General features: G+C 43.0%; 1 long non-coding RNA gene across 2 annotated transcripts; it reads left to right on the top strand.

Moving 5' to 3' along the window:
* The first annotated feature begins 1615 nt into the window (after nucleotides 1-1615).
* Nucleotides 1616-35657, top strand: LOC132810416 (uncharacterized). 2 transcript variants are annotated; one of them, XR_009642812.1, is made up of 6 exons: nucleotides 1616-1663; nucleotides 5913-6017; nucleotides 10963-11069; nucleotides 20285-20393; nucleotides 25440-25546; nucleotides 34040-35657. It is a non-coding gene; the product is annotated as an uncharacterized LOC132810416 (long non-coding RNA). The 2 variants fall into 2 exon arrangements; XR_009642813.1 differs by lacking the exon at nucleotides 34040-35657 and adding an exon at nucleotides 31205-31262.
* Nucleotides 35658-62319: the final 26662 nt, after the last annotated feature.

Below are 62319 nucleotides of genomic sequence, written 5' to 3'. Positions count from 1 at the left end.
AAAGCTAAGGTAGCTTTTTTTCAAAACAGAAATAATTAATTAAAGAATCACGGTGAGAACATGGTAAATGGTTCTGTGTCCACGAAGTGATCAGCCATGATCTTATTGAATGGCAAGCAAGCTGCCAAAGGGCAGATTGTCTTCTCCTGTTCCTAGTTCTTATGTAATACAATTGATATGGTTTAATGTAATATTCTGCATTTCATGCATTCAACAGGCACACACACACACACCTCACACATATCCCACACACATACACACACACTCACTCACACACACCATACACACACCTACACACACACACACTCACATGCACTCACTCACACACGCACACACACACTCACTCACACACACACAACACATACTCACACACATACACACACGCTACACACACTCACATACACTCACTCACACACCACACACTCACTCACACTTCACATACACTCACTCGCACAACACACACACATCACTCACACATACACACACTCTCACACACATACAACACACACACTCACTGTACTAAAACTGAGGTTTAATGAATAAAAACTAAATTATGAAACTAATGACGACTAGGCCATAATGAAGCATGAACTAGAAGTCACCTCTGTTATGCCAGGAACATGGTAACCTTGGGCAAGAAACCAAGGAATGCTTCAGTTAGACACAGAGGGCAATAACAAAGAAAGCTCTTTTCATGACATCAATAAATGTTATAACTAGTAGCAGAAATTGTAAAATAAAAAAACATTTTAATTAAAGAAATGGCAAGAAAAGCGTGAAATGCTTAAAACCAATGGAATTGTCATTAATGATTTTTTAATGTAAGAAAAATCCATAGCGTGAGATGTTTAAAACAATGAAATTATCACCAATGTATTTGAATGGAAAAATAATGTATAAGTATTAGTGCTGTAAAAATCTCCCGTTGCGATTTCCGAAGTCCTTTTTGGAACTCGCCCAATCTTCGAAGATTGAATAAACATCTGTTGCTCTGTCTGTGTGTGTCTCGCAGTATTTCGAATTGCCACGAAAAGTGACAGCCGGTGGGGATAAGGGCTGATACCAGTCAACTTGGAGTTCGCCTTTTTGAACTTAACTTGTGGACAGTCTCCCTTGACACAAGGTTTAAAGGACAGTCCGCGGTTGGCAGATTTCGGAGGCAGGACCCGGTTGTTCTGAATCAGATCCCTAGAGTTAGAATAGTTAGCCAAGTGTCAGAACTATTCTCCGGAGATTCAGAAAGCCTAGACAGAAATCACTTATAACACATTCCTCCCTCACTCGTGACTTGGAGGTGCTGACGTTGGATTAGGATGGACAAAATTAAAATTCCCAGAACACCAGGTTATAGTCCAACAGGTTTAATTGGAAGCACTAGCGCTGCTGCTGCTGCATCAGGTGGTTGTGTGTTTTTAACTTTGTCCCTCACTCTTGTAACTTATGCAGAGCAACAAAAACCAGGAAGCAGTGCGCATGCTCCAGCCAACAATGGTCACAAGATGATTGATGTCAGCGGTGGACCAATGGAAGTACAGGGGCGGGGCTGAAGGACCTGGCGAGGCTGTTGGCCCTCCGACCAATCAGAGTGAATGAAAGGCGGGACTTGATTATACCACGTGATCATCCTCGCGGACAGCGCGGCTGTGCGGGCGGAGAGCTGTCGGTAAGGAAAGAAATAAACAGCAGGAAGCGGGAGGGAAACGGTGACGGTCTAGGCTGAGAGGTTTTGCGAACATTTGGTGCACATCGGAAAAGACAAATTTGAAATTTACAGTCTCGTTTTGGCAGTAAACCGGAAAATGCCTCATTTCGCGATTGACTCGAGTCAGTGCCGCCATCTTTATTCGGGGCAACGAATCACTGGACACGTGCAGCCGCCATCTTTGTAGGGGGCAAAGTTCAGAGGGGAGTATGTGCAGCCCTCCCTGATAGAGAGTCATGGGGCAGGATTTACACAGAGCACATTCACACCCAGGAAATGGATTTTTTTCTCTGGATTTGTTTCGTCATTCGTTTAAATGATTTGGATGTGAATTGAGGCGGTACCGTTAGTAAGATTGCTGGCGACACCAAAATTGTTGGTGTTGTGGTCAGTGATAAAGGTTGTCTCAGAATACAATGGGATATTGATCAGATGGGCCAATGGGCTGGGGAATGGCAGATAGGGTTTAATTTAGATAAATGTGAGGTGCTGCATTTTAGAAAAGCAAATCCGAGCAGGACTCACACACTGAATTGTAAGGTCTTGGAGAGTCTTGCTGAACAAAGAGACCTTGGAATGCAGGTTCACAGTTCCTTGAAAGTAGAGTCACAGGTCGATAAGACAGTGAAGAAGGCATTTGGTATGCTTCCCTTTGTTGGTCAGAGCGTTGAGTACAGGAGCTGGACAGGACATTGGTTAGGCCACTTTTGGAATATTGTGTGCAATTCTGGTCTCCCTATTATCAGAAGGAGGCACTGAAACTTGAAAGGTTTGAGAATTGATTTTCAAGGATGTTGCCAGGTTGGAGGATTTGAGTTGCAGGGAGAGGCATAATAGGGACTGGGGCCATTTTCCCTGGAGTGTCATAGGCTGAGGTGTAATTTTGAAGAGATTTATATAATCGTGAGGGGCATGGATAGCGTAAATAGACAAGGTGTTACCCTGGGGTGGTGGAGCCCAGAACTAGAGGATATAGGTTAAGGGTGAGAGGGGAAAATTCAACAGGGACCTAAAGGGCAACAAAAATTGTAACATTTCAAAGGCAGTTGAATAGGAAGGGTTCAGAGGGATGCCGGCCAAGTGCTGGCAAATGGGAATAGATTAGGTTCGAATATTTGGTTGGCATAGATGGGTTGTACTGAAGAGTCTGTTTCGGTGCTAGACATCTCTGACTGTGGGATCATAAAACTGCTCCGATTCGCCTCTGAGCACCTTGATGTCCACTTGTTCACTATCAAGCTTCCTCAGTCTCTGAGTGTATTTTTGCTCTGTTTAGTATTTTACTATTATGTTCACAGACCTTTCAGTAAATGAATTGTCCACTGCTGCCCGCCTCCTGACCATATTACAGAGGAGGTAGTACTGGATGTGTTGAATCATATCGAGGTGGATAAATCTCTGGGACCTGTTAAGATGTATCCCAGACATTTGTGGAAAGCTAGGAATGTGATAGCAGTGCCCCTCCCTGAGATATTTATATTGTCATTGGTGACAGGTGAGGTGCTGGAAGACATGTGCCATTATTTAAAAAGGTGGTAAGGAAAGGCCAGGGAACAAGAAGTCAGTGAGCCTGAAGTCAGTGGCAGGCAAGTTGTTGGAATGGATTCTGAGGGACAGGATTTACATGTATTTGGAAAGACGAGGAATGGTTAGGGATAGATAGCATGGCTTTGTGTGTGGGAAATTCTCTCTCTAACTTGATTGAGTTTTTTTTTGAAGATGTGACAAAGATGATTGATGAAGGCAGATTGTGAATGTTGTCTATATGGACACTGAACGATGTTCCACAAAGCAGACTGGTTGGCAAGGTTAGATAACATGAAATGTTGAGAGAACGAGCCATTTTGATACAAAACTGGCTTGAAGGTAGGAGGCAGAGGGTGGTGCAGAGGGTTGATTTGTGGACTGGAGGCCTGTGAGCAGCAGCGTGTTGCAGGAATGGATATTGGGTCCTTAAATAATTGACTTGGATGTGAATATGAGATATGGTCAGTAGGTTTACAGAAGACACCAAAATTGGAGGTGTAGTGGACAGTGAAGAAGGTTAGTTCAGAATACAACAGGATCTTGACCAGATGGGCCATTGGGGCGAGGAATGGCAGACTGGGTTCAATTTAGACAAATGTAAGCTGTTGAATTTTGGAAAGGCAAATCAGGGCAGGACTTATACACTTAATGGTAAAGTCCTTGGGAATGTTGCTGAACATAGAGACCATGGAGTGCAGGTTCATTGTTTCTTGTAAGTAGAGTCATAGATAGGCAGGCTAGTGAAGGTGGGGTTTGGTATGCTTATATTGATTGGTCAATGCATTGAGTACAGAAGCTGGATGTCAAATTGTGGCTGGACAGGACATTGATTAAGCCATTTCAGGAATTATGTTTTAAGTTCGAAATCCCCTGTTCTGGAAGGATGTTGTGAATCTTGAAAGAGTTCAGACAAGATTTACAAAGACTTTGCTAGGATTGGAGGATTTGGGCTACAGGGAGAGGCTGAATAGGCCAGGGTTAATTTCCCTGGAGAGTCAAAGACTGAGAGGTGACTTCATGGGGATTTATAAAATCATGAGGGGCATGGATACGGTGAACAGCCAGGGTCTTTTCCCCCCAGTTAGGTGAGTTCAAAACAATCGCATGGGCTTAAGTTGAGAGGGCAAAGATTTAAAACGGATCTAAGGGGCAAAGTTTTCAAGCTGTGTGTGGTGTGTGTGTGGAATGAGCTGCCAGATGAAGTAGTGGAGGCTGATACAATTACAACATTTGAAAGGCATCTGATTGGGTACATGGACAGGAAGGGTTTCAAGTGATACAGACCAATCGCTGGCAAATGGGGCTCCAGTTGTTGAGGATTCCTAGTTGGCATGGACAAATTGGACCAAAGGTCTGTTTCTGTGCTGTACATCTCTATGACACTAATAAATGAAAATAAGATGTGTTCCTCTTTTGTGGAGAGCTAGCAGAAGCACAGATAATTGTTCTTGGAGCTGAGAAGGTTAAGCAGTGATTTTGATCAGCTGCAAATTTGTTTCTAAGATATTTAATTTGCAGAGAGAGGGGAATTGTTAACAATGTCACAATTTTAGTAACTATTTTCAGGTAATTGGCAAATAATAAGTGAATATGTGAACATTATGTTCTTCAATAAGTTCTGAGCATCTGGAATAGTCTGAACGGCAGCTGGACAGACTCAGCAATTATTCATAAACAGATTTGGAATTTTACCTTTTAAGGGAAGATTTGGGGTGCTATGGGCAAATGGGAAGGGAATTGGGACAGATTTGCAGCATTTCTAGAGGGAGAGAGTATAGCCCCAATGGGCTGAATAGCCCCCAGCCCCTGTGCTCTGTGATACTGTCCCATTCACTGTGAATGATGAAGCTCATCCCAGAGCAGAGAGAGGGAGGATCCCACCAATCATCCGGGGCCCATTGTGAGGTGAGTGATGTCAGGGCAGGCCAATAGGGCCAGAGGGCAGTACTGGAGGACCAGGTCGTACGAGTTTGTCATCCAACCAATCGGAGTGAATGAGGGCATCCTCAAGGTTGGAACTAAAGAAAGGCACATATCGCAGAGATTTGAGAAACTGGAGGACGTGAGATAGGGAGCGTTCTGTGGCTAGTGAGGAATTATATAAATAAGGAAGAGTTGTGAGGATGGTTTAGGTGACATTGATCAGGCGAGTTGAGGATGGAGGAATTGAGGGATCGTGAGGATTAGAGTCATAATGTTATACAGCAAGGAAACAGGCCCTGTGGTCCAACCAGTCCATGCCGACCATAATTCCAAACTGAACTAATTGTACCTGCCTCCGCTTGGTCCACATCCATCCAAATATTTCCTATTTATGTACTTATCTGAATGTCTTTTCAATATTGTAATTGTATTCACAGCTACCACTTCCTCTGGAAGTTCATTCCACACGTATATCTTTTTTATTAAAACCTTCATGTATTTTCTCAAATCTTTCTCATTTCTTCTCAAAATGAATGCACCCGAGTTTTGAATCCCCCTCTCCCCCGGCTATTCACCCTGTCTACACTCTTTCTAATTTTATAAACCTCTAATAAGCTCACGCCTCAACCTCGTGCACGCCAGTGAAAAAATTCCCAGCCTATCCAGCCTCTCCTTAGAACACAATCCCTCCATTCATGGCAACATGCTGGTAAATCTCTTCTGAACCTGCTCCAATTTAATAATCTCCTTCCTATAACAGCACAACCAGAACTGGATAGAGTATTCCAGAAGAGGCCTCCCCATCATCTTGTACATCCTCAACATAACGTCCCAACTCCTGTACTCCAAGGTCTGAACAATCAAGGTAAGTGTGCTTAGCACCTTATTAACCACCCTGTCTACATGTCACACAAACTTCAAAGACGTGAAGCCCTCGATCTCTTTGTTCCCATATCACTACTCAAGGCCCTACTTTTATTGAGAGTAAGTCCTGCCCTCGTCTGTTTTGTCGGGTTGTTATATTTTGCATTTATTCCAATCCAAAAAAATTGAGTATAAAGGCAGTAGGGGTATAATTAAGAGGGAAATCAGGAAGCAAAAAAGGGACGTGAGATAGCTTTGGCGAATAGGTTTAAGAATAATCCGAAGGGCTTCTATAAATACATGAAGAAGAAAAGGCTAACTAGGAAGAAAATAGAGACCCTCCAAGATCAGCAAGACAACCATTGTGTGGAGCTGCAGGCGATGGGCGAGATAGGAAACCAGTGTTTTGCATCAGTGTTTACTGTGAAGAAGTACATGGGAGATATAGAATGTGGGAAATAAATGGTGACATCTTGAAAAATGTCCATATTACAGAGGAGGAGGAGATGCTGGATGAGTGGCTAAGGAGCTGGTGCAGGGGAAAAGGATTCACATTTTTTTTGGATCATTGTGATCTCCTCTGGAGTAGAGTTGACCTGCATAAGAAGGATGGATTGTACCTGAATTGGAAGGTGTTAACATCCAGACAGGGAGATATTAGTGATACTCGGGAGGCATTAAACCAGTGAGGGAGTGGGTGTAAACCCAATAAGATAGTGAGGAAAGAGTATGTCTGAGACTAGTACAGTTCAGAAGTCAAATAGTCAAGGCAGGCAAGGGCAAGGCACAGAATGAAGTCGGACTGAGCAGTTGCACTGCATTTACTTCAATAGAAGAGGCCTGACAGGGAAGGCAGATGAGCTCAGGGTATGGTTTTGAACATGGCACTGGGATATTATAGCAACTACAGAGGTATCACTCAGGGATGGATAGGACTGGCAGCTTAATGTTCCAGGGTATAGATGCTATAGGAAGAATAGAAAGGGGGACAAGAGAGGAGGGGGAGTAGCATTTTTGATTCAGGATAGCATTATGTTTTTGCTTAGGGAAGATATTGTTGGGAGTATGCCCATTGAAGTTATTTCGTTGGAACTGGGAAATAAGAAAGGGATGACCACCTTATTGGGGTATTCTGCATGGATTTTGTCTGGGTTCTCTGGTTTCCTCCCACAGTCCAAAGATGTGCAGGATAGGTTGGATTATCCAGGCTGAATTGTCCACAGTGTTCAGGGATGTGCAGGTTGGGTGGATTGTCCAGGCTGAATTGTCCGTAATGTTCAGGCATGTGTAGGTTGGGTGGCCCTGGGAAATGCAATGTTACTGGGGGAGGTGAGGAGGCTCTCAGGGTCAGTATCAGTGTGATGGGCTGAATGACCTGCTTCCACACTGTTGGGATTCTCTGATAATTCTACTAGTTTTAAAATAGTTACAGAAAATAATAGACCAGATCTACATGTTAAGGTTCTGAATTGGACAAAGGCTGATTTTGATGGCACGAGGCAAGAACTTTCACCTGGCCCCTCCAGCCTGCTCTACCATTCAATAAGATCAGGGCTGATCCTTTCATGGCCTCAGCTCCACGGTCCCGATCTCCCACCATAACCCTTAATTCCTTTCCTGTTCACAAATCTACATTTTGCCTGAAAGGCATTCAAATGCTGCAGTCAGCAGGGAACGCCACAGATTCACAACCCTTTAGCTGAAGAAGCTCCTCCTGATCTCAGTCCTAAATCTGCTCCCCTTATTTTGAGGCTCTGGAGTTGGACCCGACCCCAGTGGAAATAGCCTCCCTGCTTCTGTCTTATCTCCTCCCCTCATAATTTTATTTGTTTCCTATCCAACGTCCCATTCTTCTAAATTACAATGAGTATAGAACATGTTTTCTCAATCTCTCCACATACACTAACCCTCTCAACTCCCAACTCAAACTAGTGACCCTCCTCTGCACTCCCTCTAGTGCCAGTACATCCTTGCTAATGTAAGGGGATCAAACCTGTACACAGTACTCCAGGTGTGGCCTCCCCAGCCCCCTGTACAGCTGCAGCATAACCATCCCTCTGGCAATGAAGGACAATATTCCCTTCACTGCCTTAATGACCTGCTGTACCTGCAACCCAGCTTCCTGTGATTCATGCACAAGGACACCCAGCTCCCTCTGCACAGCAGCCTGCTGCATGTGTTCATCATTTCATCATCCAGTTTGCTGTTAGTCCGACCCAAATGGATGACCTCACATATCCCAACATTGAACTCCATTTGCCAGATCCTTACCCACTCACTTAATTGATCTGTATCCCTGTGCAGACTGACAGTGGCCTCTGCAGACATTGCTTTACTCATCTTTGTATCAAATGTGAACTCTGACACCGTACACTTGGTCCTCAATTCCAAAACATTTGTGTAAATTGCAAACAGTTGTAGTGTCAACACTAATCCAAACACCCATTTATCCCCATTATTTATTATGTTGGTGAACCGATCCTGTATCAATGATAATTACCCATAATGTTGTGCATCTTTACCTTATACAGCAGCCTTTTGTGTGGCAACGTATCGAATACCTTCTGGAAATCCAGGTACACCACATCCACCGGTTCCCCCTTGTCCAACGCGCTCATTGTATCCTCAAATAATTCCAGTAAATCCATTAAACGTGACCTGCCTTTCATGAATCCATGCTGTGTCTGCGAAATGAGACAATTTCTACCCAGATATCTCACCACTACTTCCTTGAGAGATTCAAGCATTTTCTCCACTGCAGAAGTTAAGCTAACAGGTCCTTTTTGAAAAATTAGTGGCACCAATTTGCAGCTTCCAGTCTGTCAAAACCATCCCAGAATCCAACAAATTTTAGTGAATTATCACGAGTTTGTTATTCTTCCCCCCCCCCCCCCCCCCCCCCCCCCCCCCCCCCCCCACCCCCATCTCCTTTAGTCCCTCGAATGCATTCCATCAGGGCCAGGAGACCCAGCTACCTTGAGGCTGTTATCTTTCCCAACATTGCCTCTTTACTGGGAATGATTGTTTCTCTGTCCTCATCTGCCATTACCTCCACAGGCCTGCCAGAATGAGAGTATATAGACAGTATGTTCCTGTTAAGGCCAAGGCTGGGAGGTGTAGGGAATGCTGCCTGTCGAAAGAAATTGAGGGCCTGGTCAGGAAAATGAAGGAGGCATTTGGCAGGTACAGAGATCTGTGTTTGTGAGAATCCCTAGAGGAGTATAGGGGCAGTAGGAGTATACTCGAGGTAAACCAGGAGGGCAAAAAGGGGACATGAGATAGCTTTAGGAAATGGGTATAAGGAGAATCCAAAGTGATTGTACAAACACACTAAGGACAAATGAGTAACCAGGCAGAGAATAGGTACCTGCAAAAATCAAGGCTGTCTGTGGAACCGCAGGAGGTGAGAGAGGTTCTGTGTGAGTGGAGAGGTTTTACAAACACAATGTGCGCATCGGAAAACACATTTTGTAACGTCCCAGTCTCGTGTTTTCAGTAAATGGGGAATTGCCTCAGTGTGGCTGCAGGTATGTGTACGCGTCACCATCTTTATTCGGGGCAAGAATTCACTGGATACATGCGGAACTGCCAGCTTTGTAGGGGGCAAGGCGCTGCCAGGCGCATGTGCAGCCTTTCTGTGGTACAGAGTCATTGGGCAGGATTTACAGAGCACATTCAAACTCAGAGAAATGGATGTTTATTGCTGGATTTGTTTTGTCATTCATTTAAATGATTTGGTATCGGAAATGAGTTTGCAGGTCATACAAAATTGGAGGTATTGTGGATAATGAAGAAGGTTACCTCAGATTACAATGAGATATTGATCAGATGGGGTTTAATTTAGATAAATGTGAGGTGCTGCATTTTGGAAAAGCAAATCAGTGCAGGACTTATACACTGAATGGCCAGGCCCTGGAGACGTTTGCGGAACAAAGAGACCTTGGACTGCAGGTTCATAGTTTCTTGCAAGTCAAGTGGCAGGCAGATAGGATGGTGAAGAAGGTGTTCAGTTTATATTCCTTTATTGGTTCGAGCATTGAGTACAGGATGTGGGAGGTCATGTTGCTGTACAGGGCATTCGTTAGGCCACGTTTGGAATATTGTGTGCAGTTCTGGCCTGCCTCCTATCAGAAGGGTGCTGTGAAACTTGAAAGGTTTCAAAAAAGACTTCCAAGAATGTTGTTAGTGTTGGAGGATTTGAGGTTGGAGGCTGGGCTGTTTTCCCTGGAGTGCAATAGGCTGACCTGTGATGTTATGGAGGTTTATACTATCAAGAGAGGCATGAATGGAGTAAATGAACAAGGTGTTTTCCTTGGAGTGATGGTGTCCAGAAGTAGAGGCATTGCTTTAGGATGAACGGATAAAATTTCAAAGGGGCCTAAAGGACAACTCTCATGCAGTGGGTGGAATGAGCTGCCAGAGGAAGTGGTGGAGGCTAGTACAGATAAAACTTGTTAAAGGCGTCTAAATAGACACATGATATGATGAGTAAGCGTTTACAGGGATATGGGCCAAGTGCTGGCAAATGGGAATAGATTAGGTTCGGATACCTGGTTGTCATGGATGAGTTAGACTGAAGGGTCTGTGTCGGCGCTATACATCTCTATGACTGTGGGATCATAACAGCTTATACTGTTCTGCTTCATCTCTGGGCTCCCTCATGACCACTTTGTTAATGTCTAGCTTCCTCAGTCTCGAACAATGGGTGTATTTTACTATTACTTTTACAGACATTTTTATACGTTAATTTTTCACTGCCGCCCAGCCCCTGACCGTGTGCTGCTTATTAATTTTTTTTCTGGAAAATTTTTGACAGTCAAGAATTCTTTTTTCCGATGAGCAAGTGTATTTTCCTTCCGTTTCTGACTATAAATTCTGCATCATTTTCGTTCCCTGTAATCCGTTTTGCACTCCCTGAAATATCAACTGTGTTTCTCCTTCCACAGATCCCAGTGATTAATGCCAAAGCCCTGTTGCCTGGGGAGAGGGTGATGTTTGACTTTCTTGTACAGCTGCAGTTTGTGTGGTGAAGGTGCTCCCACAATGTGGTTGGGTAAGAGACATTACAGATTATTCATTACAGCAACAGTGATGATTTGAAGATAATGTCCAAATCAGGAACAGTTTGTAGTTTTATTATCATGCTTATAATTTCACACAAATATTATTGGAAACTTTAGACAAGGCCAGAGAAGTAGGTTTTGAGGAATGTCTTAAAGGAGGAAAGCAGACCTGTGAGGTTTTGGCTGTGAATTTCAGAGCTTGTTGCTTTGGCAACTGTAAAAGCAGCCACACAGGTGAGGTAATGAATTAACAGATCATTGGGAGTCTCGAACAGAATGGGTTGTCGAGTTCTCAAAGGGTGTGTGATGCAGCGAGCTAGGGATGGTCACAACCAGGAATTATATCAAGGGTGAGAATTTTAAATTGAGGGATGTGGGCCGGATGCTGGCAGGTGAGACTAGATTGGGTTGGGATATCTGTTCGGCATGGACAGGTTGGGTCGAAAGGTCTGTTTCCATGCTGTACATCTCTGTGGCTCTATGTTGTTGATTATGAATAGCAGCCTTTTGATGGATCAACAAGTTTTGGTACGAGGAAGTACTTGGGCAGAGATTTAGTTTTTCTTGAGATAACTGGGAGGTTGAATGTGGGAAGTTGGCCAGGAGTGTGTTTGTATAAGGAAGTCTGGAGATAACACAAGGTGAATGAGAGTATATGAGCTAATACAATGTTAGAATCAGCTCGAAATAGTGGTCTTGTCCCCCTCACCTCACCACACCTCTGGGATTCAGCTGGTTGTCAGGTTGTGAATCAGGCGGTAACACAATCGGGAGCTGAGTGGCCATGGTGGAGCCTGAAATGAGTGTCACTCAGCTGGCTGTTGCTGAGCAGCTGCTGCTTGGTAGCCCTGTTGGTGACATCTTCCATCACTTTACTGCTGATCGAGTGTGGACTGACGGAGGGAAATTGGCTTGGTTGGATTGCCCTGTGTTTTCTGTTGAACATGCCTGGGCAATGTTCCACAATGTCAGTAGATGCCAGTGCTGGAGCGGTACTTGGCTTGGCGGGTGGCAAGTTCTGGAGCACAAGCCATTAGTATTATTGCCAGGATATTGGCAGGGCCCGTAGCCTTTGCACTACTTAACCACTTCTTGATGTTATTCAAACTGAATGAAACTGGCTTAAAACTCACATCTGTGATGTTGGAAACCACTGGAGAAGGCTGGGATGGAGCATCCCACTTCTGGCTGCAAAGGCTGTTGACTTATCTGGTGCATGGATGTGTGAGGCCCCTCCATCAGTAAGGGTGGGGATATCTGTGATGCTTCCTGCAGTGAGTTGTTTTATTGTCCATCACCGTTTACAACTGGGTGTGGCAGTACTGCAGAGCTCTGATCTGATCCATTGGTTGTGGGATCACTTAACTCTGTTGCTTGGTGCTGATGCTGTTTGATATGCAGATGGTTCTGTTTGGTAGCTTCAGGTTGGCACTTCATTTTTAGTTATGCCTGGTGCTGCTCTGGGCATGCCCTCCTTTCCTGTCCTTTGTGATGGGTGAGAGCAGGATTTACAAACCCATGAGATTACAGATTGTGCTGGAGTACAGTTCTGCTGTTGTTGATGTCCCACAGTGCCTCAGAGAGATCCAATTTACGTTCCTACATCTCATCAAAGTCTGTTCCATTTAGAACGGTGATAGTGTCACTCAACACAATGGAAGTTTTTCTCAACTTTAAGCCAAGACTTGTGTCTCCAAAAAGAATGTGCAATGGTCGCTCCTACCGATACTGTCATGGACAGATGTGTCTGTAGCTGGTCAGTTCATAACAATGAGATCAAGTATGTTATTCCCTGTTGTTGGTTCCCTCACCACCTGCTGCAGACTCAGTTGAGCAGCTATATCCTTTAGGACATGACCAGCTCAGTCAGTAATTCTGTTGCAGAGCTAGTCTCGATTGTGGACATTGAAATCCTGTACCCAGAGTACGTTTAACACCATTTTACTTCCTCAGTGCTTCCTCCAAATGTTGTTCAACATGAAGGAGAAGTGATTCATCAGCCAAGGGAGGACGGAGCGTGGTAATCAGCAGGAGCCATGAGACTTCCTGGTGTCCGGAGTCAATGCTGAGTACTCAGAGGGCAAATCCTCCCTGTCTGTGCCACCACCTCTGCCTGGTCTGTCCTGCTGGTGGGACAGGACATATCCAGAGATTTCAGGAGAAAGTGAAGACTGCAGATGCTGGAGATCAGAGACGAGAGTGTGGTGCTGGAAAAGCACAGCAGGTCAGGCTGATGAAGGGCTTAAGCTCGAAACGTCGATTCTCCTGCTCCTCGGATGCTGCCTGACCTGTTGTGCTTTTCCATCACCACACTCTCGATATCTAGGGATGGTGATGGTGGTATCTGGTCATTGTCTGTAAAAGGGCTCCTGAAGAAGGGCTCATGCCCGAAACGTCGATTCTCCTGCTCCTTTGATGCTGTCTGACCTGCTGCGCTTTTCCAGCAACACATTTTCAACATTGTCTGTAAGAGTTGATTCCATGAATATGAGTATGTCAGGCTGTTCCTTGATTGGTCTGTGAGACAGCTCTGCACATTTTGACACCAAACTCCAGATGTTAGTCTGGAGGACGTTGCACCATCGAGCGGGCTGATTCTGTGGTTGTATTTTCTGGTGCCTTGTCAGATGCTGAGTGGTCCATCCAGTTTCATTCCTTTGTTGAGACTTTGCAGTGATGAATACAGTGAGTAGCTGGCTGGGCCACTGTCGGGTTGGAAGGATATTTTTCCACCATTGACAATGGTTCCATGGAGATTAGGAGATTCCTAATTCCAGTTATTTTTTCTTGAATTCAGATTCCACCATCTGCCAAGTTGGGATTCGAACCAGGATTTCTGTCATTGGTTTTAATATTTTGGGTAGAAGTTAAATACATTAGGTTTGTTCACTCACTTTAAATATCACTAACCCAGGTTTTGTTTCTTTGTGAAACACTGTCCATCATCCTGTCTCCTCCATCCTTCTCTCCACCAACAAGAGTTTGGAGCACATGGAGTTTCTCTGTCACTAAGACTGAGACAATCCGATCAGCTGCTTCCCTCCCTCCCACTGAGTCAAACTGCCTCGCGTGGTGTTCCCGGATTTTGTCCAAACTTTCTCCAATCCCGGTCAAGCCTTATCAGAGCTCATCTTGACCCTTTTACCCTCATCTCAGTAAACCATAGAGTTTCCACCTCTCTTTTCTCCCCCTCCTCATCAGTCTCCGTCACCGATTCACAGATATTGTTCCTTGTTCTGTCTTTTCTGGTTATGTCCTTCTCTCCCATTCTGTGAAAAACTAATATTTGACCTCATGGTTGTTGGAAAATCCTGCTCCATCTCCACTCTCCCTTTCCTTTCTGAATTCCTTGCATTTGGTGTCCCTCATGGATCTATCCTTGGCCCCTCTTGTATCTCCTCTACATACTGACAGGAGGTGACATTGTGCAAAAGCACCATGTTGGGTTTCACATGTACACTGACAATGCCCAGCTCTCCCTCCCCGTCATCCCTCTCCATTACTCCACTGTTACTCAGTTATCAAGCTGCTAACCACATTCCCACTACTCGATTAGGTGCAGTTTCCTCCAATGAAACATTGTCATGGTTAAACCCGTTGCCTGACCAATTCCTTTCCCTTACTGCTGAGCCCCTCCCTCTCACTGAGAACTATACAGCAGAACTACACTCTTCACAATATTGCAGTTCACTCTTCACAATATTGCAGTTGTTTCTGACGCGAAGCTGACCTTCTGATTAGACGTTTACACAATCCCAAACACCAGGAATTCCAATCTCTTAAACGTTGTTTGTCCCCTCCTCACTCCAGCTCCATTGCTACTGAAACCCCTTACCCGTGTCTGTGTTGCCTTAAACGTGATGAATCCGAAACAGAACCCTTGATTCTGTGACTGGCTCAGAATCTGGTTTCAGACTCCCCCCTCAGTATTTACCCTCAGACACATCAGTATTTATTCTGTCAAACCCCTTCAGAATCTGGTGGTGCGGTCTGATTGTAGCTTGTGGAAATGGCAGGGGATGATGTGTTGTATCTGGGTGGAAGGTAAGGACTTGGGGTGGGTGGGGGGAGCTTGCGGGTGTTCTATCCTTGTTGCAGTTGGAGGTGTGGGTTTCAAAGGCAGAGGTGCAGGAAGTGGAGGAGATACATTGGATGGTATTGACCACATGGGAGGGGAAATTGCAGTCCTTGAAATATTTGGTATTTTGGTATGTTCTTGCTTCACTGGAACACTGCAGTAAGCATGAGACAGAGGTGTTGGCCAGGTGTGTTCTAGTGACAGGCAGCTGGAAGCTCGGGGTCTGTTTTTGCAGCAGAACGTCGATCATCAGTCGCCATTTCCGCCACCTCCACTGAGATGCTGCCAGACACAGGTTCCTGTCCTCTCCATTAACAGCTATGCACCCTCCCAGCCAGATCATAATCCACTCCTTTGTCTTTCCAAATGTTCCGGTCTCTCTTTGGGTTCTGTCCCTGCCTATTATTTACTCTTTAACCCCCTATCTCCTGCAGTACAAAGATCTGCAGGTTAGTTGAATTGGCCAAGCTAAATTTCCCATAATGCTCAGGGATGTGTAGGTTAGGTGCATTAGTCAGGAGGAATATACAGTAATAGGGTAGGGGAATGGGTCTGGGTGGGATACCATTCGGAGGGACGCTGTGGACCTTTGGGCCGAATGGCCTGTTTCCACACTGTTTCCACTCTAATTTTCCCAGCTCCCATCGGTTCTGAGGAAGGGCCACTGGACAGATTCCTGTTCCCAGATGCTGCCAGACCTGCTGAGCTTTCCCAGCACCTCCTGCTTGTTGTTCCTGATTGACACCATCCATCCACCTTCCGGGTTTGATTCAGGCAGGGGGAGGATCCCACCACTGACCTCACAATGGGGTCCAGCTGATTAATGGCAGCTTTCCACCAATAGGAAAAGGAGGTGGGACTGGTGGACGAAGTGGAACCAGCTGGTCATCCAAACAATGGGAGAGAATGAGGGGCGTGGCCAGTGGGATGACACGTCACCAGTAACTCCGCCTGTGCAGTGTCACGTGACTCGGCCGTTGGTGAATGTGGGAGAGGCAAACAGGGAAGGGGAGAGTGGCCTCAGAGACAGAGGTAATGAGTCACTTCAGACTGGGAAGTTTTAATTACACTCTGTACCGGTCGTTAGTCTGAATTAGAAACTCTTAATCCCGCGTTTGCAGCAGATGGGAAAATGGCTGCGGCCCTCAGGCGGTGATAGGGCCTGGGATATGGCCGCCATCTTTATTGGGGGCAAGGTACAGTGAGGGGCATGGACATGTCCTCTTCCTCGGATGGGGGAGGGGGAGAGGCATTTACACATCAAGCACAAACCAAGAGAAAGGTATGTCTTTATATTCTGTTTTGTTTTGTCAATTTATTTCATAGGATAGTAAATCAGAATAATTGAGGTTGGGATCTCAAAAGTAAGTTTTTACAGTCAATGGAGTCATCAGGATCTGAATATCATTGGCATTTAACTGTGGAAGGAGAAAGGTTTGTCAGTTCTGTTTGTGGGAAAATATCTCCAATATTTTTGTTAAGCAGAAAGATGTACAAATTCGTGGTTGGAACACCCTTTGGGTGTGTGCTCTGTTCTGGGCCCTGCAGCTGAGGAAGGAGATATTGGCATGAGAGGGAGCACAGATTTATCCAAATTACACCTCGTCTCTTTGTAAGAACTCTCAGATTTAGACCCAATCACCCACTTCATGATGTTAACCTGTAAACTTCATATTTTCAATTACCTGCAAACTTCCCATTAAAACTCCTTTTAGACTCAAATTCCAGTACCTTTTCAGGTGGGATGTTTCAGCTTCTGACAACTGTCTGTTCATTCAGAAACTGCTGAGGTCCATGTTGACTCTGGGGTTACAAAGGGCTGAACTGAAAGATGAGATGCTGTCCCTGAGCTCCCATTGAGATACACTGGAACAGTACAGGAGGCTGAGGGCAGTGTAGGTGTGAGCAGACAATGAAAATGACAGGGCTGCACTGAGAGGGCTGCTTGGCTCAATGAGAGTGTTCTGGAGTTGGGTGTAAACAGAGTGAGGGGAGACGGGGAGAAGGTGAAGCTGAAACTCCGTTTTAGTTCAGGCCGTTCAGAAATTCCCATGGTCCCATTGGGAACAGCCAGTTTTTAAGTGATACCTGCGGGGTATTTGTTAACAGTTTTTAATGTATTTTTCCTGAGGGCAGTTGAGAGTTAACCACATTGCTGTGGGTCTGGAGTCACATGTAGGCCAGACCAGGTGAGGATGACAGTTTCCTTCCCGACAGGACATGAGTGAACCAGTTGGGTTTTCTAACAATTGACAATAGTTTCATGGTCATCATTCGCCTTTTCACTCTAGATTGTATTGGATTCCGATGCTGCCATCAGCCATGTTGGGATTCTAACCCTAATCCTCGGAACACTGTACATTTCAATCATCTGGCAGGAATACCATTAAGCCATTGCCTTCCTTTTTTAGCAATATTTAAAAGCAAGTTCCATCATTCTACGTGTACAATGTGAGATAAAATACTGTGGTGTCCATGTGTCGGCCTCTCCAAAAGGTCAATCAACAGAAATTTGTTTGGGGGTGAAATATGTCACTTTTTTGTGGAGGGGGGAGGTGGTTTATTAAACAAAAACGAATCCAAATAAAAATCTTATGCCACGGACATGTAATTTCTGAAGCCGGAGGGGGATTACAGAGACAGGGAGAGTTGTGGGGCTGGAGGGGGATTACAGAGACAGGGAGGGTAGTGAAGCCGGAGGGGGATTATAGAGACAGGGAGGGTTGTGGGGCCGGAGGGGGATTACAGAGACAGGGAGGGTGGTGAAGCCGGAGGGGGATTACAGAGACAGGGAGGGTGGTGAAGCCGGAGGGGGATTACAGAGACAGGGAGGGTGGTGAAGCCGGAGGGGGATTACAGAGACAGGGAGGGTGGTGAAGCCGGAGGGGGATTACAGAGACAGGGAGGGTGGTGAAGCCGGAGGGGGATTACAGAGACTGGGAGGGTGGTGAAGCCGGAGGGGGATTACAGAGACTGGGAGGGTGGTGAAGCCGGAGGGGGATTACAGAGACAGGGAGGGTGGTGAAGCCGGAGGGGGATTACAGAGACAGGGAGGGTGGTGAAGCCGGAGGGGGATTACAGAGACAGGGAGGGTGGTGAAGCCGGAGGGGGATTACAGAGACAGGGAGGGTGATGAAGCCGGGGGGCGGATTACAGAGACAGGGAGGGTGGTGAGGCCGGAGGGGGATTACAGAGACAGGGAGGGTTGTGGGGCCAGAGGGGGATTACAGAGACAGGGAGGGTTGTGGGGCCAGAGGGGGATTGTTGTCCAAACATCACTGTGGTGTACATGGACTGCAGCATTTCAGGGAGGCGGTTAACCACCACTTTCTCCAAGACAAGTAAAGGTGGCCAATAAATACTGGTCTGGGCAGCAAAGGCACCCTCCAGTGAATAAAACCAAGCAGTGACCTCTCTGAGCTGACTTGCTGTGAAGTTAAAAACCTCTCTGGAAATGGAGTGGGCAGAGGAGAGAAACAGTGACATTTCACAGCTGCCCTCAGAGAGACCTCCCCCTTGGAAGTACTCAGAGCCGGGGATCAGCTCAGTGAGTTTCAGTCTCTTCAAACATCAATCTTAGTCAGTTTTATTTTATTAAATCTACAATAGTGAGTAAGGTGAGGATTTCTTTTTAATGTCTTACGGTCTCTTGATTAAATGTTTAAGATATAAAACGTAAGCAATAAGTTATTCTCAGGCAGTATTTTTCGAGCAGTAAGACTGTGCCTTTGTCTTGGTCTGTAGGTTGTTAAGGCGGAGAGATGGCCTGTTGTAGAGTGGCGTGCTGTTCCTGTCGGGTGCGGAAGATTAGGGAGAGTTTCAATGAACCTGATGATTTGTCTGCAAGAAGTGTGATTGCAAATCCTATTGGATCACATGGATTGGTGGAGGAGTGATTAAAGGCAGTGAGGAATTGGCAGGAGCCGGGGAGTGTGATAGGCGGCAGTCTCAGGATACTGCAGATACAGTCAGGTAGGTGGGTTACCTCCAGAAAAGCTAGGAGGGGTAGGTAGGTACTGCAGGAGTCTCCTGTGGCTATCCCCATCTCAGACAAGTGTACTGTTTTGGAAAATGTAGGTGGTAATAGACTTTCAGGGGAAAGTAGCACTGACAGCCAAGTTACTGGTACTGAGACTGGCTTCTAACATAATGTGAGGTGTATCCAGTTCCACACGATCGATGGTGATAGGGGACTCTCTCGTCAGGGGCACAGTCTGCCGTTTCTGCAGGTGACAGTGAGAGATCAGAATGGGGTGGTGCTGCCCTGGTGCCAGTGTCAAGGATATCTCTCAGAGGGAGCAGAACATTCTCAAAGGGGAAAATAACCAGTGGGAGGACATTGTACATTGGTACCAATGACATAGGAAGGGGAAAGCATGGGGTCCTGAGGAGCAGGGAGATTTGCTAGTGCCACTCGGGAGGCATTAAACCAGTGAGGGAGTCGGGGTAATCCTAAAGAGATAGTGAGAAAAGAGGTGAGTCTGAGGCTGGTACTGTTCACCAGATCAGACTATCAAGGCAGGCAAGAGCAAGCTACAGAATGAGGTGCGACGGACCAGTTACACTGCATTTATTTCAGTGCAAGAGACCTGACAGGTCAGGCAGGTGGGCTCAGGGTATGGTTTTGAACATGGCACTGGGATATTACAGCAATTACAGAGGCAGCACTCAGGGATGGATAGGACTAGCAGCTTAATGTTCCAGGGTATAGATGCTATAGCAAGGGGGCAACAGAGCAGGGGGAGAGGTGTTTTTGATTAGGGATAACATTATGGCTGGGCTTCGGGAGGATATTCCTGGGAGTACATCCAGGCAAGTTATTTGGGTGGTACTGAGAAATAAGAAAGGGGTGACCATCTTACTGGGATTGTATTATAGACTCTCTCCCAATAGTCAGCGGGGAATTGAGACACAATTTTACCGGCAGACCTCAGTTATCTGTAAAAATATAGTTGCAATGATAAGGGGTTTTAACTTTACCAACATAGCCTCGGAGTGCTGTAGTGTTAAGGGCTTGGATGGAAATGCATTTGTTCAGTGTGTACGAGAACATTTCTGATTGAGTTTGTAGGATGTACCTACTAGAGAAGGAACAAAACCTGACCTGTTTCCTTTATTCATTCACAGGATGAGGCTGTCACTGTCTCGGCCAGCATTTATTGCTGCGTTTACCCAGAGGGCAGTTAAGAGTCAACCACGTTGCTATAGGTCTGGAGTCCCATGCAGACCAGACCAGGTGAGGATGGCATTTTCCTTCCCTAAAGGTCATGAGTGAACCACATGGGTTTTTTCAACAATTGACAATGGATTCCTGTCGTCACTAGATTATTTTTTCCAGATATTTATTGAATTCACTTTCCAAAATCTGCCGTGATGGGATTCAAACCCAGGTCCCCAGAACGTTATCTGGGTCTCTGGATTAACTGTCTAGTGATAATTTCACTCCATCATCACTGCCTCTTAGGAAATGAGGCAGGGTGAGTGACTGAGGTATCAGTGGGGCAGCACATCAGCACCAAAGATCCCACAGTATTGTGGCTCAGTGGTTAGCGCTGCTTCCTCAGCAACAGAGACGTGAGTTTGATACCAGCCTCAGGCAACTGTCTGTGTTGGAGTTGGCACGTTCTCCCCAGTGTTTGTGAGGGTTTCCTTCGGATATTCAAATTTACTCCTACAGTCCAAAGATGTGTAGGTTAGTTGGATGAACCATGTTAAATTTCCCATAGTGTCCAGATGCAGTATATGAGGTTTTGGGATGTGCAGACAAATCTCTGCCTGATGTGAAAAGATCGTTTTGAGGTCCTGGACAGAGCTCAGTGAGGTGTGGCTGAACGTTTTACATTTCCCGTGGCGGTAAGGGAAGGTCAAAGGTGTGGAGCATGTGTTGGTGGGAGGGTGTGGACCTAACAAGGGAGGTGCAGAGGGAATGGTCTCTGTGGAACGCAGATAGCGGTGGGGAGGGAAATATGTCTATGGTGGGGTCTGACTTTAGGTAGCAGAAATAAGAGGTTAATGCGCTGTATCTGGAGATTAGTGGGGTGGAAGGTGAAGACCGCAGGGCTGTATTCTTTATTGTGGCTGGAGGGGTGGGGTAAAGGTGGAGGTGCGGGAAGTGGAGGGTATGTGTTGGAGGGCATTGTTGATCAAGTCGGAGGAAAGTTACGGTCCTTGTAGTAGGCCTTTCTGGGATGTCCTGGAATAGAATCCAAAGAGATTAAACAAATATATCACAGACAAAAGATTAACTGGACCAGAGAATAGGACCGCTTAAAGGTCAACAAGGCTGTCTATGGAATCACAGAGGGTGTGAAAGATATGCAAATATTTCACGTCATTTTTACTGGAGAAGGATATGGAAGCTCGAGAGTTTGGAGAAATAAACAGTGATAACTTTGAAAGTGTCCATGTTACAGAAGAGGTGGTACTGAATGTCTGAAATCGCATCAAGGTGGATAAAGCCATGGAACCTGATCAGGTGTATCCTGGAACTTTCTGGAAATCTAGGGAAGTGATTGTTGGGCCTCTCCTGTGATATTTGTATCGTTGATAGTGACAGGTGAGGTGCCATTATTTTAAAAAAGGTGGTAAGGAGAGGCCATGGAACAAGAGAACAGTGAGCCTGAAGTCAGTAGCAGGCAAGTTGGTGGAAGGGATTCTGAGGGACAGGATATCCATCTATTTGGAAAGGTAAGGAATGATCAGGGAGAGTCACTGTGGCTTTGTACGTACACAATTGTGTTTCACTAACTTGAGTGAGTGTTTTGAAGTGACAAAGAAAATTGATTAAGCCAGGCGGTGAATGTTGTTTATATGGACATTCAACAAGGTTCCACAAAGCAGACTGGTTAGCAGGGTTAGATCACATGGAATGCAGGGAGAGCAAGCCATTACAAAACTACTTTGAATGTAGGAGACAGAGGAGGATGATTGAGGGTTGCTTTGCGGACTGGAGGCCTGTGAGCAGCAGTGTGCTGCAGGGATGGATATTGGGCCCTTAAATAAATGACTTGGATGTGAATATATGAGATATGGTCAGTAGGTTTACAGAAGACACCAAAATTGGAGGTGTAGTGGACAGTGAAGAAGGTTAGTTCAGAATACAACAGGAACTTGATCAGATGGGCCACTGGAGCAAGGAATTGCAGACTGAGTTCAAATTAGATAAATGTGAGCTGTTATATTTTGGAAAGGCAAATCAGGGCAGGACTTATGCACTTAATGGTAATGTCCTGGGGAACATTGCTGAACAATGGGACCTTGGAGTGCAGGTTCATAGTTCCCTGAAAGTAGAGTCACAGGTAGGCAGGGGAGTGAATGCAGCATTTGGTACGCTCCCCGTTATTGGTCAATGCATTGAATGAAGCTGTTGTGATGTCATATTGTGGCTGGACAGGGCACTGATGAAGGCCCTTCTGGAATTCTGTTTTCAGTTCCAATCTCCCTGTTCTTGGATTAATGTTGAGAAACTTGAAAGGGTTCAGAAAACATTTGCAAGGACTTTCCTGGGGTTGGACGATTTGAGCTATTGGGAAAGGCTGAATAGGCTGGGACTATTTTCCCTGGAGATTTGGAGGCTGAGAGGTGATCTTATAAAGTCATGAAGGGCATGGATAAGGTGAGCAGTCAGGGACTTTTTCCCAAGTTCGGTGGCTCCAGAACGAGAGGGTACAGGCTTAAGGTGAGAGGGAAAAGATTTAAAAGGGATTTAAGGGGCATCGTGTTCATGTTGAGGGCATTGCAAGTATGGAATGAGCTGCCAGAGGAAGGGGTGGAGGCTAGTACAATTGCAGCATTTAAAAGGCGTCTGACTGGGTACTTGAAGAGGGAGGTTTTAGAGGGATAAGGGTGTACCGCTGGCAAATGGGACTCCATTAACGCTCTCCGTTAATGGTCAATGCATTGAATACAGAAGCTGGGACGTCATATTGTGGCTGGACAGGACGTTGATTAAGCCACTTCTGGAATTCTGTTTTCAGTTTGAATTTCCCTGTTCTGGGAAGGATGTTGTGAAATTTGAAAAGGTTTGGACAAGATTTACAAAAACGTTACCAGGATTGGAGGATTTGGGCTACATGGAGGGGCTGAATAGGCTGGGGCTATTTTCTCTGGAGAGTCAAAGACTGAGAGGTGACTTCATTGAGATTTATAAAATCACGAGGCGCGTGGATAAGGTGAGCAGCTGGCATCCTTTTTCCTCAGGTTAGGTGGGTCCAAAACTAGAGCACATGGGTTTAAGTTGAGAGGGCAAAGATTTAAAAGGGATCGAACTGGCAACAGTTTCAAGCTGAGTGTGGTGTGTGTATGGGAGGGGCTACCAGATGAAGTAGTGGAGGCTGATAAAATCACAACATTTAAAAGGCTTCCAATTGGGTACATGAATAGGAAGGGTTTTGATGGATACAGGCCAATAGATGGTTAATGGGAATTCATTAGTTTAGGATTCCTTGTTGGCACAGACGAATTGGACCGGAGGTCTGTTTCTTTGATCTTAATAAATTAAGATGCATTCCTCTCTTTTGTGCAGAGCTAGCTGAAGCACAGATAATTATCCTTGGAGCTGAGAAGGTGAAGCAGTGATTTCGATCTTGTGCAGATTTGGTTGCAAGGTCTTGAATTTACAGAGAGAGAGAGAGAGGAATTGTTAACACTGTCACAATTTTTAGTAACTATTTTCAAGTAATTGGCAAATAATACAAGGTGAAAATGTGAACGCTATTTTACTCAGTAAGTTCTGAGCATCTGGAACAGTCTGAACGACACAGATTCAGCAGGTATTCTGAAACAGACTTGGAATTTTACTTTTTAAGGAAAGATTTGGGAGGCTATGGGCTCATGGGAGGGGACTTGGGACAGATTTGCAGCATCTCCAGAGAGAGAGAGAGAGTACAGCCCCAATGGGCTGAATAGCCCCCAGCCCATGTGCTGGGTGATACTGCTCTATTCACTGTGAATGATGAAGTTCATCCCAGGGCAGAGAGAGGGAGGAGCCAACCACTCATGACAATGGTGCCCGGCTGATTGATGGCAGCTCCAGACCAATAGGAGGAGAGTCTGTGTGGTCCTGCAGCCAATGGGAGTGAATGAGGGGTGTGGCCAGCAAGACAACACCTGTCCATGAGCTGTGCAGGTGCAGTGTCACTGGGTGGGGGTGGGAGAGACAGCAGGGACTGGGACAGAGGCTGTTGGACCTGAATTACAAACTCCCGGTAAATTAAAACCAAAAGAACTGCGGAAGATGTAAAACAGAAACAACAACCAGGAGGGTCTGGAAAATCTCAACAGGTCTGGCAGCATCTGTGAAGAGAAATCAGAGTTAAAGTTTAAGATCCGGTGTCCCTTCCACAGAACAGATGTTACTGAGGAAAAAAAGTCAGTTTATTTGCAGAAGATAGTGTGGGGGGAGGATATAAGGAGTAAAGGTGGGAATAGAGTGAGAAGAACGGTTGGATAAAGGAGTGGATAACAATGTGGCTGGGGGAGGGTGACTAGCTGTTAATGGAGACTGTTAGTGGCTAACCATAGGTAGTGTGTAATGACAGGCTGTGAGGACAAGGTCTGGTGTGTGGGGTAGGGGGCTTCGACATGGGGTTCTTAACCTATGGTTAGCCCCTAACTGTCTCCATTGTAAGCTGTTGCCCACCTATATCACTCCACAATTGGAGCTGCCGAGGACACAAACCTTTGGAATATCCTCCCTAACCCCCTCTGTCCACCTTAAAGATGTATCTAAAAATCGTTCTCTTTAATCAACGTTTCCATCATCCGTGAAGCATTTTAGGAGATTTGTCAATGTGAAAGGCTCCATACAATGCAGGTAGTTGTTGTTATTGTCTGACATCAGGAGAAACAGGGATGAGCCCTCTCTCTCTTATACCTGATGAACAGCAGCAAAAGCAGAAAGCACTGAGCATGCTCCAGCCCACAATGGGCCTCGGATTATTGATGTTAATGGGGGAACGGGGGCTAGAGGTGCTAGTTGTTGCTTCAACCAATCGGAGTGAATGAGGGGCGGGACAATACTCAACCACGTGGTAAACTTCACGGACAGCACAGTGTTGTTGTGACCAAGACATTGGAGATGTGTGAAGGTACAGGGCAGAGGGAAAGGAAAGACGTATTGACCAGAAAGAGAAGGAAATTTTCACGGTATGGAATGAGAGGTTTTACAGAACGTAGTGCACATTGCAAAACACCAATTTGAAAATCCCAAATGCTGCACCATTTTCCCTCCCTATAATGCATTTTACACTCCCTGAAATATCAACTGTTTCTCCCTCCACAGATCCCAGTGATCGGTGCCAAAGCCCCATTGCCTGTGGAGAGGGTGATGTTTGATTTCCCTGTCCAGCTGCAATTCATGTGGTGAAGGTGCTCCCACAATGTGGTTGGGTAAGAGCTGTTATAGATTATTCACTCAGCGACAGTGAAGAGTTGACAATGTATGTGCAAATCAACAACAGTTTGTTTTTTTTTAAGTTTATAATTCCACAGAAATACTATTGAGAGCTTCTGACATAAAGCCACAGATTAGGTCAGGTGATCAAAAGAACTGCCAAAAAAACAGGTTTTCAGGAATACCTTAAAGGAGGAAAGCAGGTCTGAGAGGGTTAGGGTGGGAATTCCAGACAGTGTTGCCTTGGCAACAGTAGAAACAGCCAGATAGGTGAAGCAATGAATAAACACATCATTGGGAATCTGAAAGAAAATGAGTTGTCGGGGTCTCACAGGTTGTGTGGTGCAGGGAGACAGGGATGTTCACAGCCAGGAATTTCATCAAGGGTGAGAATTTTAAACTGTTGCTTGTTGATGGATGAACAAATTTTGGTACAAGTGAGCACTTGGACAGTAGGGTTTTAGATACTCTTGAGATTGAATGTAAGTTGAATGTGGGAGGTTGGCAAAGAGTGTGTTTGATAACGAAGTCTGGCGATAACACAGGGATGGACGAGTGTTTCAGTAAATGAGCTGAGACTAGGGTGGAGTTGGGTGACGTCACTAATGTAGAAATAGTGTTTTTGGTGTTAGGCTGCGCCTCCTCCTCACCACTCCCCCTCACTAAGTCACAGATATTGTTCCTTGTTCTATCTGTCTCTCTTTTCTGGTTATGTCCTTCTCTCCCATTCTGCTACAAAATAATATTTGACCTCACCGTTGTTGCAAACACCTCCTCCATCTCCACTCTCCCTTTTCTTTCTGAATTCCTTGTATTTGGTGTCCCTCCAGGATCTCGCCTTGGTCCCTCCTGTTTCTCACCTACATACTGCCAGGAGGTGACATCGTCCAAAAGCACCGTGTTAGGTTTCACATGTACACTGACAATGCCCAGCTCTCCCTCCCCATCATCCCTCTCCATTACTCAGTTATCAAACTGCTCATCACACTCCCACTACGCAATTGGCTGCAGTTTCCCCAATGAAACATTGTAGTGGTTAAACTCATTGCCTTCAGTTGCTATTACAAATTCCTTTCCCTTACTGCTAACTCCCTTCCTCTCCCTGGGAACTATCTGAGATAGAACCATACTCTTCACAATATTGCTGTCATATCTGTAACCCCAAGTTGACCTTCTGATCAGACATCTACACGATCACAAACACCAGGAGTTCCAATCTCTAAAATGTTGCTTGTCTCCACCTCACCCCAGCTCCATTGCTACTGAAACCCCTGACCCGTGTTGGTGTTGCCTTAAACTTGACGAATCTAAAACAGAATCCGTGATTCCGTGACTGACCCAAAATCTGCTTCCAGACTCCCTCATGATGGGAAACATCCTCTCAGTATTTACCCTGTCAAATTCCTTAAGAATTCTACATGTTACAATGAGATCACCTCTCATTCTTCCCAAATCCAGTGAGTGGAGTCCCAACTACTTCAGCCTTTTCTTAAAAGATAATCCCTGCGAACCAGGGTTCATCCCAGTCAGGTTTCTGTGAAATGCCTCTGATGAAATGATGTATTTCCTTAAATAAAGGGACCAAAACTTCTGTCATTAATCCCAGATGTGGTCTCACTTCAATTCATAAACTTCATAAAGTTCCTCTCAGGTATATACTCCAAACCACTCCCTTTAAACTTGCACTGATGTTGAAATGCTCAGCAGGTCATGCAGCATCTGTGAAGAAAAATCAGTTAAAGTTTCGGGTCTGGTCATCCTTCCTCAGATACGTTAACTCTAATTTCTTTTCACACCTGCTGCTAGACCTGCTGAGCTTTTCCAGAAACTTCTGTTTCTCTTCCTGGTTTACAGCATCTTCAGTTGGTTCGGTTTTCATATCCTTTAAACTTGCCATCTCTCCTTAGGATTTGTCATTTCCACCTTGGGAAAAAGATTCACATTTGTTTGGTCTCCACTACCCTGGGAAAAAAGAAACCATGACTAGTCACCCTATCATTGCTCCTTATAATTTTATAAAGTTCGATAAAGCCACCTAAAGTGTCCAGTGCTGCAGAGAAATAGCCTCAGCCTATTCAGCCTCTCCCTATGGTTCAAATGTTCCAATACTGGCAACACCCTAGTAAACTTTTCTGAACTCGTGCAAGTTTCCCAACATCTTTCCTGTAACAGGGAGACTGGAATTGAAAGCAGTCTCGGGATTCCAAAAGTGGCCGAGCCAATAAACTGTGCAACCGAAACATGATCTCCCAACTCCTATCCTCACTGCACTGCCCAATAACAGCTAGCATACCGCACACCACCTTCACTGACCGGTCTACCTTCAACCACACTTTCAAGGAACTATCAACCCACACTGCACGGTCTGTTTGTTTGTCAACACTTCCCAGGAACTTTTCTTTGAGAAGTTGAGTCCTATTCTGGTAACATCTTTCTGAAATGAGGGAGACTACAATTGAATGCAGTATTCTAACACTGGCCTGACCAATGCCCTACTCAGCCACAACGTGACCTCCTAACCCCTATACTCAGTGACAGAATCCCCACAGTGTGGAAGCAGGCCTTTCGCCCCATGAGACCATACCAACCATCGGAACAGCATTCCACCCTAACTCTGTAACCTACCATTACCCAAAGCTAATCCAGCTAACCTGCGTGTCTTTGGATTTGTGGGAGGAAATTAAGAACACCAAGAGGAAGCCCACCCAGACACACAGGGAGAATGTGCAAACACCACACAGACAGTGGAGTCGGACCAGAGTCCATTTATTGACCAGCGCATTCCATTAAAGGTCAGTGTCCCAAATGCCACATTCAGCACCTGATCTCCCTGAAACCCCACTTTCCAGGAACTATGCAGTTGTTCTGAGCCCTTCAGAGGGAATTAATGCGAGGAGGAGAAAACAGGAACAGGGTTGAGTTGTAGATCAATAAAATAACTCTCCATCTTCCCCCTCTGTGTTCCCCCCCGTCTCCCCACACTCTGTCTGGTTTCCCCTCCCCCACCCCCGGCGGTCAGTCCTTTGTTGCGCCCCCCCCCCCCCCCACCTCGTCGGTCGCACTCCCCTGTTGGTCTGTCCCAGAAAATGTTGGTCTTTCCCCCCCTCTGTCAGTCGCCCCCCTGTCGGTCGCACATCTCTTTTCCCCCTCCGTCTGCCCCCCCCCCCCCCCCCAACCGTCGGTCGCCCCCTCTGTAGCCCCCGTCTGTTCCCCTCCCCTCTAATCCCGCTTTCTGTCCTCATCCATTTCTGTGCCTCCCCTCTCTATCCCCCCTCTCTGCCCCCACCCATTTCTGTCCCAACCCTCTCGATCCACCCCCTCTCTGTCTACCCTCCCCTCCCAGTCCCCTAGTTCTGTACTCCCCCCTCCGCAGGGAAAATATCTTGTCTATTTACCCTATCCATGCCCGGCCTGATTTTAAAAAATTCTTTCCACTCACCGTTCAGCCTCTGATGCTCCAGGGAAAATAGCCTATCCAGCCCTGGCAACATCCTATAATTCTTTTCTGACCCCTTTCAAGTTTGAGAACATCCATCTGATAGGAAGGAGACCAGAATTGCATGGAATATTACAAAAGTTGCCGAATCAATGTCCTGTACAGCCGCAATATGACCGCCCAACCCCTACACTCAATGCTCTGACCAATAAAGGCAAGCAGACCAACTGCCACCTTCACTATCCTATCTACTTGCTGCTCTACTTTTAAGGAACTATGAACCTGCACTCCAAGGACTCTTTGTTTAGCAGCACTACCCTGGAACTTACTGTAAACTGTAAGTCCTGCAAAAGTTTGCTTTTCCAAAATGCAGCAGCTCGCATTTTTCTAAACTGAACTCCTCAGCCCATCACCCATCTGATCCAGATCCTCTTGTACTCTGAGGTAATCTTTTTCCCTGTCTACCACACCTCCCATTTTGGTATCATTCGCAAACTTATTTACAATACCTCTTATGTTCACATCCAAATCATGAATGTAAATGGTGAAAAGTAGTGGATCCAGCACCGATCCTTGTGACACTCCTCTGGTCACAGGCCTCCAGCCTGAAAAGCACCCTCTGCCTTCTACCTTCGGGCCAGTTCTGTATTCCATACGATCTAACCTTGCTGACCAGTCTCCCATGAGGAACCGTGTCAAACGCCTGACTGAAGTCCATGTAGATCATGTCCATGCTCTGCCCTCATCAATCCTCTTTGTTACTTCTTCAAAAAACCTGAGTCAGATTCATGAGACATGATTTCCCATGCACAAAACTGTTATTAATATCCAGGATTTAACTCTGTACATCAGGGTCTGCGTTACCCAGTTATAGGTGTTAATATTCTGGATGAAGTTCAAGTACACCAGCATTTTGTCAGTGACTATGTATTGAGTCTTGTTAATGTTACCAACACAGTTGAGTTCCTTTTGAACAGTAGTCCCCGTATCCCTTGCCCACCAGGAAATGGTGGCAGTGTCCTTACCTCTGGACCAGGAGGATCGGGCTCAGAGTTGAGGAACAGCATCTTTGAAGAGGATGATTAGAAAACCTGCCCAAGCCACCAGGCCATACTGTCTCCCAGCTGTCCCTGCCTGAGCCTCCAAACAGAACCTTCCTGTAGTTTCTCTCCTGTCAGACTCTCCCATTGCTCAGTTTGTCCAGGATCCCCTCCTGCTGCTGCACTGCTCCTGTCCCTCACTGACCTGTCCATCCCCCAGTGTCCTCCACATTCATTCATTGTTTGCAATCACATTACCCCAGTTCTCCAGCCCCACTCCTTCCCGTCTATAGAGAAGAAGACGGGAAGGTTAGCACTGCTGCCTCACAGCACCAGGTACCCGGTTTCGATTCCAGCCTCTGGCAACTGTCTGTGTGGAGTTTGTACATTCTCCCCGTGTCTGAGCGGGTTTCCTCCCCCAATCCAAAGCTGGGCAGGACAGGTGAATTGGCCATTCTAAATTGCCTATAGTATTAGTTACATTAGTCAGGGGTAAATATAGGGTAGGGGAATGGGTCTGTGTAAGTTACTGTTTGGAGGGTCAGTATGGACTTGTTTGGCCGAAGGGCCAGTTTCCATACTGGAGGGATTCTGATATATTGGGCAGCAGCTGCTGTCAATCTCCCGGACTCCTGTATGATCGGGAGCACGTGCTGTAGGAGGGGAGACCAGTGTATGGGCTGAGTGCTGGCCTATTGTGGGAGTATGCACAGTGCCTGGGAAGGAGGCTGTGGTTGTGAGGGATTAATCTGTCATTGGCATCTTCCTCCCTCTAGGAGCAGGACCCAGGGGAATGGCCCCTTTCCTGGTACCCTGACATGTGATCAGACTATCAGTGGTGCAGCATTTTGCAGAATGTTATCAGAACTCTTTGGTGAAGATTCAGGGTTTTTATGGAAAGTGACAAGGATGGACCTGCAATTAGAGTTCTAATCTGGTTCATTTTAGTAAGACGGATTTTGGCCAGAGTGTGCAGGAAGCAGTGTATATGGGGAGAGAGAGTGTGAGAACTGGGTGTGGAGGGAAGGAGTGAGGAGATTGGTTTGGATTTCAGTTCACAGAAGAAAGAAATTGTTAGACTGAGAGTTAAAACTTTGGGGAACAAGAAACTACAATTTAATACTATAATTGTCTTACAAAGATCCATCCTGTATTAATGTGGTGACTTGTTTTCTCAGTTGTAGGATACTGAAAGGGTGGATTTGTGGATGAGAAATTCAAATTGAACTTCATGTTCAGATCTGATAGTTACTTGATCCGTGCCGATCTGAATATTCATTGGCCTTTTCATGTGGAAGGAAAGGTGTGTATTCTGTCCGTGGGTGAATATTTCAAATGTCAGTGTATCTGGAGAAAATATTGAGGTACTGCCAAGTCCATGTTACTGTGGTGACTTTCAGGCAGCATCAGGTAACTCCCCATCTGTCTGATGTAAAGCTCCCTTTCTTATACCTTTGTGGTTTGGGACTTTGAATAGATTCTGTCTCTCAGTATTATCTCCATGGCAATGGCAGTTAGAAAGTCTAGTTCAGTTTAGCACTTTGTGGTTAAAACCTACACCCCTCCCCCCTGTGGCTCCCTCAAGTATCTGACAGGCACTTCAGTTTCAGTGGGGCTGTCTATCAGGATTCTGATATGGAGGAGCCGGTGTTGGGGTGGGGTAGACAAACTTATAAATCACACAACACTAGGTTATAGTCCAACAGGTTTATTTGGATGTACAACCTTTTGGAGTGTGCTGTGATTTGTAACTTGATCAGGATTATCTCCAAGATAACAGTTAAGTACTTCAACAATTACAGAGGCCATATGTTCCCCACACAATAGGTTCTTCTCTAGCAGTGTAAACTGCTATTCTGGCCCTGGGGATAGCTACTCATCACTTTTCTCCCCCAATCCCATCTGGCTTTCTGTTGATTTTTAAAGTTTTTTTCTAATATCCTAGTTTCTCCGTAGTCTTTGCCAATTTGTATGCCTTCTATTTCAATTTGATAGACTCCCTTATTTCCTGAGCCACCCAGGGCAGATTATGCCTTTTCCTACAGTCCGTCCTTTTCCCTGATATATACATTTTCTGAGCACTTTGAAAAATTGCTTTGGTATTCCCCCACTATCCGTCAACTTTCCCACGGTAAAGTCTTTGCTTCCAGTTTACATTAGCCAACTCCTGCCTCATCCTATTGTAGTCTCCTTTGTTTAAGCCCTGAATTTTAGGATTGGATCTAATCTTCCAGCTTTCCAGCTGTGTTCTAAGTTCAACCAGATTTATCAGAAGTCTTTTATCAGATTACGAGGTGAGGCAATGTTTCCTTGGTGTTGTGCAGTTCATTGTCAAAGACCTTCGCTGTGTAATAAAGTACAGGATGGATATTCACAAGAGTATTCTGGACGCTGTGAATGTACGATGAAATCTAAAACCATAAATCACTGTCTCCCCTCAGTTTAAAATTGCAAAATCATTATCTCCTACACGCTTCCTCACTATCTAAGTTTGGAACGCTAATCCACCTGACTGTCCTGCATTTTCCAAAATCTCCTTTGGTGAATGTGGTGAGTTTTGGATGCAGCTTTCCAGTTATTACCGTAAGAAGATGAGCACTGGGCACAGGAGAGGCAATGCAGCCCTTCGAACCAGCCCCACCATTTAATACGGTGATGATTGAGCTCACCTCGGTCTCAGCTGGATTTTCCCACCTGCTCTCTCTCACCCTTCATCTCATTGCAAATTAAACATCTGTATCTCTTCAGTAAATCTGCTCATTGTCCTGGATCCACCGCATTTTGAATAGGGAATGCCACAGATTTGCAGCATATTGAGACAAGTACATTCTTCTTCATGAGAATAGAATAGATTCCCTACAGTGCAGAAACAGGGTATTCATCCATCGAGTCCACACCAGCCTATGATGAGCATCCCATTCAGACCCACCCTATCCCTGTAACCCTGCATTTCCCATGCTTAATGACCTAACCAGCACATACATGGACACTGTGGGCAATTTAGCATAGGCCATCCACCTAGCCTGCGCATCTTTGGACTGTGGGAGGAAGCTCGAGCACCCCAGGAAACCCATGCAGACATTGTGAGAACGTGTAAACTCCACGCAGTTGCCTAAGGCTGAAATCAAACATGGGTCCCCAACTCTGTGAGGCAGCAGTGCTAACCACTCAGCTACCTCTGCTTAAAATCTGCTACCCTTTATTAACCTCCCCACCCCGCAATTGGCGGAATCTGTTCCTTCAGAAATCGGGTTGTGGAAGCAGGTGTCTCAGTGAAATCCAGTAACAGCCCGTGTATGAATGGAGATCCTACACACAACACCCTCCAGCCCACACTTTTCATTCACTATCCAGAAACATGTCTCCAGTGGCTTCATGGGGACGACAACTCCCACAATCCCTGAGGCAGGGACCACCCGTGTGAGGGGAAGCCCAGAACTGCACATGTACAGAATATGGGCAGATTTTGGAGCATGTGCTTTGGGAAAATTAGCGGAAAGCATTTGACACTGTGGTTCCTCCTCCAGCCAATCAATCAGCTTGTAGTATTGACGGGTTGGGGGTTCAAAGTGTCACCACACCCACATGGGACCAAGTTTCATCCCCAACTTGTCATAATGCTGGGAATCGACCAATGGGAAACAAAGAAGGATCTGACTCATTCTCCCAGACTGAAGGTTCCTCTTCTGTCCAGGACCTGCTACCAGTATTTCTGTTTTCTTTTGATTTATTCTGCTGTTACATTATTGACTTGCAGTAACTGAAGTGAAATGGAGTAAACCCAGAAAGGGTGCAGTCTAACCAGGACAGGAAGTGGTGGCATGGATCTGTTTATCAGTAACTCCATGAGAATGGGGAGGGTGTACATTAGGGACAGCAGAGGCAGAATGCTGGGGGAGAGTAAGTGAGCTGGAGGGTTACAGCTTTTGGGGAAGAAAGGGGAAAAAAGATATTATAGAGAAACTAGAATTGTCTGCTCTGAATTTCTAACCGGTACATATTCCTTTTTACAGGGTGCTAGACGGTGAAGATTTGCAGACTGAAATCTCAAACTCGTATGCAGATTGTGATTAAGTTAACCAGCATTTGAAGAACCAAACATGGAGAATAACTTGCCCAAAATTCTGCAACACTCTCCCTGACAGCATTGTCGGTCTTTCTGCGCCAAATGGACTGTGAATGGTTCAAGACAGCAGCTCACTACCATCTTCTCAAGGGTAACTAGAGATGGGGAATAAATGCTGGCTGAGCCAGTGATGCCCATATCCTGGAAATGGTTTCTATCTCTAATTGCTGAGTTTGGGGAGAATGTGCAAACTCCACACAGGCTGTTGACCAAGGCTGGACTCTAACCTTGTACCTGGTGCTGTGGAGCAGCAGTGCTATAGAGCAATTTAAATCAAAACAGATGACCCCTGCTCATTGCTGTTTGTGGAGAATCATTGCCCAGAGAGACATCCTGAGATTCAGAAAGAGACAATATGAATTCAATCAACTCCTGCCGAGTTAATGTGATTAACAACAACATCAATACTCCAACAGTGTTATGAGACTTCGTACCTACTATATCATTTACGATTTTTAACCATCTTCAATGACAGCCATAATACTCTGACCACTTTGACAGAGTCACTGCTAGGCAGTTCTAATAGTTATCGATAGATTGAATCTAAACAGAATGCCCCACAACAGGAAGTGCTCTGACACTCAATGCCCGTAATTCAAGGTCATTTTTCTAAAACCACTCGCGTCTGGCAATACCATTGAATGTATTTTATACAGGAGTCTTTCAGTCTCAATTGTCAGTTCCAGTCCATGAAGCAGCCAGTAACATGCCAGTGAATTGAATTCTAACAGCAGCATTGCCCTGGCAGGAGAGATTGAGGAGCTTGAAGCTGTCTTCTCTGGAGTATCTAAACATGAAACACTTCAAATGAACAAAAATCTTCAAGAGCTCGATAGGACAGATACAGGAAGGATGTGCTCCGAGGCTGGTGTGCCTGGAATAAAATAAGCACTAACTATGGTATCTTTACCCAGCATCCCCTTTAGCTGCATCAATGTTGAAGATTTATTTGCTGCCTAATTCAACTCTCTTGATCACTCCCATTTTTCACTGCTGTAATGTTGATGACTGTGCAAATGTATAAGATTTAATTTAATCCATCCCAAAGCCTCTCTGTACCTGTGTCTCACTTGTGTTCACCGAGACACTCATTCAATCTGACCTCTTTACAAACCCTGCTCTGATATTTCCTTAGAGGGCTCAGAATTAATTATTCACAGAATTGTTACTATACAAAAGGAGGCTGATTGGCTGATCAGCTCTCCAAAGGATCACCTCACTGACTGCCATTCTTCTCCCTTTACCCCATAAACCTTCCAATAACACCAGCGAGTTCACAACTAACCACAGCGATTGGATTGTTTTGTTTGTTCATGGGATCACGGCATCACTTGCTGGGGCAGCATTTGTCATCCATTCTGACTGCCCAGGAAATGGTTCAGAGTCAACCCCATTATTCAGGGTCTGGATTGACATGTCGGCTGGACCAGATCAGAATTAACAGAGTTTCCCAGGCACAATGACATGAAGAGTTGATTTCTGGTCTATTATCCTATTTCAGAAATAATAATGAATAATGTTTGCAGTTGAATTAAAAGTGCAAGACCAAAATGGGTTTTATTCTGATTGAGCCTGTCCTCCTGTGTCTCTCAGTTATTATTGACAATCTCATCCCCCCGCACCAGAACCTGTGACAGAGAGTGTTACAGAAACAGCAGAATGGTCAGCTGCAGCTGGTCACCTGACCGGTCACTGGACCCAAAGGTTCACTCTCCACAGAGGCTGCCAGACCTCCTGAAAATTTCCAGCAATGTCTGGTTTTGTTTCCGATTTCCCAGCATTTGCAGATGGTTACCTTTTCAATATTCATCTTGTGTGTTGCAGGAGTTTATTGATGATTTTGGAGAGTTTTGAAAATTGCAAGTTAGACCACAAATTAGCCATGATCTATTGAATGACAGAGCAAGGCTGAGGGGCTGAATGGCCTCCTGTTCCAATGAAAGTTGTCCATCTGCAGCTTGTGGCAACATTTCCCCTCACTGCTCACTTCACCTCCATGTCTAACACACTGTTACTGACTGAACAAACCTCCTGTGTTTGAACTAAACCATCTAATGTTCTGTAGCTCCCTCTCCTGCCACCCGGGTTTAACTCTCACCATGGAATGCTGTCTCGTATTACTGCAGGAATGCCTACAAGGATTAATCCTGGAGTCTATATCCCCTGGGATCCACAAACCCCATTTATTTCCTTCTTCCTATTTCATCCTGGCTACTGAACTCTCGGTTTCAATCCAATCTCCTGTCATGCTCTTCAACATGCCCATGTGGGTGGACTAGAGGCAGCTGGGATTTAATGAAGGGAAGTGGGGATTAGGCGGAAGCATGAGGAGAGGCGACAGCAAAGATATTTCTCATTGTAACGGCAGAGTTTCTCCCTGACACAGAGTGTGGTGAGGCACCTGAGTTTGTGGGGGGAGACAGATTCAATCAGGGATTTGGGAAAGCACACAGACACTGACTGAGCTGTCCATCTGATTGTTAACTCAGACAAAAAGACAGAAAGAAAGAGGCACATTTAGATAGCACCTTTGATGATCTGGGGCAATGAAACATGCTTCCAACCCAATGATTTCAACCTCAAATCTCTGAAAATACAGACACAAACCTTCCTACTTGTACCAGGCTGTCTCTCCAGCGTCCTTTATTTCTTGAGAAAAGAGTTTTGAGCTGTGTACCCTACACACTACAGACCATGTTAGCACGGCCAATCCAGCAAACCTGCACATCTGTGGGAGGGTCACAGATTATGTCTGAGTGCTCAGGATTATGGATGAAGGCTCACAAACACTTGAATCTGACGCAAATGCTTTTTTTTCCAAAATAAAATCTGGGGGAAACTGCAACCGGAAAGATTTCCGATTATCGCTGGAGGAAGAGAATTCAAAACTCGTGCCATTGACCCAGGGGGTGCAGTGAAGTCACAGAGGTCTGGGAACCATCAGAAATGTAACAGGTTGTGAGCAAGGTGGGGGTGAGACAAGGACAAAAAGTCAGTCTGTCACTCGGGGGAAGGCAGAAGAGATTAAACAGCAGAAATGGTCGTCCCTCAAGGCCACGGGGAATGGAGTTAGGGCTGGGAAGGAAACCAGGAAACAAGTTGAGCAGCTGCCAAAGAAATACATTGAAAAAAACAGATTATAACAACATAGAGGGCAGAGTTCACAGTCTGAAATTGTTGCTGTCATTGGTGAGTACAGAACGCTGTAAAGCCTGGATCGTTCTATTACAGCCAACACATACAGGTTGGACTAAGTAGCCTCGATCTGTACTGTAACTTACTGACAAATTTAATCTGAAGTTTGGAATTCAGGTCGGATGATATTCATAAATTCTCAAATTGAGTTTAATATTCTGGAGAAATGTCAAATAAATCGCAATGATCCCATTCTGTAGACTTTAGTCCATAGCCCTGCATGTTCCAGGGTTTCAGTTACATCCATGTCCTTTTATTCTAATGTGATGCTGGCTACTGCCTTTACCACCCCATCAGTGAGTTCCTGCCCCCCACCATCCACTCCCCTTTATCTGAGAATTAGTTTCAATCTAAAACCTCCAGTTTCTGACCTCTCTGTTATGAATAGCTCCTTCCTAGTCACTCGATCTGGATTCCTCAGCATCTTATCACTTCAATTAAATCTCAGCTCATCCTCCTCGGAAAACATCCCCAACTTATCCAACCTTTCCTCAGAGCAGACATTCTGCAATCATGGAAACATTCTGATCAATCTCCTCTGTACCCTCTCTGGTGAGAACACATCATCGTGGGGACTCGGAGTGAGTGCAGTACCTTAACCATGGATTAACTCGTGCTCCTGACATTTCCAGTGTCACCTCCGTGTTCTTGTGGTTGTCGCTGATACAAGAAGTGTTCTGGTTTTCCCACATGGAACTGGATGTGCCCTCCATGGGGCTGGGATTCCCTACCATTTGTTAACTAATCCTAAATTAACTTCAGCTTAAAACAAGATTATCACTTACCCAACAATCAACTTCTTTCATTATTCTCAAGTTACTTTTTTAAAATTATTACTATCTAAACACAACAGGCTTTAATTTGCTGAACAAGTATTCAGGTATCTTCTCTGTTAGAATTACTTGAAGATTATTATCTTCAGCTACATTTGGTGAATTGAACACTGATTGTAAATATATGAATATCAAATGGATTTGAGTTTGATGATAATTAATCTAGTCTGACATTCATGTTGATTAATATCAATATAAACAGCAATGAGGTTGATTCATACCTGCCATCTGGGCAATTAGGGATGGGCAGGAAATGCTGCCGGGCCAGCGATACCCTCATCCTGTGAATGAATAAAGGAAAATAAAAGTCTCTACCCAGTGTGAATGTGTACATGTTCCACAATGCTGTGAACATTCCCAAAGCTAAGTTCTCTATACGCAAAATAACTTGAAGGACTGCCAATACCATTGTTCATTACTTGGTGTGACAAGAGAAAAAAAAGTCCTTCAAGTTGTGTTTATGAGTAAATTCATTGGTGTCTCAGCAGGATGGCTGCCTGAGTGAATCCCTTACCCTCCCCCCCCCCCCCCCCCCACCCCCCCACACACACACAGAGCAGGTGAACAGCTTCTCCCCCGTCTGACTGGTTTGGCCCATTTCCAGGTGGGAATGGGTAAAGAATTCCCTTCTGGCATTCCCCACATTTCCAGAGTCTGTCCCTAGTGTGGCTGCACTAGTGTTTTGATTTCAGATAAGTGCTGGCAGACTGTTATACACACCATTACGCACCCCACCCACCGCCCCCTCCCTTCCCCCCTCCCAGAACCCAGTATAAAGCAGTAAAACTTTATCTCCTGCTGTGGAAGGACAGCCTGTGTTAGACTGAGTAGGAACACTGAGCAGATTTACCTCAATGACAATTTAATCGGTGACCAGAGCAAGTTAAGCAAGTCCACATAAAATGCATTATAGCACAGAGAGAGGCCCATCAAATCCAAGCTGGCTCTCTGTAGCAGAATCCAATATTCTCATTCCCCATCCGTCCCCCAAACTCTGCAATTTTATTTCCCTCGGATCTGATCTAATTGTTTTTATCAATCATTCATCTTCTCTGCTTGCACCACCATAATAGGCAGCATGTTCTGCATATTTCCAGCCAATACAGTCAGCAGAAACACTTGCTCATATCCCGCTGTATCAAAACTTTACATCTGATCTTAATTCTTGTGCGATCACCTATTGAATACAGATATGTTTTGTCTGCTATATCTAGGTGTGTTATAATCTTATATAGCTCTATCAAAAATATATTCAACTTGTTTAATTCAAAGAAAATACAAATTTCTTCAAATCAATTCACTGAGTGCATTTTCTTCATCAGTGAACCACACCAGTAAGTCTGTACTCCACACTCTGAAGATCACTCATATCATTCAATATTGATGTCTAATTTGTTCCACAAATCCAGACGAGACAAGTTTTCTGCACAACAGCAGTAGTTTTATTATTGGACAGCTGGCGGGAGTTTCAAAATGTCTCTAAAGTAGCCGAGTGTCTACTTGCAGAGACTGTTCTTCGTGAATCTCTGCCTTACCCACAGAGACAGTATATTTAATAGGAATTAGACAAAGGCATATCAGTCACATGGGCGATTGTCATTACATAGTTTAAAGCAGGTAATTATGACCTTACAAAGCTTGATGAATGGCGATGTCCTGTGGTAAAGTGTGAATGGATGACAGAAACTGATTATCGTATTGTTCATGATTATGTGTTGATGGGAAGAGATTAAGGCAGAAGGGTTCTTCCTTCAGTAAATGGGGGATTCACTTACCTATGCTAATATGGAGGGGAGGTAAGACAATGGGAGCGGGAGGCAGTTTAACAGGGTTGTGCCCAGGGCTCTCAGTCTTGTCTGGAAAGGGCAAATTCCTCTGTCTGGGGTTACGGGGGAATCCACATGTGTGGCTGCAATGCGTTCTATTTTGAAGGTACAGTCCGCCTCCCCCTACTGAGGTGTTCTGTCTGTATTGTAAGAGTACAGGCCTCGTACTGTTACAATGCAGCAGTAAGGCTTTTGGCAGGAGAATGTTTAACCCTTGAGTCGCCAATGCATCCTGAAAGAAAGCAAAGTATGGAACTGACCCCTCTGTGGTATTTTAAATTCCCCATTCTGACCAGGAATCTGGTGACCAGAATTGGATGCAATGATTGACTGTGACCTAACTAGAGCTTTGTCAATGGTCAGCATCTATTCCATGAGTTTGATATCATTCCCTCTATTAATGAAGCCCAGTATCCTATACATTTACTCAAAACACTTTATGTTCTCTCTCCTTAAATGATTTGTACACATTGTCCCCCATCCTGCTGTCCTGCTCCCTGTGTCTGTTCCAATCAAATATATATTCCCTTTCTACACTGCTTCTCTCAAAATGCATCAACTTACTGTGTGTTCTAATGAAGAGACATATTCCACTCAAAATATTATCTCTTGCTCGACACATTCTACACGCCCCGGAAAACAGAACAGGACAGCACTGGGATAATCGGCCCATTATGTCTGTACGGATCATGATACCATTCCAAACTAATTTCATCTGCCTGTATATGGTCCATATCCCTGCCAACCCATGTCTGCTTATGTGTCTGCCCAAATGCCTCTTAAACATTGTGATTGTTTCTGCTTTTACCAACTCTCAGGCAAGTACATTCTAGTCACTGACCACCTCCTGGAGAAGAAACTTGCCCGACATAACTTCCTTTAAACCTGCACAGACATTGTTGGAAATGCTCAGCAGGTCATGCAGCATCTGTGAAGAAAAATCAGTTAATGTTTCGGGTCTGGTCACACTTCCTCAGAAACGTTATCGCTGATTTCTCTTCACAGATGCTGCTAGACCTGCTGAACTTTTCACAAAAATGTTTTTGTTTTTGGTTTACAGCATCTGCAGTTGTTTTGGTTTTCATTTCCTTTAAACGTCCCCCCTCTCCCCTTAAACCTACGGCCTCTAGAATTTGTCGTTTCCACCTTGGAAAAAGAGTCAGATTATTCACTCTGTGCCTCTTGGTTCACCCCGCAGCCACTGACTTTCTAGTGACAACAACCCAAGATGTTCCAACCTCTTCCAATCCAGACAACATCCTGGTAAACCTGTTTTCAACCTCTCCAAAGCCTCCACATCCTCCTTATGTGGTGATCAAAACGGCACACAATACCCCAAAGGTGGCCTAATTACAGTTTTATAATCACCCCCCTGACAGAAGAAGGCGAGCCTGCCATCCACCTCCTTCACCACTTTCAGGGAGCTGTGAACGTGCACCTAAAGATCCCTCTGTATATCAATGCTGCTCAGGGCCCTTCCGTTTAGTGTATACATTCCTCTTGCAATGTGCCTCCCAAAATGCATCACCAGACATTTGTCCAAATCAGATATATCTGTATTTTCTCCGTATAACCTTCTAACTGATCTTTCTTGCTGTGTCCTTTGACAACATTCTTCACTGTTCACAGCTTCATCAATTGTACCATCTACAAACTTGCTAATTCAGTTGTTTACATTTTCTTGCTAATCACTGATATATGTTGCAAACAACAGATATCCCAGTTCTGATCCTTGTGGAACAGATGCACTGGCCACAGACCTCCAGCCAGCAACATGTCCCTGCACAACTGTTGCTGGGAGAAGTATCAAAGAGGAGCCTGAGTTTAGCAGCGCGTGTGACCTTTATTCAGCGCTCCTCATTTAAGCATGGTGGGAGAGCTCCCTCTCGAGAACTCTGTGGCTTCCCCAGCCAAGTACAGCTGGGTTTCCTTCATGCTTTCCGCTAATATTTTCACTCGACCTGATCTCCTGTGTTTGGGATGTTAGCTCGGATATTTCTGTGCTCCCTTTCCCAGTTTCTGATTCGCTGTCTCTCTGCAACTTCCCCTCTCAGCTCATGCAGTTGCTTTGCCAGTTCATTCAAGAATTGTTTGACCCTATCCTTGCCATTGGACATCTCGGGCACTCCCACTGCCACACCCTGTGGCACCTGCGTAGTCCGTCCGGTCACTAATACAAAGGGGGACTGCCTTGTTCCCTTTGCTGGGGTTGATGTCAATTTAATTAGGATGGTGGGGAGTACTCTAACCCATCTCTGCCTGTCTCTGGGAGGGCCTTAGTCAGACTAGCTTTGTGTCTGCTTCATTCCTTCTGCTGTCCCTGAGCTCTGGGGGTGGGATGAGAGATGGGATTTCTGTTCAGTACCAAACAGGCCACAGAACTGTTTAACTACGTTCCCTGTAACATGTGTCCCTTGGTCAAAATCTGCAGGGGAATGCTTCCACCCACTGCGTAAACCTGTTTATTAAGACGCAGCAAGATTTCCTTCCCTGAGATTGGGATGGGGGTGTCTGTGTCAAATCCATCTGTAATTGTTCCCATGGGCCCCTGGGTCCCTGCTGCTGCCTCCATTTTATCCTGATTGCTTTCACTGGCTCACACTGTGAACACATTACACACCTTCGACAAAACCTTGCTGTATTTCTCCCTGTTCCAGGCCTCCCCTGTAGTGGAGCATCTGATATTGCATTGTATCCTGTCCAATATGGGCTGACCCATGATATGTTTTTAATAATGTTCTTATACAGTGTGGTGGCACTGCTGGATCATCCAGACTCTGTCTTGTCCAATTACTGCCCCACCCTTTTCCCATTCCTCTTTCTCCTGTTGTGGGACTGTTTCTGGATTTATCTTTAAATCTTCCTCTCTCACTTCTGCAGCTCCTGCCACTGCCATCTCCTCAAATGCCTGCACTGTTTCAGTCAGTATTTTACCTGCCTTATCCACATACTCACTGCCCTGTTGGTGTGGGGTTTCGACTTTCCTGTGAGCTCTAATCTTTATTATTGTTGCTTCATTGGGAAAGTTAGCTGCTTCCACTAACTCTCTGACCGGTTCCTCACGCTCTCTGTGGCCCCCAGACAGGGTGATGTACCCTCACCGAGCCCAGACCAACACATGGTCATGAACAATACCAAAGGCATGCTGACTGTCTGTGAATATGCTGACTCCCTGACCCCTGGCTAATGTCCGTGCTTCTGTCAGGGCTTGTGATGGTTCTGCCAATCCTGGCCTCCACAAAAGGCCTCCAATAATTAAACAATCTAAAGTTTGCCTTACCCTTTCGCGATGTGCAGATGGATAGTTTTAAAATCATGGTCTTTTGTTCCAATGGGATTATCCCCTCTGCCTTCCTGATTTGATCTCCCTGATATGATGTCCCAGGTACGCCTCTCCCTACCTTCCCAGTTGCACTCTCTGTGGGTTAATTTTAAGCCCGGCCTGCCTGAACTGACACAATACTATGTTTAATATTTGGATATGTTCTTTCTCACCAACTGAGGTAATGAGGTGTTGGTAAGATTAAATAGACTAACTCCATCAGCCTTACATCGGTGGGATATACTGGAATATTATGGGATCCCTGAGATAACTGGATCCAGGTGTACTGTTTTCCTTTGATAGTAAACATCAGCTTATTCTGCCATTATGGACCAGAACCCATTCACAATATCAAGGGCTGAGACTATATCCTGTTGCGATTTCAATCCATTAAGTACAGTGGTGTGGTTTGCTACTGTAGGATACTCTTTAGTGGCGGATTTACTGAGGGAGGTATAATCAATAGTGAGGTGGGATGAGCCGTCTGGATTCAGTGAATTAGTCTGGGATACTGTCGGTCTGACTGTTCCCTGCTTCTCTCAATCTGTTACTGTCACAATGACTGCCTCCTCAGCCCCAGCTTTAAAGGGATCCTGTGTGTGTGGGGAGTGAGAGGGCCCTCGATCTTTACAGGATCCACAGATAATAACCCACATTCCTGTTTGAGTTCCCCACACTGCTGTTTGGGTCCTAGCTATAACTCCCCGGATTCCCTGACTGTTCCAGTCTCCCTGCAATGCAACTACTCTGGAGATGTCGCCTCTCCTTTGCTTCCTGTCTCAGGCCTGTCCAGGTTGTTCCCATATTACAGTTCCGGTCTCTACATCAATAGTTGCTCCGAACTGTTCTAAAATGGCAACTCCCAGAATGGTCCCTTCCTCAGTTTCACACTCCCATATCTGAGTATATTTTGCCATATCGGTGATCTGCATCGGATTATTTTATCCAGCTTCCTCGATTCCCTCTCCAAATGCTCTCATTTTAGTAATTGAGAGGGTGGGGGCAAATCCATATTGGTAACTGATATAGCTGCTCCTGTATTAATATTTATTAATACATCAAACACAGCATCAATAAATATTCATGGGCTCTGCATGTGCCTACGTGAGCACATGCCACACACAATGTGAACATCTATCTCCCTCTCTCTGCCTCCGTTCCTTGGCTATGTGCCCTTTCCTGCTTCCCTTGTAACATTATGGGTCTGATTACCCTCCCTGTATTGAATCTATTCTTCTGTGTTTCTGCGTTTGCCTCAGCTCTCATGACCAATTCAGCATTTGGTTAGAATTATCTCCCACTGGGAGTCCCATGTTTATAATTACAGTTAAATGTGGTCCCATGTCATCTTTTAAACACATCAAACTTATCTCATCATCACACTTTGGGGTTTGGTAATCCCCCGTGTTCCTTACACACCTCAGGCTTCCTCTCTGTATGATTCTTGATATTACCCTTGGCTCCATGAGTCACCAAGGTTATTTTAGACCATTCAGCCTGTCCCCTCCCCAGTGTGTCCCTGCAATATCTGTAAATGCCTGGAGCCACTGATCGGCTGTGCACTGGGGGGGAACTGGCTCACACACCCACCCTCTCATTGCAGGGACAGCTTCTGATGTACACATCAGGGTATCTTGGCCTGAGAGATCTTGGCTGACACCATCTTCGGTGAGACTGTGTACCTCAATTAAATAATCCATATTGTCTCAATAAGGCCCATTAATACCATTTCTCTATCAGGCTGGGTGTTCATTCACCAACACCTGTCATTCAGCCGGGTAAACGGTTCAGGTTTGGTTTCTGTCAGTTCCCTTTGTTGCTCCCTACTGTCTAGCCACGTTGAGCTTTGATGCCGAGCGGTGCCATGGACACGGCCTTCTGGGCCTTACAGGGAAGTGGGTCATCCCACCCATTGCCGTCCCTCTGTCCATACGTGGGCGCTTCACCATCTAACCTGTTCTACCCAGTGTCACCATCCTCACTGCCTTCTGAGGAGAGCGGGGCACTAGGTACATCCCCCACTGTGACTGCCAGCTGGCCCTTTGGCTTTAAGGCCTCACGTCTGAGAGGCACCACCTTCACTTGTTCCTGTTCCCCATAATAATGTAACACATTCTGTCCTTCCAGGAATAACACAGAACAAAATGTGAATTTGGTTTTACTTGAAATATTTATAACTTGACATTCACTTTACAGATCTATAGAGGTGAGAATTGTACTGTGATTATTTAAGTGAATTTAACATGATCATACAGTGAAAATAACTCTTAACTTCAATGACAATGAATGAACTGAATAATATGTGATCATTTGTACCAGTTCTTGCAATGAAAATTCGATTTTATTTTAATGCTTGTCACCCATTACACCATGGGCATTGTTATTAGGGAATAAAGTAATGGAAGGATATCAGAGAAAATAAATAAGACTTTAATTTTAGGTTCACTGCAATAATGAACCAAAACAATATTTGGAAATATGGTTAAACTACATAACAAAGTTTCCAGTGTCATTATTGACATGAAAACTATTTTAGTTTGCAAGTTGTTTGGCTCTAAGAATAACTGGAAATGAAATGTGATTATGAATTGACCATTTAAAATGTACTTTGAAGAGAATAATTAGATATATTTTTGGAGGAAATTAGGGATTAATATTTTAAAATTGTTTGGAGGTTGACTGGGATTATTTGATTGAGAGAGGCTGCATGATTATAAAGACTAATTCACTTTTTTCATTGCATTGTTGGTTTCACTAGAATCTGTTGTGGTCTAAGCTCTTGTTGTGTGCAATGGGCTGTCACTAATAGCTTCATTAACCTGCGAGTCTCAGATCAGGTTTCCTTTGGCTGTAAGTCAGTCTGTAAGTGCGCGACACACCTGCTTTTCTGAGGGGAAACAGCGACTCTTTTCAAAGAAAATAAGTGGCAGTTCACACACCATCGGCAGGGAAGGGTTTTTCTGAAGAATTTCATTGTCTATCTATAAACCGATGGTACCTGTGTTTGTCAGTTTGTGGAGAATTTAGCCCCTTTGTTCTCAGCTGTTTTTTACAAGCAGTTGTTTCATTATGTCTTTGCCAAGAATGTTGTTTACTTTCCCCTTTTACTGTGATTGTGCAGGTTAGAATATTCTGTGAATCAATAATGTTGAATAACTGAACATTGAATAGTTTAGACTCTAACAGAGCAGTTGCCTTGTTTTCAGCTAATTATTCTTTTTTTTATTTCCTGGTTGTGTTGAATGTTACAGAAACAGGCTCTGAGCAATGTTTCCATTCACTTGTGTTGGAGTCACTGACAGCCACGTGGTCAGTCAGTTTCAGGCTGATGGATCAGTTTCTCTGTCCTATTAGATGGTGCTCACTTGCTCAGTTTCCGATGGCTCACCTCAGCGTCAGTCCATTAGCTGCTGAAACCCTGCATCCAGCATTTGTTCCCTCTCACCATGACTATTCCAATACAGTCCCAGCTTGTCTCCCACATTCTACCTCCATGACCTCATGATCACTTCAGATTCTACTGTCTGTGTCCTTGCAGCAAGTTGTGTCAGACACCTACCTCAGTTTTAAGCTGATCTACATTATGTTCATGAAGAAAATTTCAAAATTTGGTTCACTGCTTTTAAACCTACCCGGGCCTTCACCCTGTCCTCCCTGTGTAGTTCCACACCTCCCTGGGGTATCTGCACTTATCCAATTCCAGCTGTGTGAGGGTTTCTTACTTTGTTCTCCTCCCTGTTTGTGGCTTTAGTTTCAGTTGCCTTGAACCTAAACTTGGTCATTCTCTTCCCCCATTCCCTTCAACACTGCTTAATTCTCGCAGTTTGATCAAGGTTTTGGTTTCCATCCTTTGTAGCTCGGTAACAGTCCTGTGGTATCATTGCTGAACTGTTAATGCAGAGACCCAGAGAATATTCTGGATTCGAATCCCACCACGGCAGATGTGGAACTTGAATTTAATAATCATCTAGAATTATGAGTCTATTGATGAAATTATTCTCCATTGTCAGGAAAAACCCATCTGGGTCACTGGTGTCCTTTAGGGAAGGAAGCTGCCATCCTTACCTGGTCTGGCCTACATGTGACTCCTGACCCACAGCAATGTGGTTGGCCCTTACCTGCCCTCTGGGTAATAAATGTTGCCCACAGCCAGTGGCACCTACACCCAGTGAATGAATTTTAAACAAAGATCTCAGTGTTGGGATCATGTGAGAGAGAAGCAGAAAGTGACCATTCGGCCCCTCGAGCCTGCCCAACCATTCAATAAGGCCAGGCCTGATCTGTTAGTGATTTGTCTTCCATCTCCCCTCAACGTCCCTTCACAAGAATCTATCAACTTGTGTCTTAAAAATACTCAGTGAGCCCACCTTCTGTGGCAGAGAGTTCCAAATTTGCACAGCCCTCTGATGGGAAACAAATATCATCATAGCTGTCCTGAAAGGGTGAACCCAATTTTAAAGCAGTTCCCTCTAGTTCAGGAATGACTCACAAGTGGAAACATCCTTTCCACATCCACCTTATCAAACCATTCAGGATGTTAGATACTTCAGTCATGTCACCCCTCACTCTTCCAAACTCTAACTGTAACAAACCTATCCTGTCCAACCGATCCACATTTTATTTCTGTCACTCCGGGTGTGAGTGGGGTTGAAATGTTGTGTTATGTTTATTATGCAGTGAATGTGTTGCTTCACTGTGTGGGGTCTAAGAGTCAACATGAGCCATACTAGCTTCCCTGTCTCACTGTATTACATATATCTTACATCACTGTCGTGTTTCCATCCCTCCCTACCTCATCGAACTAAAAAGAATGACAAAGATCGAGAAAAGTTGTCAGAAAATTTGTTGTTGCATAAAAGGTATTTGATCTGTTTGTAGAGATTGCATTGTAATTGTAGTAACCAGTTAATTAAAAGTTACTGACAAAATATTTTAAGAGGATCTACTGTTGGTGGTGGAAATGCTGCTGGTTCATATAAGAGAGGGCTGGGGTGAATACTGTACTTGGTTTTGATGAGAAAGTTGAGCAAGGTCAGATTCTTTTATCCTTTTCAATAAGGGGCAGAGATTGCAGCTAGGACAGTGTGGAGCTGGTTTGATCTTGCAGACATTTTAAAAATATTTATTTGATGTGATGTGGGTGTCACTGGCTGGGCCCAGCATTTATTGCCCATCCCTAGTTGCCCTTGACAAATTGGTGGTGAGCTGTCTTCTTGAGCCGCTGCAGTCTACCTGCTGTGGGTATACAGCACAATACCTTTGGGGTGGGGATTTCCAGGATTTTGACCCAGCGACAGTGAAGGAACAGCTATATATTTCCAATTCAGGGTGATTAGTACTTTATCGGGGAACTTGAAGATAGTTGTCTTTCCATCTAGCTGCTGCCCTTGTCCTTCTCGATGGAAGTGGCCATGGGTTTGAAAGGTGCTGGTTAGTGATTTCCTGCAGTGCATCTTGTAGATAGTATACACTGCTGCTACGGAGCATCAGTGGTGGTGGGGGGTGGATACTTGTGGATGCTGTGCCAATCAAGCCGGCTGCTTTGTTCCGGATGGTATCAAATTTCTTGAGTGTTGTTAGGGCAGCACTATCCAGGCAAGTGGGGAGTATTCCATCACACTCCTGAGTAGTGTCTGGTGGATGTTGGACAGGCTTTCAGGAGACAGCAGTTGAATTACTCTGTAGCCACCGTGTTTATGTGCTGAGACCAATTCAGTTTCTGATCAATGATTATTCCCAGGATGTTGATCGTGGGTGTTCAATGATGGCAACACCATCGAATGTCAAGGGATGGTGGTTAGATTATTTCTTATACGTGATGGTCATTGCCTGCGTTTGTGTGGGATGTATGTTACTTGCCCCTTGTCAGCCCAAACCTGGATATTGTCCAGATCTTGTTGTACTTGGACTTGGACTGCTTCAGTAGCTGCGGAGGGAATTAATTATTAACGTTCAATAACCATGGAATTATGCAAATTCCTTTTTCTATCAAATGTCATGGACTGTATCTTGTGGTCACTCTGATATTCACTTTGGTTATCTCCTTACTCTCTTCCTGATTCAGACACAAATGTTGGATCATCGATCAGGATAAAATTACATCAATTTCTCCTTCTTCACGGTGCAATGATAGATTTTGAAAATCTAAGTGTTGCTAACATCTAATTATTGTTCCGTTCAGTCGGGGGTATATTTATGCTCAGTAAATGCAATAATGGCTCAGTACATGAAGTAATGTGAAGATATGGCAGTGTACAAACTCACAATGATTGTGAATATCAATTTTTATTTTAACCATATAAACACAGTTGAATTGTTTTAATTATATTTGACTTCAATGCTCACATTCATTGTATTTCTGATCACAATAAGAGTGAACTATTTCTTGTGACAAAATTATTTAAAATTCATGTCACTTTTTTATGGACGCAAAATCGAATCAACACCCGTTTGTTCCCTCCTTTACCCATCGCAGTCAAGTTTGAATTGTACAATGCTAGCTTGATACAGCACGGAAACAGGCCATTCAGGCAGCCCGGCCAGGTTCCCTAAACTAAACTAGCCCCATTTTCCTGTGTTTGTTCCATATCCTTCTGGACGTTTTCTATCCATGTAACTGTCCAAAAGTCTTTTAGATGTTATAATTGTACCAGCCAACGCCTTTCCTCTCACATCTCATTCCGTGTGAGCCAAACACACTTTGTGAAAAAAGTTGCCCCCCAGATCCCTTTTAAATCGTTTCCCCTTACCTTAAATGTAATTTACACTGTAGAATCTTTATGACTGCAAAGTTATTAAAAGTTGAGAGGTACTTAGAAGCAGCATAATAACATTCATAGTTTAGTCAGTGAACGGAAGCAAATAAATTCAAGATATTGTTAACATTACAATGAACAACGGATACAAGTTGAGAAAATGTTGGATTGAAAAATAATTCAGTAGACACTTAGATATTTTCTAATCAACTCTGATGTGCTTTGACACATCTCTGTTGAAGTTTAGAATTGAATCCATACCTCCTGGTCTTTCAGTACAGACATTACCAGAGCCCTACATAATGTCCCTATGCAAGAAGGGCAGGACTATAATCACATACTTACGGTGGTTACTCACAGGGAAAACTGCTCAAATATTTATTGTGATAATCAGACTGGGTTGTATTCGACAATTCCAGTGTGTAATGGACTGATAAAAGGAATTAGTAATTCATACAAATGTTGGAACGAAGCGACAATGATCTTAAACAAATATAAATCTCATGATAATCAAGTAATTAAATATGTTTGAAGCAGTTATTTATGTACTCAAAATTAAACTGCTTTGTAATGCTCATGACTTGGAAGTAAAGCATTAGTCATTCAATGTGACTATTAATCGAAAGATAATTTCCCTCATTTTCACAAAATTGTGATTTCTAAGAATTCAAGATTTATTGTAAAAGAATAGAGCAAACATTTGTTAATTCTGGTTTGTATACACAAGAAACACGTGAAATTAATACAATGTTTAACATGAAAAATACTTAGCTCTTATTGTAATAATTAGAAATATAGAAATGTTAGCATTGAAATGAAATACAATTAATACAAGGACGCAAAAAACTGTGGATACTGGAAATCAGACACAAAAATAGCTGATAACAAATTTAAGAATGATGAGAAACCCTTACTGCAATGTAATTGTAAAATATGTTGGAAAGAACTGAAATATTGATGTGAAAACTAGTTAGTCATCTCTTAATTGATAAGACTGATTAATGATCATTTAATTAAAATGAGAATTCAAATGAAAGAGAATGAGATAGTTACTATGAGTGTTGGGTGAGAAAACTTTGCTTGATTGCAGGTGTGTTGACCTGAAACGAGTGTAAATATTTCATCATGATACTGGCACTAAGAAATAATAGATTCAACTCTCATGATGGTGTGATAATTGAAATTACAATTAAAGAATAATTAATGTTGGAACTAAACACTTAAAACGATTCAATATTTTCACAGCAGTTTGTACTAGATATTCAATAAGATCAGTAAACTGAGAATTAAAATATTGGGTTAATTTCAAAACAAAAATCACACCTTCAGAGATTATTCATCAGAATAGTTTTGTCATTGAAAGAAACCTCATTTATTCAAGAATTCTGCATTTTCCTCATTTTCTGTCTTTTTCCCACAGGGATCTGCACTGGTTCCCTTCTGTTTGCGGGACAAAGAGATATAAGTGACATGGATTAAAATCTAATTTGGTGAGTTAATAAGTTTGCAGATGATACAAAGTTCAGTGCAGTTGTGGATAATGTAGAGGGTTGTCAAAGAATGAAGCTGGAAAAAGATAAATTGCAGATATGGGCAGAGAAATTAAAGGCAATGTTTAATCCATACAACTGTGAGGTGTCTCACTTTGGGATCTCAAATATTAAGGAAAAGTAGGTAATGGCAGGGCCCTGAACAGCTTTGTTGTTCAAAGGGATCTTGGCATTCAAGACCATGGCTCCCTGAACGTGACCATGCAAGTAGATAGGGTGGTCAGGAAGGCAAATGGCATGCTTGCCTTTATTGGTCAGGGAACTGATTACAAGAGTCAGGATGGCATGTTGCAACTTTATAAGACTTTGGTTAAGGCATACTTAAAGTATTGTATTCACTCCTATTTGCCACATTATAGGACGGGTATGGTGGCTTTGGAGAGGGTACAGAGGGCATTTACCAGGATGCTGCCTGGATTTGGAGACGTGAGAAAAACTCAGGTTGCTTTTTTGTGGAGTAGCGGAGGATGGAGGAAGAATTGATGCAAGTCTATACAATCAGGAGATACGTAAATAGGGTTGACAGTCAAAATGGTTTTCCCAGAGTTGAAACGTCAAAAGTATGTGACATGCGTTTAAGGTTAGGGGAGACAGTTCAAGGAGCATGTGAGGGGCAATTTGTTTTTTACAAAGGGAGTGGTAGGTGTCTGGAATGAATTTCCAGGGTTGGTGGTAGAGGCAGATACATTAGGGCTTTTTTAAATGTTCATTTACATAATTTGGAAGGATGTGGACAGAAGGGGTGAGTTTATTTTGCATTATGTTCAGCACAACGTTATGGGCCAAAGGGCCCATTCCTGTGTTGCACAGATCGTTGAGAGAAAACTCATGTCTAACACATATGACATTTAATCTAATCAATATTTAGTCACTGGTGTCAAAAATAGGAATAAAGTAAGTAGAGAATGAACTTGACTCTAATCTAAAGATATAGTTTGACATTTACACAGGTAATGCTTTGGTATTTTTTTCTGAATTATCAGCTTTGATGGAGATGTGTTGAAAATGTTTGCAGTTACTGATCTGCTGAACCAAAATGACCCCTTTTAAACTGATGATTGGACTAGAAACCTTTTAGAAAAGTTGAAAGTATTCAGTAAGGTGAGATGCACATCATAATTTAATCCTATATTTCTTATTGACAATACTCCAATAAAACGTTTTTTTCACGTCTATACCAAAAAGATTGATTTTCCATCCAATGCTCATTGGAAATATCTGAATGCTACTTATTTCAACAATCAAAGTAACCATAGCCTCATCGATTAAGAGTTATCTAATGACATTTTGCCAATAATTACTGTTTATTTCGGCACATTGTATCTTCAAACAACAATGTGAGATTTCTCTTTAATATTCAGTTCACTGACAGCATATTAATAATTTAGTTATTGCTAATATCTAATAACTGATCAATCTAGTGAGGGATATAAAAGTGGAATTATGGCTCAGTACATCAACTGATGGAAAGATATTGCAGCGTTTAATCTCCCAATTATTGTGAATATCGATGTATATTTTGATATGATTTGATTATATTTTTCTTCAACGTGAAAGTTTATTGTATTTCTGATCTCAGCAAGGGTTAAATATTTTAAAGCTAAAAATATTCAAATTTGTGACTTTTTTTGTAAACACGAGAAAAAAAAGTTACATGTGTTTGTTCTTCCCTTTATCAATCAGAGTACATTTTGAATTGTTGGAAGATGTACATTTGTGGAAGGAAGGGGAGCTGCCTGCAGCTGAATAGTCACATTGAATTTTTTTTTGGTGATTCCATCTGCTGCTAAGCATTCTAATTATCTTTTCATTATCAGAAAAATTGCTTTAAACCTATTCAGCAGTTGTATTTTTCATGAATTTACAATAAGTGCATGATATGTCTATTTATTTTTCCTTCAATTGTCATGATATTAATTTTTTCGTAAGAGCCTATATACTTAGTACCATCATTATTGTGAATTACCATTTCATTCTCAGTCCATTGCATAGAAACAGTCGAATTAATTCCCAGCCCAATTATCAGAGTGAACACTGGTTAGTTTTCATTTGAGTAATCACAAGTAATTATAATCCCACCCTTCCTGGGTGGGAACATAATGAAAGGAACCTGTGGAATTCCAGTAGAGTATCTCCCACGAGACCAGGAAGTGTGCGTTGAGTTCCCATCTTCAACAGAGATGCACCAAAACAGCTTCGAATGGTGATTAGAAAATATCTAAGCAGAGTTTGAATTGCTTTTCAATCCAATTTTGGATTTGCTCTGTCTGTTGTTCATTCCAATAATCACAGAATCTGCAATTTGTTATCTTCAGGTCATTAATAAATGTATGTATCACATTACATTGTCTCTAAATTTTAGATTTGAGGACACTGTAGTTTTTCAAATTTAAAATATCACAATACCTTACTACTTCCACTTATCTCACATTGTGTATGATGGCTTCAAAGCATTTTGCTAAGCAATTCTACTCAACATAAAGATTTTGTTGACTTTAAATAGTATCTTCAGCACTCGCTTATCAGTCTATTCCTAAATCAAAGAATCATAGAGTCATAGAATCCCTACAGTGTTGAAACAGGCTACTTGGCTCAACAAGTCCACACCGACCCTCCGAAGAGTAACCCACCCAGACACATTCCCTTGTTCTATTACTCGACATTTCTCCTGACTAATGCACCTAACCTACATATCCGTGAACACTATGGGCCATTTAGCATGGCCAACTCACCTAACCTGTAGACTTGGATACTATGGCATTGTTATTGAAATCAATGCTCACACAAAACACTATTCATAAAGCCAGACAATGGTCTCATGATCATTTAATTACTGTTCAGTGGAATAAGCTGAGTAACTGTTTTATTGTTCCTGAGATCAATCACCACAGTAAGCATCTGATTATCATTCCCTCCAGTAAATACAATGAGTGTCTTCTGAAATTTCTGTTCTGTAATTATCCAAGATACGTATTGCGTACAGCAGTGTTTATTCTTCATTACGAGTGGCCAAGGATTCTAACAGCCATTGATCTTGATCTTATTGTTACTGAGTGCAGTAACCACAGTAAACATTTCATTATAATTCTTGCCAATAAATACAAGAGCTATCCTCTTACTTTTCAGCCCAGCAATTACACATGATTGTCAATGCTACTATATTAATACATATTTGTTCAGGCCAATCCAAAGACAAAATGACCAATAATATCCCTTGCAAAATTCTTTGTAAATATCTGATTTTTGCTCAGGTGAAACATAACAATTATCTCAGCCTTTGAAATTCAGAGAGCTCCAATTATGTTTCCCTGCAATATTATTCTTCATTTCTATATATTACTCAGTCTAATATCAAGATGAGATATCTCATTATTCTCAAATTCACAAATATGATTTTTAAAATCCCTTTGTTGCTAATATATCTTATATACAATAATTGTGCAATCCAGTAAGGGGTATAAATGTGGAATTATGCTTCCGTACAATAAATACTGCAAGGACATTGCAAAGTGCAATCTCTCAATCATTGTGAATATTGTATTTATTTTAAACTTGGAAACATTTTTGAATTGATTTGATTATAATTTACTTCGATGCTGACATTTACTGTATATCCAATCACAATATCTGTTGATTATAAGGAGGTATCATCATTCATCATTCATTCCAATAATCACAGTATCTGCTATATACTTTCTTCTGGTCACTAATAGCAATATGTATCTAATTCCACTCAATCAATATTCCTCGGAAAATATTTGAGAATGTTGCAGTCATAAAGCTGAAATATACAAAGTCATGTTAGTCATTAATTTTCTCTTGTTCTGTAGATCTTAGTTAAAACAACACATAGAATTTTATGTTCCAGTGCTATAAATATGAGAAAAGATCAATTGATTCTTCAGTAAAATAAACAAATGTCACATGATATTATTTATCTATTTTTTAATTACTGGTCAGTTTATGAATTGTGTGAGATTTGATTTTTGCTTTCCAGTCATTTATTTATATTGAATGTGACATTGAAATGGTGTGAAAATATCAGGTTGTGTTCATTTGAAAGTTGGATTTGCCAACTCTCACTTATCCCATTGATTGCATGATGGTTTAAGAACGTTTCACTCAACAATCATAGTAAGTATAAAAAAAAGTCAGATTTTAAATCAGATCATTCGCATCCAATTATCAATCTGTTCCTAATTCATGTAAATATCTCAATTTTATTGAAACCAATGTTCACACTAAACAGTACACATAGAGCTGCACAAAGACTTCCATCACCACCTGATTATTGTTCAGTAGAATAACCTGAGTAAGTACCTGATTGCTCCTGAAACCAATGACAACAGTAAGCATTTGTTTACTATTTCATGCAACAAGTGCAATTGATATCTTCTATTTCGGTTCAGGAGTTAAAGATGATTTATGTTGCTTAAAACAATGCTTTTACTTTATCACGGATATTGACTGTAATACAATCATGCAAACAACAAACGTTTTGTCATTCTAAAAATCTTTAAGTTTATTTATTTTACATTTGTGTGCAAGAGATATTTCAAATTACAACCACTTTTGTTGTATAATTCAGCAAACCTAAACTTTGAATTTGGGAAAGTCTCCATTTTTGCAAAATGGAATTCGTTTTCAGTTTATATCACACAGTAAATGACTTTTTTTTTCCGAATCACGCGCTCTACAAAATGATTATTGGTTTCATTTAATTGGAAGAAAAGAACTGATTTGAACATGTTGATTCTTTTTGTCCTTTCTATTCCAACATTATTCATCACTGTACAATAATGACACAATTATTATAATTCCTTTATGTACCAAATATCTGCATCATTTGTTTATTTTCATGCTCACTTTCATTATCTATTAACTTTCTTCCAAATTTTGACACAAATGTCTGAAATCTGATCATAATATTAATCATCTGAATTAAAATAACATGTCTCTATGAGGAAACCATTTGATAGAAATTCACATTTCTTGTGTTACCTGTATTTAGTAAAGAAAAATAAATGTTCTGTAATCACTGGCTCATTTTTTCTTCAATTCATAAAGCTAGTTTCTATATTGTATTCCACAATTTACCAATTTTAATAAATATGCAATCAACATAACAACAGTGTTTTTGAAATATTGAATCATTTTAATTGCTCATATAACAACATTATCAAGTCATTGTCATAGTTATAATTGTGCAATTATTTAAGAAAGTCTTTTGAACAAGTGAGATTCACATTTTAATTTGACCAATTGTTTCTGAGTACCAACACTGCAATATGAAACTTTATTTTCTTTTATTAGAAAGAGCTTAATTCAAACATTTCAGGCACATAAATTGCTATTCTGCAGTGTTACAAAGGTGAAAAGCAAGTCAATTTCTTCATCAGTGAAATAAACAAATGTCACTTCTCGTTATTCATTAGTTCGCTCATTCCTAAATTTGCAACTAAACAATGCAATTCACCTTAGTATTGTTGTATTTTGATCATATTAATTTTCTAATTATTGTTCATTTGTGATTTGTTAGAGATTTTTATCTTTGTTTTGCACGCCTCTTACTTATCTCACTTCTTGCATGGGCATTGAGAACAGAGGGTCAGTGGTTAGCACTCGTGTGTTACAGTGTTATGCAAATGTGTTTGATTCCATCCTCAGTCACATCTTTGTGTGGAGTTTGCATGTTCTGGTTTTCTCCCACAATCCAAAGATGTGCAGATTAGGTAAATTGGCCATGTTAAACTGCACGTTCTGTTCAGGGATGTGTAGGTTAGGAGCATTAGTCAGGGGTAAATGTCCAATAATCTGTGAGCAGAATGGTGCTGAGTGGATTATTCTTTGGAACGTCAGTGTAGACTTGTTGGGCCAAATGGCCTATTTCTACATAGTAGGGATTCCGTATAATTAGAATTGTGTTTCGCTAAACAAAACTGACATTTAAAAAAAAGTTGCCTTTGAAACTTATCTCTAACAGTCAATAGTCAATCTTGTAAAATATCTCAATGTTACTGAAATCAATGTTCAAACAAAACACTGCACATGAAGCCACACAAAGATCTTCATCACCATCTAATTACTGTTCAGTGGAATAATCACAGTAAATATCTTATTGTTTCTGAGATTAATCACCACTATCACAGTAAGGATCTGGTTATCATTCCCTCCAATAAATGCAATCGTTGTCCCTCTGGTATTTCAGTTCAGTAGTTATACACCACACTGGTTGTTCAAAGCATGGTTATTCTTTATTATGAATGGCCAAGGGTTCTAACGGCAAGAGTGTTGTTCGATCTGATTTGTTGCATGTTCTCGAACAGGTTTTCTCTGTAAATATTGCAAAAAATGTGTTTACTTGGTCTTGTCCAACTGCTGATGCTAACCTTTTCAGTTCATCTTCATTAAACTTATTTGGAGAAAGTGGGGAAAGCTGAAGCTGACGATCAGAGCCAAGAGTGTGGCATTGGAAAAGGGCAGGCACATCCAAAGAGCAGGAGGATCGACCTTCCGGGCATTAGGCCATCATCAGAAAAGATTCCTGATGAAGGGGTGATGCCCAAAACGTTGATTCTGCTTCTCCTCGGATGCTGCCTGACCTGCTGTGCTTTTCTGGCACCACGCTCTTGACATTAGAAAAATTTGACTGAATATTCCGAGATTATACTAAAAGTTGCTTCTGTCAATTTAATTTCCTTTGCTTTCTATTCACTAAAGTTTTCATGTTAATTGTTTCTCCTTTTCTTCTTAAATCTGATACAAATCTCAAAATACAGAACACATTAAAATTCACATGAACTTTAAATCTGCATTCTCGACAAGAAAACCAATGGAAGGCGAGATAGAATTCTGGAACAGCCAACACATTTAAATGAAAAAGCAATGCCTTCCAAAAAATGTTTGCCCATCTATATCTCTCTTTCAATTCAATAATCCTGCAAATAGTTTATAATTGTTAATTGATCTCTCTGAATGAGTACCTAATCAATGTCAATGTAACCCGCTGTAACATTAACAACAGATTGATAACTGGGTGTTACAGATCTTATTTGAAGTCAACAAATGTTTGGAATTTACTCGAATTCCACCAGGAAACATTCTTGAAACATAATACAAGAAATGAGATATGTGAGAGACGTGCAAACCTTATTTTTAAATGAACAAACTCCAATCTATTGGTCAAAATGAACAGGTGAATGGAAAAATAAAAGCAAGTTTCTGACAATTCATAAACCGAACAAATCCAAATTCACTTTGATAAAAGGACAGAGTAATATTGAGATGAATCACAACATTTAGTTACAAAGTAGGTAACCAGCTGACTGACATGTAATTGGTGGTAGCACTTGTTAGTTTACTGAAGAAGACATCAACTTTATTTCAAATTTATAGCACGAGAGAATAATGTTTAATGTGTTTCAATTGTTTGGACTTGCCCCTTTGTAACAAAAAAAATCAATCACATTACTTAGACATCGTAATCTTTAATTCTGCAACATTTTCAAATATTCTCCAGGAACTTATAAGCAACAGAATTAGATACAGGTATCCCCACAATCTGAAAGTAGAGCATTATTATGAAACCTCACATAAACGGAAAAGGGGCAAATCGAGGAAGCATTAATTTAAATGGGAAACATCTCCCCTTTTTTCATAAAAGTGAAAATCCTCTTCAGATTTCTTTCAGTTAGAGAAAACAGGGACAGATGTAAGTCTTTTGTAAAAGCAATGTGGCTAAAGTGAAGTTTCCAACACATATTTCTTGGTAACCTGACTCAAATAAGTATCAGATTGTGTGATTTTTGATATAATAGATAAGTGCAGATCTAATGTTGAATTGAAAAGCAGTTCAGTCTGTGCTTAGGTGATCTCTAATCACCATTCAGAGCAGCTCTTGGTATATTTCTGGTGAAGGTGTGATTTGAAACCTTCCCTCGAGTCCAGTAATATAGACACTGCCACAGCTCCACAAGCTCCTTTCATAATGTTCCCACCCAGGACGGGCAGGACTGCAATATTATGTTTAATGTGGTTACACAAATGAAAACTAATCAGCTGTTTATTGTAGTAATTCAAATGGGAATTAATTTGGTAGTTTCTCTGTGTAATGGACTGGAAATTAAATAATATTTTACAATAACAATACAATGGTGGTCTTAAATAAAGAGGAATCTCATGACAATTCTTTGAAAGACAAATTGATAAAACTGCATGATCATTGTACTTTGATTTAAAAATGCAATTTCCCTTCCTTTCAAGAATGTACACCTTCCACAAATTCAAAATGAACAGTCATCGATAAAGAAAGGAACAAACAGATGTTAATTCTATTTTCTGTACATAAACGTGCGATGAATTTTAAGTAAGTTATATATATGTAAAAAGGAAACTCTTATTATGGTTCGAAATACAATAAACGTTAGCATGAAGTGAAATATAATCAAATCAATTCAACTGTGTTTTCTCAGTTAAAATACAGCTCAATATTCAAAGTAATCGAGTGATTGTACACTGCAATATCTTTACATTAATTCAGTGCTGAGATATAATTCCACATTAATACCCCTTATAGTGAAGCAAACTTGTGTCAGGAGTCAGAGGAGGTAGGGGAGGTCCTTAATGAGCATTTTGCTTCAGTATTCATGAATGAGTGGGACCTTGTTCCTGTGAGGACAGCGTGAAACAGGCTGATATGGTCGAACAGGTTGATGTTAAGGCGGAGAATGTGCTGAAAATATTGGAAAATCACAGGGATAGATGTCCCCTGGGCCAGAAAGGATATAACTTAGGTTGTTATGGGAAGGGAGGCAAGTGATTACTGTGTTTTGGCAATGATCTTTGCATCCTCACTGTCCACTGGAGTCATACCATATGATTGGAGGGTGGCAAACATTATTCCCTTATTCAAGAAAGGCAATTGAGATAATCCTGGGAATCATCGATGAGTCAGTCTTACATCAGTTGTGGCCAAATTATTGGAGAGGATTCTGAAAGACAGAATTTATGACTATTTGGAAAAGTATTGAGTGATTAGAGATGGTCAGCATGGCTTTGTGAGTGGCAGGTTATGCCTCACAAACCTTATTGAATTATTTGAGGATATTACAAGCACATTGATGAGGACAGAGTAGTGGATGTGGTGTATATGGATTTTAGCAATGTGTTTGATTAGGTTCCCCATGGTCGGCTCATTTAGAAAGTAATGAGGCATCGGATACAGGGAAACCTGCCTGGTTATAGAATAAATTGGATGGCCCATAGAAGACAGGGTGAGATTACATGGATAGTTTTCAGCTTGGAGCACGGTGACCAGTAGTATTCTGAAGGGATTAGTTCTAGGACCTCTGCTCTTTGTGATTTTTATAAATGACTTGGATGAGGAAGTGGAAGGGTGGGTTAGGAAATTTGCCAATGACATGAGGGTTGGTTGAGTTGTCGATAGTGTGGAGGGCTTTTGTAGGTTGCTAGAGGGCATTGTCAGAGCTGGGCTGAGAAGTGGCAGATGGAATACATTCTGGGAAAGTTTGAAGTTATTCATTTTGGAATTTCAAATTTGAGTGCATATTTTCGGATTAAATGCCGGATTCATGACAATGTGGAGGAACAGAGGGATCGTGGGGTGCACGTCCATGCATCCCTCATGGCTGACATCCAAGGTAATAGGTTTATTGAGACGGTGTATGCTGTGTTAGCTTTCATTCGCTGGGAAATTGAGTTTAAGAGCCATGAGGTTATGCTGCAGCTCTATGGATCCCTGGTGAGAATACACTTGGAATATTGTGTTCGGTGCTGATCACCTCATTAGACATAGGATGTGGAAGCTTTAGAAAAGGTGCAGATGAGATTTACCAAGATGCTGCCTGGACTAGAAGGCATGTCTTATGAAAAAAAGGTTGAGGGAGCTGGGGCTTTGGTCATTGCAGTGAAAGAGGGTGAGAGTTTGCTTGATAGATTTTTATAAGATGATGAGAGGCATAGATAGAATGGACATTGAAAGAGTTTTCCCCACAAAGTGGCATAATTTTAAGGTGAATGGGGGAAGTTGTGGGGAGATGTCAGAGATAGTTTCTTCATAGATAGTGGTGGGTGCGTGGAATGCACTGCCAGTGGTGGCAGTAGATTCAGATCCATCAGGGACTCTTGGATAGGCACATGGATGATGGTAAATGAAGGGCGTGTTGGTTAGTTTGATCTTAGAGTAGGTTCATTCAATTCAGATACATATGCTTCCTTTATGGTTCTGTGGGTGCTCACTCACTCATTTTCTTCAGTTTTACATCAATTTCACACTGAATGTGAGGGTGGGAATGAATTTGTAAATATAAATACTCCACCCAAACCCCCTCACAGGTCAGGAACTGTTTTTGCTACTTTCATCACTCAGAAGGAACAGGAAAATAAAGGTTCAGTCACAAATCTTACAGGAACATAGTGGCTATTATCACCAGGAAAGGCTGAACAGCTCAAAATGCTTTTCTCAAGAAAAGAGGAGGCTCAGAGACAGCCTGGTACAAGCAGGAAGCTTTGTGTCTGTGTTTTCAGAGATTTGAGGTTGAAATCATTGGGTTGGAAGCATGTTTCATTGCCCCAAATCATCAAAGTTGCGATCTAAATGTGCATCTTTCTTTCTATCTGTCTGAGTTAACAATCAGATGGACAGGTCAATGTCTGAGTGTCTTACCA

The sequence above is a fragment of the Hemiscyllium ocellatum genome, unplaced genomic scaffold, assembly GCF_020745735.1.
Source record: "Hemiscyllium ocellatum isolate sHemOce1 unplaced genomic scaffold, sHemOce1.pat.X.cur. scaffold_1706_pat_ctg1, whole genome shotgun sequence".
In the NCBI taxonomy this organism is placed as follows: Eukaryota; Metazoa; Chordata; class Chondrichthyes; order Orectolobiformes; family Hemiscylliidae; genus Hemiscyllium; species Hemiscyllium ocellatum.
This window is presented reverse-complemented; position numbering and strand designations above follow the sequence as displayed.